This window comes from Rissa tridactyla, chromosome 4, assembly GCF_028500815.1.
Source record: "Rissa tridactyla isolate bRisTri1 chromosome 4, bRisTri1.patW.cur.20221130, whole genome shotgun sequence".
In the NCBI taxonomy this organism is placed as follows: Eukaryota; Metazoa; Chordata; class Aves; order Charadriiformes; family Laridae; genus Rissa; species Rissa tridactyla.
This window is the reverse complement of record NC_071469.1, coordinates 72,447,708-72,506,354: the sequence shown is the minus strand read 5'-3', so window position 1 is coordinate 72,506,354 and position 58,647 is coordinate 72,447,708. Positions and strand designations below refer to the sequence as shown.

General features: G+C 60.9%; 3 protein-coding genes across 7 annotated transcripts; all 3 read right to left on the bottom strand.

The window, feature by feature from the left end:
- Positions 1-5,781: 5,781 nt before the first annotated feature.
- On the bottom strand, positions 5,782-29,997 carry RIPOR1 (RHO family interacting cell polarization regulator 1). Of its 5 annotated transcripts, none has more exons than XM_054201164.1 (22): positions 29,840-29,997; positions 18,223-18,349; positions 15,804-15,953; positions 15,394-15,472; positions 15,050-15,073; positions 14,491-14,544; positions 14,230-14,382; positions 14,080-14,143; positions 13,957-14,000; positions 13,628-13,753; positions 13,252-13,400; positions 12,895-13,024; positions 10,976-11,782; positions 10,318-10,457; positions 9,762-9,936; positions 9,471-9,606; positions 9,163-9,324; positions 8,861-9,019; positions 8,298-8,494; positions 8,093-8,176; positions 7,736-7,826; positions 5,782-6,395 (listed from the first exon to the last, which is right to left on the bottom strand). In XM_054201164.1, exons 2-22 carry the CDS (start codon positions 18,321-18,323, stop codon positions 6,298-6,300), a joined length of 3,123 nt encoding a protein of 1,040 aa, XP_054057139.1. In that variant the 5' UTR covers positions 18,324-18,349; positions 29,840-29,997; the 3' UTR covers positions 5,782-6,297. The 5 variants fall into 5 exon arrangements, with proteins under 5 accessions (XP_054057139.1, XP_054057140.1, XP_054057141.1 ...); XM_054201165.1 differs by lacking the exon at positions 29,840-29,997 and adding an exon at positions 28,824-29,118; XM_054201166.1 differs by lacking the exon at positions 29,840-29,997 and adding an exon at positions 28,768-28,790.
- A 5,270-nt stretch (positions 29,998-35,267) lies between these two features.
- On the bottom strand, positions 35,268-38,139 carry LOC128909466 (uncharacterized). Its single transcript, XM_054201182.1, has 2 exons — positions 37,377-38,139; positions 35,268-37,250 (listed from the first exon to the last, which is right to left on the bottom strand). The coding sequence occupies exons 1-2, from the start codon at positions 37,514-37,516 to the stop codon at positions 36,488-36,490; spliced, it is 903 nt and encodes a 300-aa protein (XP_054057157.1). The 5' UTR covers positions 37,517-38,139; the 3' UTR covers positions 35,268-36,487.
- LOC128909468 (C-factor-like) lies at positions 37,089-50,342 on the bottom strand. Its single transcript, XM_054201185.1, has 9 exons — positions 50,171-50,342; positions 47,219-47,270; positions 46,183-46,373; positions 45,678-45,836; positions 45,324-45,434; positions 39,371-44,608; positions 38,356-38,594; positions 38,150-38,256; positions 37,089-37,334 (listed from the first exon to the last, which is right to left on the bottom strand). The coding sequence occupies exons 1-6, from the start codon at positions 50,315-50,317 to the stop codon at positions 44,495-44,497; spliced, it is 774 nt and encodes a 257-aa protein (XP_054057160.1). The 5' UTR covers positions 50,318-50,342; the 3' UTR covers positions 37,089-37,334; positions 38,150-38,256; positions 38,356-38,594; positions 39,371-44,494.
- Between the last annotated feature and the right edge of the window lie 8,305 nt (positions 50,343-58,647).

Below are 58,647 nucleotides of genomic sequence, written 5' to 3'. Positions count from 1 at the left end.
GGCTTTACCCCAGCCTGCTTAGCAAGTGGCAAAACCATCAGACAAACGTGGGGTACATTAACGTGCGTAAACTGTGCGCTTAAATCCTCGTCTGAATAATGCTGATGTCTCCTTGAGCTGTGTGGTGGTGGGGGGAGAAGGGTCGGGCAGGCTGCTGCTCTGCGAGGGGGGAGTTTGGCGGAGGGGTGGTGGGCAGTGAGAAGATCAGCTCCTGACCCTGCAGGTTCCTCCTGCCTAAGCTCTCCCCGTCCTCACGAAGAAGCAGAACGCCGGTGGCAGTGTCGTGGGCAGCGTTGTGAGCACCGATACTCCTTTCGGGGCTGTTGACAACCGAGACCGAGTTGCCTCCTGAGGATTATGACACCGAGCTGAGTCCATTAATTCGTTGCAGCGGGGGAAATGTAGCTTACTGAGCAGCCAGAGGGGAGGAGCTGTGTTGAGTCACAAGGATGTAGCTCTGTTTCTTCAGGCTTGGCTGAAGGAGAAAAAATTTAGTTACAAAGCAATGGCAAAAAGTGACCACTAATTAAAAGGTGACGGGGTGTAGCCCACAAACCACGACCTCTGGGGTCTTCATTGCATGAGAAACATGAATCGTAGGAACAGAATATCCGGAGCTGGAAGGAACCCATGAGGATCTTTGAGTCCAGCTCCTCTTAGACTATCAAAAGCTTTGCTAAAATCCCCCAAAACTCACATCCTTTGCCTTCCTTTTGTCCACTAGACCGGTAGCCTTGTCGTAAAAGGAAATTAAGTCAGTAAGGCATGAAGAATCTGCTAAGAACATTTCTGGGGAATTGAGATTCTGTAGTGTGAATTTTTTTGAAGTCATTTACACTTACTCTAAGCTGTCAAACCATCAATTCTTGTGTTGTAATTTTGGGGAGAACAGCTTGTGTTTCGTGTGTAGCCATGAATCCTGCTTTAGGCTCAAAACTTAGTTCAGGGCACGAATCAAAGCGCTGGCTCTATGCAAAATCGCTTCTTACGCTCCTTTGAATACTCACCCGGGGCTGGGAGTAAATGAGTGCTAATGATCCCTCTGCCTTTTGTTTGTAGCCGTGCAATGACAAAGGGTTGCTCGTCATCTTTTGTAATAGAAATGTCTCTGCTCAGGAAAGAGAAGTTGTCCTGGCAAACACCTATTCCTGGACTTCTCCTGCCAGAAGTGTCCCAGACCATCTGTCAGCGTGTGCTATAGATCTTGGGTTTCTCACTTGGAGGCGCTTTTGAGCCGATTTCCAGAGGATTCAAGCCCGCAGCTTCAGTCCTAATTGTGGGTGCTCCTGAAAATCAGCCTCCAAGCCTGTCCAAATTAAGACACCCAGAGGCAGATGCTCCTTCTAGAGAACTTGCCTGAGCGGGGCCTTTCCCAGAAGAGCAGCAGAAGAGCTCATGATGCTGAGGAGCTCCTGACCGCCTTGCCCAGACCCTGGGTGAGCTCACCCTCCTCGTTCCCTGCTCTTATGAGCTCCGTGGTTCCATCACCTTCCCGCTGTACAATCCCTGAGCAAGGAGTCGCCACCCCTCTCCTCGCTCAACTCTCAGGAAGGTGGTAGGCGAGTTTGAGAGCCAGGACTAAATTCAGTTTTGGAGACTGCCTGGAGCACACTTTGGGCTCTGCGTGAAATGAGGCCCCAGCTGCCACCCAAGGAGTGGTCCTTGGAGAACGAGCCCGCGTGTGTGTGCCTGACAGCCCTGCGAGGAACGTGTCCGTGATCATGAGCATGTGGTTCCACACGGACTGCTTAGCCGTTCAAATCATTTCTCCGTGCCCTAGTGAATGCCTTGGAAACCTGACTTCATACAAGCCTGGGATAAAGCGAGAGGTCCGACTTTGAGGCCAAACTACAGCCCCCTAAAAATGACTTGGCATCAAGATTTGAGTCATTTCTTACACAGGAGGGATGATGGGAGCTTGTGACACTCCAAAGTGGCAGCGTCTGCTTGGGGTCGTGCTGGCTGGTGGGTGCGCTTGGTGTCACAGCCTGGGCAGCTGCACCGACGTCGTCCAAGAGGAGGGTTCATTGGCTGATCGGTTATTTCATGCTGATGACCTGCAGGGGCTCCTCAGGACGCTACCCTGAGACCAGCAGGTAAAAACTGATGCTGCAAAGTGCTCCAGAATCCACACGCACCCCTTTAATTAAAAGGAAAACAGCAGTAAATGGGGAAAGGAACGTTTTTCCAAAGCCAGACCACGTGGATAATGTAACCGTGACACAGACACCCTCCCACGGGCTGCAGCTCCTACAAGAAAAGCAAGTAGCTGCTGAGCACAAGCACGTCTGTACGAGAGGGAGATGTTTTAAGCGCTGACACAGATTTGGCTGACAAACGTGGTGCTGGCAGGCTGTCTCCTTTGAAATCGCAAATGCGTTGCCACAAAATGCGCTCTGCGGTGCTGCCTCGGTCCCTGTGTGCTGTGAGAGCGGCTTCCAGGGAGTTCATCCCACGGAGCCGTTCCTGTGCAAGGGCTGGAGGAGATGTTAAGTCCCGGAGGGAAAAGCTGAGTCCCCTGCCTCCTTTCAAACAGCTGGCTCTTGTGATGGTTGTCCTGCTCCTCCCCAGCCCTTAGATTAAAAAAAAAACCAACAAAACCAAGCAGGATGCAAACTGCAGTGGAGGTTTTAAATGAGTGGTGTCCAAAAAAACACGACTTTTTTTTTTTTAAGTTTATTCCAGTTAAAATGGCAATCCTGGAATTCCAGGTGGCCCGGCAGTGTCCGTGGGGCAGAGGTCTTTGGTGATGCTGGCGTTCAGAGCAAGGGGCTGGGCAATAGATTCCTAAATTAATCTGTTTGGGTTTGGTTTTTTTTCCCCAGATATTCTTAAAGCCACATAAATAATGAGAGTATTTCTTGCAGTTCCAGGAGCAGAGTAATTTTTTTCCTGGCCTGCAGCTCCCTGCCTGCCCTGACAGATGCCTGCTTTCCTCCTCCCATCTCTCTACAGCCAAGGTGGAGCTTATCTTGGAAGGTGGGATTGCGCTGCAGGGACGGGGCTAAGTTTCGTCAGGGCAAGGAGGACACCCGTGGAGGTGAGTGAATTGAATTTGTGGCTCTGGCCACTGGGCTGGTTTTATTTCCAGGAGTCATTCGGGGGTGGTGGGGGTGGAAAAGAAACCAAACCAACCATATAAGATGTCTGGGCCACTTTCCACCCCTCGGGTGCTCTTGTCCACAGTTGTGCGTGCCAGCTGGGGCCCACATCTCCTGCTGCCTACAGCTGAGTGATGCAGTGCTTTGGGAGAAACACTGCTTCCCTCCTGGGGCTTCTGCAGCCCCCAGAGCAGTTGGAGGAAGGCTAAGTGAGCAGTGATGCAGCAAAGTGTCCCCTGGTTGCCCCCATCCCGCAATCCCGTCTCCAGACAAAACCGCGTCCCAAAGTGGTTACGCTGAGGTGGCGTCCCCATCCGGGACACCCCACGCACCACGATGTGCTGTTATGCAGCGCTAGCATGGAGCTGCCTGCTGGCTGTGCCCTGCCTGTCCGGCAGCGGGTGGCATTTCTGCCTGAGCCAGCCCAAAAGGCTCTGCTCCCGTGAGGAAAAAGGACATGGAGGCTATAACCTGCTGGGACTTGGAATCATAGAATCGTCTGGGTTGGAAGGGACTTTTCAGATCATCGAGTCCAACCATCAGTCCAACACTGCCAAGTTCACCACTACCCCACGTCCCTCAGCACCACGTCTGCCCGGCTTTTAAATGCCTCCAGGGATGGCGACTCCACCACTGCCCTGGGCAGCCTGTTCCAAGGCTTGATAACCCTTTCGGTGAAGAAAATTTCCCTAATCTCCATCCTAAACCTCCCCTGGTGCAACTTGAGGCCATTTCCTCTTGTCCCGTCGCCTGTTCCCTGGGAGAAGAGACCGACCCCCCCTGGCTACACCCTCCTTTCAGGGAGTTGCAGAGAGCGAGAAGGTCTCCCCTCAGCCTCCTTTTCTCCAGGCTGAACACCCCCAGCTCCCTCAGCCGCTCCTCACAGGACTTGTGCTCCAGACCCCTCACCAGCTCCGTTGCCCTTCTCTGGACACGCTCCAGCACCTCAGTGTCTTTTCTGAGGTGAGGGGCCCAAAACTGGACACAGCCCTCGAGGTGGGGCCTCACCAGTGCCAAGCACAGGGGGACCATCACTGGCCCAGTCCTGCTGGCCACACTATTGCTGATACAGGCCAGGATGCTGTTGGCTGCCTTGGCCACCTGGGCACACTGCTGGCTCATATTCAGCCGGCTGCCCACCAACACCCCCAGGTCCTTTTCCAATGGGCAGCTTTCCAGCTGCACTTCCCCAAGCCTGTAGCGCTGCAGAAACCCTGGGAAGAAACCCTGCTGTAGACTTGCTCAGAAACCCTGGGAAGCGCCGATGGATGGACCCTGCTCGGCCTGGGTACCATAAATCCCCCAGCTCCACCAGCGCTGGCAGTGCCCATGCGATGATTGCCAGCTCTGGCACGGGTGGCTGGCAGTGCCACGGGGCCGTGCTGTGGGGGTCCCTGCCTCTGCTGCTCCAACCCGCTCCCCTCCCAGGACCAGAAGGGCCAGTAAGATGGTTGGAGCAGCTGTCGTACAGGAAGAGGCTGAGAGAGCTGGGACTGTTATGCTTGGAAAAATGAAGGCTGGGGGCGGGTGGGGTGTCTTATCCCTGTCTATTCATTCCCCGGGGGGAGGGGTAAAGAAGATGGAGGCAGATGTTCCTTGGTGGTGCCCAATGCACCAAACTGAAATTGAAGTGCAGGGATTGGAGTTCAACTTCAGAAAAGCTTTTTCTGTGAGGATGGTCAAGCACTGGCACGGGTAGGCCGGAGGAGTTGCGATAGGACAAGGCTTAATGGTTTTAAACTAAAAGAGGGATGAGTTAGACTAGATGTAAGGAATGGTGGTGAGACGCTGGCTCAGGTTGCCCGGAGAGGTGGGAGATGCCCCATCCCTGGATCAGGTTGGACGGGGCTCTGAGCCACCTTCTTTGGTTGAAGATGTCCCTGCTCACGGCAGGGGGGGTTGGTCTAGATAGCCTTTAAAGGTTCCTTCCCACCCAAAACTATTCTACGATCTCCATCCTTGGAGATACTCAAGACCCATCCAGGTGTGGTCCTGAGCTCTGGCTGACCTCCAAAGGTCCTTTCCCACCTCAACTATTCCGTGAGTCTTTGATCCATTGTAGCTCGGTGACAAGACACCGCACCAAGGTACAGAAGACAGTAGAAACCAGGGATGCCCCGGGAACAGCGACAGCGTTCCACGCTGTCGCTGTTCCCGGGGCATCCCTGGTTTCGGTGGCTCCCTGGGCTGGTCATCCCCATCGTGCCACCCTCCAGCTACGCTGACCCCCAACTTACCCTGCCCCCCCCGAGGGCAGCGGGGCCAAAGAAACACCCGCACAGCGAGACCGTCACTCAGTAAAAGTTTTTTGGTTTGTTTTTTATTTTATTTTATTTTATTTCTGGTTTAAAATCAAAATTAGTTGTTCTCTGTAATTACATTATATATAGATTTATAGAGACATTATAGAAAAGAATTTTTTGCTTTTGTTTTTCTGCAAAAATCTGTAAATAAAAAATAAAATAAAACAACAATGACGACGACAACAACAACAACAAAAAAAAAATGGTGGCAGCTTCTGTCCATCCGTCTGTCCGTCCCTTTGTCACTCCTCCTGCCCCTGCCCTCCCCTCCGCTTCCCAGCAGAGCTGGGGCCACATCTGGCTACGCTCCCTACGGCCACAGCCGGGGAGGGACAGGAGCACGTGGAGCTGGAAAGAAGAAACGCCAGCAGAATATATTAATATCTCATATTTCACTTTATTTAAGTCCTGGGGACTCCAGGTGGCAAAAAGGGCAGCAGTTCCCCTGGAAAGAAACGGTGTGGTTTCCAAAGTGCAAGTCCTTCCGGGACAAGGGCACGTGCCCACGAGCGAGAGGAAGGCAAGAGGAGGCAGAGAAATCCCAACGTCTCCCTGCCGCTCCGGTCCCAGCGGCGGCGAAGGGTAGGGGGGCGGGCAGGAAGGGTGGGCTCCCCCGTGTATATTTTAAATAGCGATCAGAGGGTGGGATGTGCAGCGAGGTCCCCCCCTGCCCAAGGGTGCGGGACGTGGCACCCGGCGCGGGGTGGGTGGTGGGGGAAGCGGTGCTCCGTAAGGCAGTGTGCGGCCGCGGCCGGTGCCCGGCGGGGGGAATACTGCGCTGTGCTGCCCGCAGCCGGAGCCGCCGGGTCCTGGACGGCTCCGTTTCCTGCGAGCCTGGGCGGCCTGGCGGTGCCTTTGCCCTCGAGGGATGGCGGGTGGCTTTGCGTGGCATCTCAGAAAGCTGTACTGGCCATGCTGGCTGGTGCAAAGATCCTCGGGAGGCTGTCCAGGGTCTCCTCCAGCCGCCGGTGAGCTGATTTACCATCTTCCCCTGCAAGTACACGCCGCAGTCAGTGAACCCAACTGCAGAAACTCTGTGCCCTGCCCATCCCCAGCTGCCTTCCCTGGATTTTCCAAGGAAATGTGGCTAATGCCCGGCAGAGCTGAGCTGGTGTGCTAAGGCCACGGAGTGAGACCTCTCTCGTCCTCCTTGGGCAGGTCCCAGCTGGGATCCGGCTCAAAAAACCCCCAGAGCTCCTGATTCAGGTGTTGCGAATCCTGTTCTTCGGCTGCCTGCTGTACCTGTGCCCACGCGGGGCTGGGATCACCCACGTCGGGGCTGCCGGAGCGCTGCCCTGGGGAGAGCCCAGCTTGGGCCAAAGGGGCTGGGGCTCGGGGCTGTGCCGGCTCCAGCGTCTCAAACAGCTGCACGCACTGGCACGGGAATCACAGGATGGTTTGGGCTGGAAGGGACCTTAAAGCCCACCCAGTGCCACCCCCTGCCCTGGGCAGGGACACCTCCCACCAGCCCAGGTTGCTCCAAGCCCCGTCCAGCCTGGCCTTGAACCCCTCCAGGGATGGGGCAGCCACAGCTTCTCTGGGCAACCTGGGCCAGGGGCTCACCACCCTCACAGTGAAATATTTCTTCCTGAGATCTCGTCCAAATCTCCCCTCTTCCAGTTTGAAGCCATCACCCCTTGGCCTATCGCTACATGCCTTTGTAAAAAGTCCCTCTCCAACTTTCTTGTAGAGTCCCAAGGGCTTCCCCAGGACCCCCCGGGCACACACAGGGAGGCACACATCCGCGCTACAAGCTGGCTCCGAGATCTTCACCCGGCACCCCCACTCGCCAATCTGCCCACAGCGGCCACCCCCAGCAAGAGGTGGTGACATGGACAATCTGCTGGGACATGGGACACAAGGCGTCTACGAGTGCCAGGGTGCCACGGAGATGGGCTCTATGAACAACCAAGACACACAGACTCCAAAACGTGACATGGCTGACAGGCTCTAAGACGGAGACATTCGTGAGCAAAGCGGCAGGAGCGGGGACGGGAGGGACGAGGACGGCTCACGTGTCCCAACCTGTGCAGCAGCTGCCGCGATCTGGAGGCCTAGAAACCCACTCAGATGGTTCTCTCAGTGCCATCTAGCAAATAATAAATAACAACCAGGCTTAGCGCTCTGTGGCCACAGCATGCCTGGCCCTCGTTGCCCGCTGCCTGCTTGCTCTTGCCCGGCAGAGCTTGGGGCACGATGAGCCAGAGTAAGCGGGGTTAGGCAGGGACCAGCCCGGGACCCCCTTCTCCCGCGGGCACTGCCGGCACCTGGAGATGCCGCTCGGGATGCGGTGGGTGGGGAGGGAGCGGAGAGGAGTGGTGGGACACTCACCGCACAGCATCAGGCTCTGCTTGGCTGCCTCCCGCACAGGCTCCTTGTCGGTTTGGCACAGGTAAATCAGCTGCTCGATGCTCTCCTTGGCCTGCGGGAGAAGGGACAAGGCGCTGAGCAGGGCCGGAAGCAGGGACACAACCCACGGCGCAGGAAAGTGTCCCGTCCCGTCCCTTCCCTCCCCATTTCCCTGCCTGCCCTGCCCCTTCCTGCTTCTCCGGCGCGTTGGGGACACCCCCAGCTCCTCTCTCCTGGGAGCAGGAGGCTCTGCAGGTGTATCCGGACTTGCCGGCCACATGCGATTCCTTTTCCTCCAGAAGATGCAGCTCTGCTGCCTTCTCCCCACGTCCCTCTCACCTTCAGGCAGCCCAGCGCCGCGCACCCTGCCACGCGCGTCTGCACCTCCTCATCCTCCAGCTGCTCCAGGTAGCACACGAGAGCCTGGGGGGTGTGGGTGGGTGACATGAGGGGGTCAGTGCCACCACCCGCAGCAGAGCTGGGGGGCAGCACCCCAGGGACCGTGGCGCCAGCCCACCTCGTCCCCGGCTTGCCCATCACGTACCCGTTGGCGGAAGCGGGGGTTTTCCGCCAGGCTGCGGAGCTGGGCTGACACGGCGCTCACCACCTTGCTGTTGCCTTCCACGAGAAGCAAGCTCAGCGCCTTCAGTCCTTCCTTCTTCAGGCGGCCCTCGGGGACGCGCTTCAGGGCACGCAGCACCACATCCTGGTCGTCCGAGTTGAGGTTCTGGGCCAACAGCGCTACGGGGAACCGCCAGCTCAGCCGAGGTGCGGGGAGCCCGGTGGCACTGCCCGCACGACCCTGATGCCACAGGGAACCCATCCCCAGGCACCCTGTATCCCACACTGGGCAGAGGTGGACCCCACATAGGGTGTCAACGCATGGGGCTGCTGGGGCACCCAAGCCAAGAGGCTGGGGACCTACGGCAAGGACCAAGGGTGCTCAGGGAGGCAGCGTGCACTGGATCGGACCTACTTGCCCACCCCAAGGATGGCTGAGCCTCTGGGTGATGCCCCAGGGCACGGTGGCGGTGCTGCAGGGTGACCCCCATGGTGGATGGTCCGGCGCCCCATGTCAGGGTCTAGGGAGGGTGGGAGGGCACCCACCTTCCTCTGCCAGCTCCATCATGTAGGTGTCAAGCACCAGGGCGCCAAGCGACTCGAAGTGGCTCCAGTACTGGAAGATGGTGACCTGCTCGCCCTGGGCGCCGCCGGGCCGCCGGGGCAGCCGCCGATTCAGCACGTCCTCCACCAGCTTCACACACACTGCGGGAAAGGGCCGGGGTCAGGGCGCGCGGCAGCTGTGTCCACCCCTCCACGGGGCTCCTGGCACCCCACTCATGGTCGCCCAGAGGGGCTGGCAACCCTCTACCCAAACACCCCTGGGAGAGAGGTGTTTGCCCACTCACCGGCATCGGCCAGGCCGGGGTGCCGCTCGCTGATGGGTGCTGCGTACTGGGCGCTGAGCGCCTGCAGGAACCGCTCCACGGGGCAGGTGTAGACGTTGGGCACCTCCACGCAGCGGTCCCAAAGGGGCAGCACGCCCTCCTTCCGCGTCGAGAACTGCACCACTGCGGGGACAGCCGCTGTCAAGCCTCCCCGGAGCGGGGCACGGCAGCACAGCCCCTCGCTGCCCAGCCATGCCAGCGAGGGGGGACCGGTCCCCACGCAGCCCCCCAGGGTGGCAAGGACGGTCCCCTCGGCTGCGTGTCTTTACCTTCGGCAGCAGAGCTGGCGGCTCCCGCTCGCTCCTCTGTCAGCTGGCACACGATCTCCAGCACTTGTGCCTCCCGCATCAGCCTGTCCAGGGCGTACATCTCCCGGCACCGCAGGGGACCGAAGGTGCCCAGCTTCTGCAAGGCATGGCCAAACCGGGGACCTCAGGGACGCAGCTCACCGCCCACACCGCAGCATCCATGCCGCGGTGAGACACCCCACGAGGGGGGACACCCCAGCGCGTCCCTCCCCAGGAGGTCTCCTGCCACCACGCCCCAGCCCCCATCCTCACCAGCAGCAGGCGGTTGCAGTTGTTGAGGTGAAGCACCAGGGCCTTGTCCAGGAACTCGTTGCCGGTGCTCAAGGGGTCGGTGCTGGCCTCGGAGCCGCTGCACATACCGGTATCGTCTGCCCCCGTCTCGCCGGCGCTGGGGGCCCGGCTGCCGCGGCGGGGTCTGCCAGCCCTCCTGCAAGCCAGGGAGGGACCGAGGCAGTGGGTCAGCGTGGGAAATCTGGACCCAGCCCTTCCCCACCCACAGGGACAAAGCTGGGCCAAGTTTCTGTAGGACCTAAAGCATCACGGCATCAGGGCTGGGTGAAGGAGCAGGTCCTGGGGGCACAGGGTACGGGGGCTGCCCCCTAGCCCAGCCCCCATGGAGAGATGCGGGGTAGCATTGTGCCACCAGAAGGGCCACATCCTGCTGCTTTGTGACCTGGACCTGCCCTGAGGTGTGATGGGCCAGTCTGAATGTGCCTGGGCACCCGGGAAGAGCTGGGCATCCCCCATCCCAACTACTCCACGGCCACATCCTGCCCCGCACCCCCATCCCGCCAGCCCCGCTGTGCACCTTTCATCTTGGAGAGGCTCCTCCTCAGAACCTTCCGAGTCCTCCATGTCGGAGGTGTTGAGGAAGCTGAAGCTCTCCAGCGCATGCTCCACCGTCAGGCTGATGCTGGAGGCTCGGCTGAGGAAGACGCCCTGCTTCTGCTGCGGAGGAAGGCATGGCGGCATCAGATCCTGCCTCGCCAGCCAAGACAGCCCTGCCACCCACAAGCCATCAAGGATGGACGGGTCCCCCTAGTCCCCAGGCACTGCCATCAGGAATGGCTCTGCTGCTCTCGTCCCTGGGCACTGCCAGCAGGGATGGACCCGTCCCCCTAGTCAGAGGAATCAGGGATGGCCCCGTCCCCATCATCCCTGGGCACTGCCAGCAGGGATGGCCCTGCCACCCTCATGCCTGGGCACTACCAGCCAGGGATGGCCCCGTCCCCATCATCCCTGGGCACTGCCAGCAGGGATGGCCCTGCCACCCTCATCCCTGGGCACTACCAGCCAGGGATGGCCCCATCCCCATCATCCCTGGGCACTGCCATCAGGGGATGGCCCTATCCCCATCATCCTTGGTCACTGCCAGCAGGGACAGCCCTGTCCCCATCACCCCTGGGCACTGCCAGCAGGGACAGCCCCGTCCGCCCCATCCCCAGGCACTGCTGGGAGCCCCTCACCAGCAGCATCTCCTCCAGGTGCTTGAGCTCCCGCTCGAGGGGCTGCAGCTCCGGGAACTGCCCCCGATAGTCGTCCAGGGCCGAGCCCAGGAGGCCAATGGCCTCCTCCAGACCCGAATCCACCACCTTCGCCCGCGGCACCTCGGGGACGCCAGCAGCCAGCGGCGGGGCCGGGATGGGCCTCTCCTCCGAGGGGGCTTGCGCCAGCGCCGCCGTGACCCCGGTGCCGCAGCTGCCTTGTGACGGCGCCTGGCTCTGCACCAGCTCATCCCTGCCGGCCTCCACCTCGCAGGTGGTGGCCCACGCCGCGGTGGCACGGGGCTTGGCCTCGGCGCCCCTGTCCTGCCCTGCCGCGGCGGCTGCCACCGGGGCACTGGGGAGGGGGTCCGCATCCTGCTCGCCCGTCCCCATGTCCTCCAGGCTGGGCGCGGGCTCCCAAGGGCTCTCCACAGCCTTGGCCTCCATCGTGGCATCCACGCTGGCCTCGCTGATGTGGCTCAGAGTCCGGGAGTAGGGCACATGCCCGTTGGCCACCGCATCCTTCTTACGGCTGCCCGGCTCCTCCGGCTGGCTCCCGGCGGGGGGGACACAGACGCCGCCGGCCCCAGCCCCAGCTTCCTCCGGCTGCTGGGAGAAGGAGATCTCAATGGCGGGGGCGGAGGCCTGCACCTCGGGCTGCACGATGGGCTTGTGCGCGGCATGGCGGGCGCTGCCGGACAGCTGGGGGCTGGAGGAGTCGTCCGAGGACTCGGAGGAGATGGACCAAGCTGTGCCGTTCTCCAGCTCCTCCTGGCGCCGCAGCATGTTCTGGGGAGGGGGGAAAATGGTGTCAGCCAAGACCCTTCTGCCACCCCCTTCAACTCCTCTGGCTGCCTTCCCTTCAACCGGGGGCAGGATCCGGCCAAGCTGGAGGACACTGAGGCCACTGCGACCACCAGAGCCAGTTGCCACAATGCCCTGGCACAGCAGGACAGGTGGCAAGGACCTGGCCGACTGTGGCTGCCCCTTCCAGCCCTGCACCCTGAGCCATGCCGGGGTGTAGTCCGACTCCCCAGGCCCAGCCACGCACGCCCCCGAGCCCTGGGGTGCACGGCAGCCATGACAGAGTGCAATGTGTGGAGCCGAGGACACCACCCGCCATGGCTGCACGGATGGCACCAGCTCATGGGCGCAGCGCCGGCCATCACACCAACATCCCGCCAGCGGTTCACCATCACTGAACCAGCGCCACGCCAACGCCGTGTTAGCGTGACACCAGCACCACGCCAGCAGCACACCGGTGCCACGCTGGCAGCGTCACACCAGCGCCATCCCACCAGCATCACGCCAATGCCACGGCACAGCACACCAACGCCACCAGTGCAGGGACACGGACAAGCCTTCTACTCACTAGTGCCCAGCTCTCGCACGAGGGCGCACGGACGGAGCGTCCCCAGCTTGGGGAAACGTCTCCCCAGACCCCGGCCTGGCAGGATCAGGCCTCTGGGCATCAGCAAGGGCTAGTGAGTAGGAGACAAGGAGCTACGGCTACTGCGGGAGGGCCACACCGCTGGGCTAAGCTACTGGCCGGCTCCAGCCCTCGCACTTACGCGGCCCTGCTGCGGCCATCTCCCGAGCTCGGCCGAGGAGACGTCGCCGCAGGAGCAGCTCTGAGACAGCTTCTCGAAGAGTGTCTCCCGAAAGATGTCCAGCAAGGACCAACCGTGCTTGTCGGCCGCCCGCCCCGGGCTCTTGGGCAGAGAGAAGAGGAGCTGTGAGCGCGGGAGGAGCAGGGGCCAGTACCGGGGAGCCACGGCCGTACGGCTGGAGAAGAGCTGCCCACCCCCGTCCCCAAGCCGTGCCACCCTCTGGGACATAGCCTGGACACATCCCCGCATGGAAGCCCTCGCCCGAGCAGCCCTGCCCGGTGTCACACTTACATAGAAAGCCTGTTCCCGCAGGGACGGCGTGTCGGGCGGGCTCTGGTTGTAGGTGGAGAATCTCTTGTTCACCGTGGAGGCCTTGTTGACGGTGCTGGCTGCCGAGGGCTGGTCGTCCTTGTCGAAGGGGCTGGGGAGGAGAGCAGGGAGGTGAGGGGCGTGTGCCAGCCCAGGGAGGGGTCTCAACCCTGCTCCGCAGCGAGCAGGACACCAGGATGCCATCCGGTCAACCTGTGGCTTCCCATAATGCAGCCTAGTTTTGGGATGGGAGCCCAGGCTGGGCCACCTCTTGCCAGACCACGCCAGGTGTCCCCAGCCCTGCCACGTGCTACCAGAAATGCCCGCTGAGGTACTCACTTCCAGGTCACCTCCAGGCTGAGTTTGAGGGTGCCCAAGTCGTTGATATCCACAGCCACTACCTGGGGCAGAGCCGCAAAGAGGTCCTTGGTCTCGCAGGACACGTTGCCCACCACAACATGGTTGGCCAGGCTCTTTAGCTCCGTCACCTGGGGAAGGAGAAGGAGGAGAGGATAAGGTGAAGCCATGGACTTCGTGGATGCTGTGCGCATCCATGCTGTGTGCCAGGATGCCACCACCACCACCAGATGGCCTCCTCCCACCCCAGAGAGGGTGAGGTTTGGGTGAGGTTTAGGTGAGGTCCTGCAGGGAAGCCCTGCTGGGAAGCAGGGTGGCAGCTGGCCCCACATGGTCCCTGCCCCTTTCTGCACCGTACCTTGATGGAGAGGAACTCGGTGACGAGGGGCAAGAAAACCATTTCCTCGCTGTCCCACACCTGCTTGCTGTTCACCTCAATGCGCCCCCGCAGCTTCCACCGCTGCCGTCCGTACTTCATGAAGATCTGGGGACGCAGAGGGGTGGGTATGGGGGAGACACAGCCCTGGGGTGGTGGGTGCTCCCTGCGCATCCCCGGGCATGGCCAGGGACCCATGCCACCCACCACCACCCTACAACATGCTTCCACGCCAGCGCCCACCTACACCCCCCAGGCACCCCAAGAACCAGAGGAGAAGAGCAGATCCCAACCCGTAGAGTCCCACCAACCTCATACTGGTCACCAGCACAGAGCCGGGCAAAGCCTGCCAGTCCTGCAAGAGAGGGCAGAGGGGCGTCAGCAGGCAGCAGGCAGGCAAGGCGGCAGGGCAGGGATGGAGCGGGACGCGTTACCTTTCATCCGGACATGGAACTCGCCCAGCTGGCTCTCCAGCTCGTTCTCCAACAGGCACATGTTCTGGGGACAGACGGACGGACGGCACCCATCAGCAGCCATCCACGGGACCCAGCACCCTGCCAGCCCACTCCAGCCGGCTGCCTCACCTCCGTGTACTCCTTGTAGCCCTTGCTGGCCTCGGCCAGGCTCTCGCGTGCCTCCCGGCTGCCCGGCGAGCCCGTGCTGTAAGCCTTGACCATGTTGTGGGCTCCATCCCGGAGCCGCCGCTGGATGCAATAAGCCTCGTAGAGTTCATCTATCTGGAAGGACAGGCCCAGGCTACGGTGAGGGGCAGGGCAGGGGATGGCACAGCCATCCCAGCACTGCACCCAGGGAGCCCCAAGGTGACCCTGCTCCCCAGCTCTCACCTTGCTAGCATGAAACTCCAGGCGACGCAGGAAGCGCTCGATCGACTTCACTTGCTGGAAAAGCAGAGAAGACGGCATGAGAGGCAGCCCAAGCCCTCTGGAGAGAAGCCGCCGGGCAGGATGCGCCCTGCTGCGTGCCAAGGCTGTGGCTGGGACAGATCGTGGTCACCAGCCCAGCCTGGGAGGTGTGGGGTGGCAGCCGGCAGTGACCGGAGCAGAGGCTATGCTTGCACCCACGCACTGCAGCATCCTCCAGCCTCCCCTGCTCCAGAGGGTCCCCCAGGAGACACGCCAGGTTCCGGGGTTAACTCAGAGCTAACCCAGGCTCAGCACTCCCCAACCACAGCTTTTGTTTGCAAGAAGCAGGCTACAAGCCCCTGTCTGTCTCTGCTTCGTCCCCTGCCCGGACCCAGCCTGCCCACAGAGCCCCCATCCCACCCCGCAGGCACTCTGCCGCGCAGGGGACGGGGAACAGGCAAGTGGAGAAGGGGCTGGCAGTAGCACATCCCTGGCCCAAGGATGGGGGAGACAAGGGGGACAGGGCACGGATCCCGCTTACCTTATCCAGATCGTAGAGAAAGCCCTGGAGGAGAGAGGAGAGGGATAAGACGCAGCACAAAGCCAGCTCTGCCCACCCAAGGAGACCCAGTACATCGCACAGCCACCACCCGTAGCACGTCGGCGGGGACATGCAGCACCCAGACGGGGCTGGGGAGTGCATGACAGTAGGACAGGAGCCCCGTGCAGCCCAGCACCAGAGCCCGGGCTGGCCCCTGATGTCCCTACAGAAGCAGGTCTGCCCCGGGGCACAGGTGGACCATGAGCTGCCCCAGCTGTGCCCACAACCCCAGCCGTCTGCCCCAAAGCATTGCTACCCGGAAGGTTCTTCCCAGCAACACTCACCAAGCGTGAATTCCTCTTGGACTCACGGATCTGGGTGCTGAGCTTCTCCAGTTCCAGCTGGTGCACCTCCAGGTAGGCTCTGTGGGCAACCACACCACAGGGGTCAGGCTGGGACACCTTGCCCAGGGCTCCTGCCACCCACAGCCCACACCCACCCAGTACACGTGGCCCCGCATTCCCGCTCCAGCACCCAGGCAAGGGAGCCCACAAGCGCCTCTACGTGGGACGTGGTGGGATGCAGGACCCCACGCAGCTCTGGGACGCCGAGGCACTGTGCTCAGGAGACCCGGCATGGCCCTGCCTGGTGAGAGGAGAGAGCTGCCAACCCCAACCCACACAGCAAGCTGTCCCCGTGCCCCTCGGGGCTCCCTGCCTCCAACCACCCAGCCATGGGGAGCCCCGGCACTTACGTCAGGCCCTTCTTGAGAGCTTCGTACACCTCGTCCAGGCGGTTGGGCTGAGGCACCTTGGGTGGTGGGGATTTGTGGGACATTGAGAACATCCTACTGACCCTGGAGCCAGTCTTGCGGGAGACGGTGGGGGTGAAGGGCGAGAGGTTCCTGGGGAGAGAGGAAGGCAAACCCAGGGCGGCCGGGGTCAGCACACAGCACCGGGATCAGCCTGGGTGCCCCAGCCTGCCGGGGACTCTGTCTGGAGGTCTGGGATGGAGGCCAGGTCCACCCGGACCTGTCTGCCTCTCCCAGGACTCCCCAGCAGCCAGTCTAACCAGCCAGCGGGGCCGGGCGAGAGGGGGACATAAGGCTGGGCAGTGCCGCCTGCCCCGGGTGTCCGCAGCCCCCTCGATGCATTTGGCTGCCCCAAAGCCATGGGAAGGACAAGGAGAGACCCACAAAGCTGGTGGTGAAGAGCAAGGAGGTAACCACATCCCAGCAGGGTCCGAGATGCTGAGGTAGCCTCTGCGGTGGTCTGGGGGTCCCAGGCGCCAGTCGGGGGGAGCAAAGGCAAACGGAGCTGGCACCAGCAGCAGCCAAGCTGTGTTCCTGGAGTGCCTGTGGGGACATCTCCACCCCCAGCCACCCTCCAAAAGGGTCACGATCTGCTCCATCCCCAGCACTCCAAGTTGCCAGGAGCATGGAGATGCTCCCTGTAGTCTGGGCACTGTGTCAAGGTGACACAAGCCACAGGCTTGCTGTCCCGCCACCGTGTGCTCCCAGGGACAGGCAAGGACCCCAGCACGGGAGCATCCTAGGGACAAGCACCCCATCCCACAGTGCAGCAACACGGGGCAGGGACATCCTCACTGATGCTACGCCTCTCCAGATGTCACCAAACCCACCGTATGGAGTTGCCGGCTACCCGTTGTCTCCACCTGCCCCACCGCCACCTTGGGGACCTCCCCCGGCCGACCTGAAGGGATGCCGACCCAGCACCCGGGACGCGAACACCACCCTTCCTGCCTTGTGCAACGGAGCGGCTCCCCAGCCCAGCGAGCAACGCCCCGCTCAGACCGGCTCTTCCCTTCCTCCTTCCAACGCATCGTCGCGCCACCGGCGCCCGGGAGACACCACAGGCTCCTCAGTTCCCAGCCCCGGGACGGACCTCCCATCCTGTGCCGCTCTTTGCAGGAGTGGCCGAAAGACTTCCCCGAATCATTGGTGGGGGAAAATGAATGCCTTGGCCTCCTTCCAAGCCAGAGTGATGGGTAAGCGCTTGATTTCCACCATCTGTCCTCATTCCCGTCCTCCAGGACCCCTGGAGGCATCTCCCACAAGCATCTCTCCACCAGCCACTTGGCTGCGGGCATCCAAAAGTCCTCCCTCTTCCCTGTCCCCAGGCGAGTTCCTCTGGCACCCCTTGACCCAGTGACGTGCTGGTGGCCTGGAGAACTTCGCTTGTCCCAGAGGCTGGACAGGAGCTGGGCACAAGAGCCAAGCAGGGCTGGAGGTCTGCTTCCAGCCATGGGGACGTTCTACCTGGGCTTGTGCCCACCCAGCAAAGGTGCCCATAGCCTGGCAAGGCAGCTTGGCACTACTCTCCCCAGCCCTTTGGCTGAGCGATGTCTCTCCCCCAGCACCAGTGGGTGCACTGGGAGGTCAGGAGCCTGGCTGGGTGCTGGGAAAAGGGATTAAGAGCATTAAAGTCCTGTAGCCCAAAGCTATGGCATGCCCATGTCCCGAGAACCAGCTGCAACAGGGTAGCCAGGAGCTAGGGACGGTGCGGAGGAGGGTGGCAGGGACGAGCAGCGCGTGGGGTGACTCTCACCGCCGTGAGGTTCAGCAGAGAGGAGGAGGAAGGGTATGATGGGACCATAATATCACCAGCGGCCAGAGAGGATGAGTAGGGAACGGCTGCTCCTCGCAACGCAGTGGATGGGCAGCCAATAAAACCTTTCAGCCACAGGTTTGAAATGACCCGGAGGAAACCCTGATTCACGCCAACCCTCAAACCCCGAAACCAGCCGCCGCAGGACGTCAAGGCCGTCGAGACACAATGCTTCAAAGCCACCTCAGCTCCTTCACCGCACCCATTAACCATGATGAGACGGTCACATGGAAGCTCTTAAAAGCTGGCTGAAGAACGAGGGTGAGTTACACCTGCCCCCTCCATACTCTGGTGGCAGCAGCCACGGGGTTGCAGGGTCCTCACCCACCCTGGGACACAGCACAGCAGAGGGTTGGGGTGATGTCTCCCATCTCCATGCTCCCTACAGACTCCCCTGTGACATCCCCTGGGTACCACAAAGGTCCCTGAGGGAGATGCCAGGACAGCGGGTTGGGAAAGTGCCTTGGGATGCACAGCAGGTCCCGCCACCATGCCCAAGCCTGTCCCTGTCCCTCATGGCCCGCAGCATGAGCACCCATCTCCTACCTGAAAGGCCGGTCGGCTGTCGAGTTCACTCCGGCGAAGGACTGGCTTCTATTGATCTTGGTGACGAGGACTCGGCGCTGCGGGCGCACAGACAGTGACATCGTTGAGTGTGACCTGGAGGGCCTCCCTGGGGGACATGAGAGAGCGGGGTCAGCAGCAGCGGGGTGGGAAAACACACGCAGGCAGGGCTGCCACCGACACCCAGGCAGGAACGGCACCCAAGGGCCAGGGCTGGGAGCCTTCCCTCCCGCTCAGCCCAAGGATGCTCCCGGTGGCACCAGGGTCGCAGGTCCCACGCTGTCCCCAGCAATAGGGTTGGTGCCCTGCCCTGGGTGAAGCAGAGCTCCGGACACTGCGACCACTCAGCGAGGACAGACAGACGGACGCGCCCCAGCTTGATCCCCCGGGAGCCAAAGGAAGGGGCTGATGCCCAATGCCTACTGTGGCCCTTCCCGCACACGACCATGGCAAACCCCCCACTGTGCCCCAGCCCAGCCACCTCCTCCTGAACCGTCTCGTCCCATGTCCCGCTGTCGCCCGTGCCACGCCGCTGCAGGAGCAGGAAGGGCGCGGAGCCGGAGCTGGCTGCCCAGCCCTTTGCTGTCTCTGCGCTGGCTTCCGCTCGCTCCGGCAATCAGGAGGGAAACCCGTGGACAACAAAGCGCTTTGGAAAGTCCCCGGCTTTGCCAGGAGCTCTGCGTCGGGGAAGGAAAGGCCGAGCCATTCCCTGCTGGACCCTGGAAGGTCCGCGCGGGCAGCACGTGTCCAGCCCCACGGCCACCGCAGCCATGCCCTCTGATCGTGGCAATGCCAGAGACGATGCCAGGAGCCCCGAACCAGCTGCCGGTACCCGCCTGTCCCCGCAGTGGCTGGTGCAGTTGATGTCAGCCAGGGCAGAGCAGATTTCTGAGTCTTGGGGCCCTGACCCAGCTGCCACCCCATGTCACAGGGAGCATCGCCGCAGCCCTGGCTGGGGGCTCAGCAAGGGAGGAGCCCAAGAGACAAGACAAGAACAGGGGAGCCCGGGGCTCCTCTTGGCCCTGCCACCCCCAGCAGTGCCAGCAGGGCACATGGGGGAACCCAGCCCGCAGGGCAGCCGCAGAAGCAGGGCAGAGGCTGCTGGATGCTCCACTTCACCCCGGCCATCACCGATGCCAACTCGGTCCCTCTGTCCCCGCCAGCCCCCAGAGCTGAGCTGTGGGCTGGGGAGCCAGGAGCTGCCGGGGATGAGCCCACACGGTGCCCGGCGGTCATGGACCCTGCCGGGGAAGGCTAAGCAGGGCCCCAAGGATGCACAGCTTCTCCGGCTGGTAGATGGGGCCAAGCTAACCCCAGCCAGAGCCACCTCCCCACTCCCTAAGGGGCTTACTCTGCCTTTCCTTCTGCCCCAGCACAGCCATCAGCAAGTCCCCGGCCCCAGCAGCACCAGGGATGGCACAGGGACACAGACACCGCTAGGGCTCCCCCCGCATCGCCACCATTCCCACTCCTTCCCAGATGATGATCCCAGCTTGAACCATCCCGGCATGGCACGCACCTGCTGGGCCATCGGCAGGGATCCCCCCGGCGCTGTGCTCCCTGCTGCCCCGCAGCCATGCCATCACCGCCCCGCACACCAGGCTGGGGCCAGGCATTCGCAGAGCTTGGGATGAGCCGGAGCCGTTTGGAATCAGAGCCAGCCACCGCCGATAACCTCCATCCCAACGGAGCCGGGACGCAGCAGGTCCATCTGGTCTCCCTCCGGGCACTGGCGTCCCAGCCCAGGATCACAGAGCTACTCTGTGGGTGCTACCGCCTCGACGTTATCTTGGTGCCAGTCCCTCCAGTTTCCAGGACAACACTGTCCCAATTAAGCTCATTAGGAGGAGCTGTAATCCCTAGCAGCCCGGCTGACCTGCAAGGCCTGGGCAGATTACCCCCTGCAGGGCTGTTTAATCTGCCCCGCACTGAGCGAGCAAGGCCCATGACACCGGCACTTGCTGCCCCAGCTGGGCGTGACAATGGCTCACCTATAGGGAAAGCACCCAGCACCCCTACCATGGGGCTCTCCACATGTGGGGCAGGTCACAGCTCCTATGGGGTGAGCACGGCCCTGCCAACCCATCCTTCTCCAGCCCACGTTGCCGTGTGGGAGCATGGCGGGGGGGCTATAAGGAGGGTCACCCAGGCAGGAGCCTGCACTGTGAAGAAGGATGCAGAGGGCATCACAGGGGGAGAAGGATGCTGCGGGGGAGAAGGATGCTGCGGGGGAGAAGGATGCTGAGGGTGCTGCGGGGGAGAAAGATGCTGAAGGCATCACGGGGAGAAGGATGCTGCGGGGGAGAAAGATGCTGAGGGTGCTGCGGGGGAGAAAGATGCTGAAGGCATCACGGGGAGAAGGATGCTGCGGGGGAGAAGGATGCTGAGGGTGCTGCGGGGGAGAAAGATGCTGAAGGCATCACGGGAAGAAGGATGCTGCGGGGGAGAAAGATGCTGAGGGTGCTGCGGGGGAGAAGGATGCTGAAGGCATCACGGGGAGAAGGATGCTGTGGGGGAGAAGGATGCTGAGGGTGCTGCGGGGGAGAAGGATGCTGGTCGCATCACAGGGGAGAAGGATGCTGGAGGTGCTGTGGGAGACCAAAGCCCCAGCACAACTCCCCCGGAGAGTCAGAGCGATGCCCAGCCACTCACCCAGACCCCTCACAGGCTCCAGCAGCCACCCGAGGCTCCTGCACTGGCACGGGGAGCAGTGCCGTGAGCGGTGGCCGCTGGCAGCACCACGTCCCTGCGCTCCAGCCCAGGGACCCAGCTCTCCCCCCAAACACCCGCTGCAATGCACTGCACCACGAGGCCAGATTGCCGTCAGGATGGGTGCAGACCTGAGTCGAAGGGATGGCGCAGCCCCAGCACTTGCTGCCAGCCAGCCCAGTGCCTGGCCTCGGGCACTGGCAGCTTCTGCCAGCGTCAGCCTGTCTGCCGCGGCACCCTGTGTCCCCAGCCTGGCACCCTGCAGCCCAGCTCCTCTGCCAGGACCCCAAACCCACTTCGAGGAGGGGGGACACCGTACCCTGGTTTGCGGAGCTGATGCCCCGGGAGCCCCAAGGATGCTGGAGCCCGGCACAGGCGGGCAGCCAGCAGGGTGCCGGAGGGCAGCGCTGCCTGCGTGAGGTAGGGCAGGCAGGGTGGGGGGGTCTCCGCTCCTGGCACGCTTGGCTCAACAGCGGAGGAAAAAAACCCCGGCGTGGTGCATTCCTGACATTACCGAGATAAGAGGTACCTGGTACCACGGCGGAGCAGAGCCCGGGGCACGCCTGGAAGGGGCCATCGGCCGCCGCATCTCACCCAGGGTGCTGAGCCCCGCACCAGGCTTACCGGGAGGCTGGCACCGGGCACAGCACTGGCGTGCTCATGTCCCTGCCACGGGCTGAGCCCAAAGCACGTCCCTCCCTCTCCCGAGAAGGAGCCATGGGGGTCCTGCCCCGAAGGTCTTGTCCCCAGTGGTCCAGTCCCTGCCAACCCCACCACCCCCTGCCCTTAATTAGAGCTTCAGTGCTAACGAAGCAACCTCCCGACCAAGCTTTTCACCTTGCCGTGCCTGCGCCGCAGACTGCCAGCAGCTCTCCCAGCGTAACAAATGCAATCCTGGGAATCAGTCCGTCTGTCCGTCCGTCCGTCCGTCCCCGGCCAGCGCTGCCCACGGGCAGTGGCCGAGAAGGCAGAGCAGCCAGATGTGAGCAGCTGGGCGGGCGGCGTGGCCGGGGGGTGCCGGAGCCCACCCCGGGGCTCTCCAGCCCGGCCGCCAGCTCACTCCTTGCTCGACGCCCGGTGCTCTGGAGATGATTGGGATCCCAAGAATGCTGGTCGGAGCAGCGGAGGGGGCAGTCCGACCGGCTGGGTTGGTCCCAGCTGGTTTCTGTTTCCGACACTCAGACACCAGCCTCAGGTCGCTCCGGCGGGTTTATCAACGCTGCCCTGGTCGGAGACGCCCCAAACTGGCTCCCCCCAAACCCCCCCAGCCGCACAGCCCTGGCAGCTGGGGGTGCTCTGACCACCATCTCCAGTAATGATGTCACTTACTGGAGGCCAGCGACACCCAGGGTGTCACCCCACCCAGGGTGGCCGACCCAGCACCCCAGGGAGCAGCACCCACCACCAGCCAGCAGCACCCACAGCCCCCCAAGGGGCTTCCCCAGGAGGGGCTGGCAGGGCTGGGCTGTGGTCCCCATACCAATGGCACTGCGGCCACCTCCCTGGGCACAGCGGGGTACCGGTGTCCCCCACAGCGTGATGGCCACGGGACGGTCCATCCTGTCCTCAGCATCTGTGGCAAGCGGGGGGTCCCCCCACCCCACGCCAGCAGCATGACCCCCCTCCTCCCACCCCGGCACCCTTGGGCGCACGGCGGGGGCGACCTCGGGAGCCTGCGAACTCAGCCCCTTGGCACGGCTCCCTCCGGCCCAGGCGCTGCATCCTTGTTTGCACAGCTGCATCCCCGCGGCCCTAACCCAAGCCCGTACCCCAGCTCCCCCCCCACCCCCGGCCCCTTCCGGCCCCGGGACGGCCCTTGGCCGGCTCCCGGCGTGGGCTGGAGCAGCTCTTCCCTCCCATCGCCTCTTGTCCCTCCCCAACACACAGGACGGGAGCATCCGGGGACCGACGCCATGCCGCCTTGGTCACAGGGAGCCCGGGACGCCTCTTCCCTGACCTCCTCCATGCTCTGCCTCTCCTCCAGGCAGGCAGGACCCCCCAACACCTTGCCCCCCATGCCCAGCGAGGAGGGGGACTGGGGTTTTTTGGGAGTTGTGGATGAGCTAGTGAACAGCATCCTGGCTCCCCATGGCTCACCCAGGAGAGAAATTCCCAGCTGTAAGGCGGCAGGAGCAGGGGATGGCGGTTTGGGGGTTTGATGGGTGCCGGGTGCTCATGGCGGCGGGGACACGGTGGCTGTATCCGCCCTCAGGGCCGCGGGAGGCCGGCTGGCTCCTTGGGCCGGAGTGGGAGGGCAGCAGGAAAGGGAAGGAGCTGCGAATGGGAAGAATTGGAGGAAGTGCTTATTTACCCCGTGGAGTATCCCCGAGGAAGGGCAGGGCAGGGCACAGCGCAGGCAGACACTCACGGCTGGCTCCCCAGGGAGGGGCTCGCAGCCGCCCACCCCACCACCCATCCCACCGGCTCCCAGTTCGCAGCCAGAAGGGGATGAAAGCTCCAAACTGGGACCCAGGGAGGTAGCCACCGCTGGGGCCAGGGGGTTTTCCCCAGTGCCTGGCTGAGCTCAAGCCCAACTTGTTTTCTAGGATGGCTCCTGAGAGCCAGCCCAGGGCCACCAGGGTCCCAGTGAAGCGGGTCCCCCACCACCAAAGGCACAGACCCAGCACCCAGCCAGGATGCCCACGGCTTTGGAGGCCTGGGGGCCATAGCTCACCTCCATGCTCTGCTAGATGAGACTGCAGCCTGCCCAGGGGCACCAGAGTGGGCTGTGACCCCTCTCAGAGCCGCTGACATCCTCTGGAAGGATCCTCCTGGGGTTGGCATAACCTTGAGAAGGTCCCACATGCCACCTTTGCCCCTACCTGCTCACCTCCAGGATGGCTACCAGTAACTTCCCCGCACCCCAAATCCTGCCCAGGCAAGTTGGCCCCTGTGCGCGAGGGCAGCCCCAGGACCCCCGGTTCTGCCCAAGTCCCCTGAGGCCACCGTGCCAGGGATGCTCAACCCGGAGCCGGGCTCTGTTTGTCCTTGTTAGCACAAGATGCGGTGGGTACAAGGGGGAGAAAACCAATTTGCCAAGGAAAGCTGCGCTGCCGTGACGTCTGGGGCGCATCGCCCAGGAGCGGAGGGCAGCCGTGGCCCCTCTCCTGCGTCGAGATGCAGGGCCCAGGTCTCAGCGTGGGCAATGGCAAGGCTGGGCAGCCGGCGGGTCCTATCCTGCCACAGACACCCCGTCCTGACACCCCGTCACTGCACGGCGCGGTGACAACCGTGTCCCTTGCAAGCGGCGAGTACCCATGTCCCTAGTGCACCTGGCAGGGAGAGCTCTCCTCCCAGGGAAGCTGCTTGCCCAAACTCCCCCCCCGGCTAGCCTGACGGCGTCACCCCAAGAGTCTCAAACAGCCGGGGGTCCCCAAATTAACAGTGTTTGCCGGGGGCTCCGGTGCTGCCGGCGCTCGGTACCTTTTGGTTTGCCGTTCATGGCGGGCTGTAGCAGCACGTCCCCCTCGGGCTGGGGTCGGCGTCCCGTGCGGCGCGGGCGGCTGTTGCTCTCTCATGCCGTCCGTCCGTCGTCCGCCTGTGTGTGGGGGCTGGGGCCGGGAGGGCTCCCCCCGGGCAGCAGTCTCCTCCCACACTTCCCCTGGGCTGACATCACTGCCCAGCGCCGTAGCCCTGGCCGAGACTCAAGGGCTGGGGACGGCAGGACGGAGGACAGGAGGACAGAAGGACGCCCGAACCCCTCAGAAGGAGGGGGACCCCACCAGCGCCGGCTGCCCCAGGAGCAGGGACGGCACGGCTCAGTCCCCATCCTCCCCTCCCCACCACCCCCCTGGGGAAACTGAGGCACACAGGGGAGGGGACCACACCGCGGGTCACCACGGTGCAAACTCAGGACCGCAGCCTGCGCCGGGCACCGCAGCGTCCCCCACCAGCCCTGTCAGCCTCACGCCAACCCCCCCGCAAGACTGCTCCCTGCGGAGCACCCCTTCCCTCCGGCACCCAGGGCAGGCCTCAAGCCAGGGAGCACACACCGCCCAGCCCAACGCACCGCTGGCCCCAAGCTCATCCCTGCTCCAGGGTGGGGATGCTCCGGGCACCGTCCCTCACCCCCATCCCCGCCGGCTCCGCTGCGGGCAGCCACAAAGCCGTGGGCAGAGCGGGCAGCCGACGCTCGCACCACTGCGGGGAGCGGTCCCGGCAGCCCTGCTGCTCGTGTCTGCATTGCTTTTTTAAAAAATATATTTATATACACAAAACCGCCATGGCTTTGCTGCAGGCTTCCCACGGCACACATCCATGTGGGCACCCTGTCCATGGGCACCCCGTCCGTGGGCACCCCGCAACACCTAAGAGCCGCTGGGAAAAGGGTTTCCTTGCTCAGATGTCCCCAGCTTGTGTTGCCTGGGTCTCCAAAACCTCGAAGGGGCCGGCTTTCCAAAATGCTGGCTGCCATTCCCACGTGGGAACCAAGGATGCCCCGCTTCCCGCGGAGGTCGCGCTCCCACGGGGCAGTGTGGCAGAGCCACCTGCCCCCCCCATGCCAACCCCAGCGGCACCTCCCGGCCCCACAACTCGCTGGCAGAAAGCACAGGGATGTCTTAAACCACCAGAGGGATTCTGGCACAGATGGGACCCCCCGCCATGGGGTCCTGGTCCTGAGTCACCCCCCCTCCAGCTCAGACGGAGGAGGCTGGAGCAGCCAGCCCAATCCAGGCTGGGACCGGCTGCCATCACCACGTCACCGGGGCAGGAAGAGACACCTCCCTCCCAGGCTCCTTTCCTGTTTGCTGCTGCTTTTAGAGCGAGGTCAGGCCAGGTTCGGGAGGAAAAGCACTGGGACAGAGTCTTGTGGGGGTGCTTGCAGAGATGGGGTGCTCCCGGACACAGCTCACCCCCTCCCTAGAGGGTGAGCCACTTGTGGGGCTGCTTCCCCGGCCCAGAGCTGGTCCCCTCCTTGCTGGTCCCTGCACAGGACGGGACAGGGACACTGCAGGGAAGGAGAAGCATCTGCGGCTCCCTTGTGGGGTGGCATGGTTCCCCCACTGCGGGCACGCATGCTTGTGGCTCCGGGGCCAGCCACAGCCAGGCTTGGCGAGCTGGGTCTTGCAGCGGTGCCACTAAAGAGCGCTGCGCCCCGGGGCACCCTCTCGTTCTGGTGTCCGGGTGGGTGCCTGGGTTGGTGTCCAGGCGGGTACCCAGCGCCAGCCCCACTGGGAAAGCAGCTGGGGCGAGAGCTGGTGAGACCGGTCTGGCCACGAGCAGCAGCTGAGAAAAAACCACCCCAGGACTGGCAAATAGAGGCATTTTGCCGCCCACCTGCCTGCAGCCTCCATGCCAATGTCATGGGCATGGAGGGGAGCCAGCAGCCTGGCTCACCACAAAGCATGGTGAGGAGGGACCCATCTCCATGCCAGCCCTCAAGTCCCGACCCGGCAGCTGCCGAGGGCAGGGGGTCACTGCCCGGCTTTTCACCCCTTGCTGCTTCTCCTTGGGGGAAAGCGTGGCTCCCAGCACCGCCCTGGGACCCACTAGCCTTCCGCAAAGCCTGCGCCGCGCTGGCAGCCATGCGGAGCCGCTGCCCGGCACACGGCCAGGCAAGGCGCCCGCAGCGAGGGCCCATGCCAGCTCGTTTGTTCTCATTAAAGGTTAACGAGAAAGCCATGCTAAAGCTGCCGGGAGCTCCGGGAGAGGCGTTCCCCAGTGCCACGCAGAGTGAAGGGACGTCCAGGCTTCCCTGCCAGAGGGGTGACGGCCAGGCTGTGCCACTCGCGGGGACTCTGCCTCCCCATGGCCATGCCTGTGGCCCCATAAAGGGCCGTGGGACAGCTGGTGTGCGGGCAGGGAAGGCAAACCGCGTGGCACAGCACCATCCCGGGCATCCCCCATAGGGACACCGCCAGGAGCAGGCAGGAGCTGGGCTCGAGCATTCAAAAGCTGGCAGAGGACGCTGGAGGAGGCCGCGGGCACGTGGCGGCCGACGTCTCCTCCGAGCACCTCGTGGCAACCCGCGCGGCACTCAGCAGGGCTTGCCAGCTCGGGGACACCTTGCCAAGGGAGGGCAGAGGAAGGGCACGAGCCCAGCCAATGCCACCAGGGCCTGTGCGGTAATTGAGTTAAATGAATCTCTGTCCCTGGCCTGGCTGGTGACAGGGAGCGGGTGCAGGGAAGGGGACAGCCCCATGGCGCCGTAGGGCGCTGGTCACCCCTCCAACTCAGGGGACTTGCCCTGGATGCTCACCACCCAGCTCGGCGCAACCAGCCAGGGCAGCTGCCTCCATCCCTCCTAGGCAGCAGGGACACACTTTTTGGGGGTGTCCCTGTCATGCCCTCCTCTCGCCAGGCCTGGGGAGCTGCCCCGAGCATCCCCACCCCAACTGAACATGCAAACAAACCCCTCCGTGGGCAGCCGAGCTCGGACACACATATACAGCCATGGCCAGGCAGAAGAAAATTCCAGACACCCCAGGAGGACGTTCCCACTTCCCTGCCATCCGTAGGATACAGCACTGGCATCTCAGAGACCCCAGTTCCTGACAGCACCGAGTCCTGGGGAGGTTCCCCGGCTGCTCCCTGCTGGCCCTGGGACCACCAGCACCAAGGCTGTGGCCACCCAGCATCACCCAGCCCCTGGAGAAGCCACCAGCCCCAGGAGCACGCTCCCCTGGTGGCACCAGCACCAAAGGCCAAAGTGATGAAGAAACTATTTCAAGCTGTTGCCGGACAAGTGCTCCCCGAACACAGACACCCTTGCGTGGTGAAGAACGTCACCACAGTTGGAAACGCAGCACCAAAGGACACATGCCAGCCTCAGCAAGCAGAGGTCACCGCTGGCCAAAAGAGGCTGGGGAGACCAGTGCCAGCATGTTAGGCACCAGCCTGGTGGGGGGCCAAAGAGCTCCTGGCCATGGGGGAGACCTTGGAGGGGGCGGGAGGTGATAATTCTGGCAAGAAGACCCACCGTCATGGCTTGAAGGAGAACCATGGTGAGTGACTAAGTGACGCGTGGCCTTGCAAGAGCCAGTGCTGCTCTGGGAAAGCTTGGTCCCTGAGCTGCAGGTGGTCACCACCACCATGCCGCCACAGCCGACCCCTCTAACTTTATTTTTTGCAGAAACCGGCAAAGCCAGCTCCAAAAAAACCTGGCAGCCCAACGCCGCAGATCATCTGCAGAGTTTTTTCTGCAGGTTGATGCCCCGAGGGCCAGAGAAGGAGCAGCCCTTGTGCCAAGCTAGGCTGTACCCACAGCCAGGCTGGCACCAACGCCGCCGCCGGCAGCATCCCTCGCCGCAGGGGCCGGGCACCCCGCATCCGTGCAGGCTCAAGCCCTCCCCCTTCGCTTCCTCGCCTCGTCCCCACACGGCAGCAGAAATAGAAGCGATATAAATGGCAGCCCTATAAATAACCCCAAAGCATGAGGCGGGGAGCTCGTCCCAGCCTGGCAATGGCCTCAACCCACGCAAAGCCAGGGTTTGGTCTGCCTCCGCCGTCCCCCGGGGACCCCGAATGCCAGCTCCCTGCCAACGACGGGCCTCCCAGGTCCCGTCCTTGAAGTCAGGGCTATGGCGGGAGCTCCGGGGCACCCACCGAGCCTTGGCCACCGGTGCAGGCTGGAGCCCAGCATGGTGGTATCCCTGGGGGATGTCCCCATGCCCCTGCCTGCCTCTTCTCGGGGTAGCAGCAGGCACCGGACGATGCCCACCCCGGGCACCCCACAGAGACCCAGGCTGCAAATTGCTGGGGAAAGCGGGAGCAGTGGCCAGGAGCCTCAGGAAGGGTTTGGGAAGAGGTGCCCTTGTCCCCACCACTGCCCCCGCTGCAGATCAACAGTTATCCCCCCAGTTGCACCCCAACACCCACCTCATCCGCTGCCCAGCCCGGCATCCCCCATCCCCGCCCGCGTTCCCGTGCTTGACCCCATGGTGCCGGGTCCTCCCACGGGGGCTCAGCCACGGCCGCGCCAGCTCCCACCACGGCTCCTCTCCGCGTCAGGGACCTCCACCAGCCGAGAGCAGGACACGCCGCCGCCACCAAGCCCTGCGCTGCCTGATTTTGCGCGGCGTCATATCCTCACGCCCCAGCCCTGCCCGGGGGGACGCGGCAAGGCTGGTCCTCAGCCACCGGCCAGGAGACGGGTCCTCGGACAAGGTGGGATTCGTAGGAAGGGCAGGACATCCCGGCAGCCTCGTTAGACTCCTTTGGGAATCTGACAAGGGTAAAACCCTCTAAGGCCCTGGGATGCGAGCCTTGGGGTGGCAGGGAAAGAGTTAATGGTGCGAGGCCTTCCCAAGCACTTCTTGGCAGGCTGGGGAGGGCTGGGAGATAGGAGGATCGGGCCAGCAACAAAGCCAGATCTGTCTCATTAATTCCTCCGAGCATTCCTCCCCTCCTCACCCAGGAGGAGGAGGCAGCACCCAGCTGATATGGTCCCCTGGGAGACACAGCCCCCCACACACACCCGGGGGGTCCTGCTTGGGTGCAAGGCGCGGGGCGGGGGGGAGATGATGGGAGACGACTCCTCCGGTGTCCAGCAGAGCCCTCCATGGCCACGGGCAGCCCCTCCGTCCCGGATCGGGGGGGCGGGGGTGGACGACAGGACCGGCACCATCCCAAATGGCAGCGGAGGAAGCCCACGCATCCCGGCCCCGGGGGGGGGGGGGTGGTTGGCGACACCGGGTGGCTTTGTGGTGGTGGTGAGGGAAGGGGTGTGTGGGGGTCCTCGCCCCCATATACCACCCCCACCCACCCCCCCCCCGGAGCAGCACAGCCCTGTCCCCGTCCCCCCCGCGGTGGTGTCCTCGTCCCCACGGCGACACGTCCCCCCACCACCACCAATTAAAGCCACCAAGCTCCCCCCTTCTTTTGTCCCCGTCCCCCCGCCCCAGAGTGCGTGAGGAGGTGGGTGGGGGGGGGAGGTGGCGGTGTCACTCACATGTCCCAGGAGAAGCGGGGGACGCCGGCCGGGCTCATCCCTTCTTTGTTCCGCTCCCATGGACGGGGGAAGCAAACCGGGAGAGTTGGGGCAGGCTCGTCTTGGCAGCGCCCACCCCGGCCCTCTCCATGGAAACGCGGGAGCCCATGTGATTCCGGGCAGGAAATGGCGGCCGGGAGGAGCCACCGCCGCCACCGCCATCACCGCCACCGCCACGGTCGTGGCGGTGGCGGTGCCGGTGATGCCGGTGGCGGCTGGTTTTCTTGAGGGGGGTGGTGGGGGCCGGGGGGGGGAAGTGACACGAATGAAGTGGCATTTTCATCCCAGTTGGCCCCATCGCCTCCCCGAGGCCCGGCTGCGGGGAGCAGGGCCCATCCCCACAGCGAGTGGCGCGTCCACCCTGGGGGAGCAAAGCACCCGCCGGCCTCCAGGGCCTCCCGGTGTCGTGGAATCACGGGATGGTTCGGGTTGGAAAGGACCTTAAAGCCCAGCCAGTGCCACCCCCTGCCCTGGGCAGGGACACCTCCCACCAGCCCAGGTTGCTCCAAGCCCCATCCAGCCTGGCCTTGAACCCCTCCAGGGATGGGGCAGCCACAGCTTCTCTGGGCAACCTGGGCCAGGGGCTCACCACCCTCACAGCAAACAATTTCTGCCTCAGATCTCAGCTAAATCTCCCCTCTTTCAGCGTAAACCCTCCTTCCGCCTCATCCCATGGCTCCCCTCCCTGCTCCAGAGTCCCTCCCCAGCTTTCCTGGAGCCCCTTTAGGGCCTGGCAGGGGCTGGAAGGTCTCCCCGGAGCCTTCTCTTCTCCAGGCTGAACGCCCCCAGCTCTTTCAGCCTGTCCTCACAGCAGAGGGGCTCCAGCCCTCCCAGCATCTTGGTGCCAATGCAGGCTGCCACCCCGAAGGATGGCATGGTTACATGGTGCTGGCTTCCTCCTGGAGCATCATGGTTGCCCTGGATCCCTGCCCTTCCAATCCAGGTCCTGGCACCTCTGAGCATCCCTGGAGCTCTGGGTGGAGGCCATGCTTCCCCTGCCCTTCTAGTCCATGTCCTGGCACATCCAAGCATCCCCGAAGCTCCGAGTGGAGGCCGTGCTTCCTCTGACCTTCCAATCCATGTCCTGGCACCTCCGAGCATCCCCAGAGCTCTGGGTGGAGGGGAGGGAGGAAGCCATGTTTCCCCAGCACCATGCCTGCTGCGGGGGGGATGCACCCTCTTCCTCTCCTTTCTCCCAAGCTCATCTTTCTCCCAACCTGTCCTAGATCGTAACCAATCGACCCAGTTTTAAATGGGACCGGTGCTTTTGCGGCCCCGGTGAGACATCCTCCGTGCAAGGACGATACAACGCAGCGCTCTAGCCAGCCCCACGATGCGAAAGCGCTAATTAGACCATCGCCAGGTCTCGGGGCTCAGTGGAGTAGGACAATATCAGTGACGAGGAAATCATTGCACCTCTGTCACTCTCCTGGGGCCGCACTGAGGAGCAGAGCACTGTTGCCAAGGTCACTCAGCGAGAACCAGGGCGTCCCGGCTCCCAGCACGGCCCTCCGGGCTGGCCTTGTTACGTGGAAGGAGAAGCGATGCAAAGATGGGAGAGAGGACAGCAGGTCCCATGGCCACCAGGGAAACGCCAAACCAAAGGCCCAGCAGGCAGAGAGGGTGTGTGGCTCCATCAAGCCAGCAGGGCGATCAATGACAGTCCCTGTCCCACCAGGATGGTCCACCACGTGCCTGGCATGGTCAGCCCCACCATGCCATGCTGTCATCGCCTGATTCAGCATCCCGCATGGATCGAGCAGGGGGCTGGATCCCACCAGCAAGGGTGTCACCACCTTGCTCGCTCCCAAAAGCTCTCCAAGGGCAGCCAGATCTCGCTGCGTGGTCACGGGGGGGTGAGGTTAACTGGGGGAAGGCAGGAAACCTCCTCTGCTACCACCACTTAGCAGGTTGTGTGGATGCTCGAAGTGCAAGTAGAGGTGCTCTGATGACCTCGTGGGACTTGCCCCGTGCAGACACTCTGCCCACATCCCTGCCAGGGCCCCCCCTGAAAAACCAGGGGCGGGGAGCTGAACCCATGCAGCACCCAAAGGAAGCTCTTGGTGCACAGAGTCGCTTGGGTCACCCTCCCCAAATCCTTCCAGCGATACCAGCTCCGGGTCAGCGCTTTGGCCCACCAACACGCCACCTCTGCAGGCTCTTGGCCAACCTGCCGCCAGACCTGCCACCACACCAGCAAGGTGGCCGTGGGGACTCGGTCTGTACCCGCAACCGGCACAGTATGGCAAAGTGGGCAATGTGCGAGCCTCCACCCACCCCGGCTCTGCGTGGGTGCATCTGATCCTCCCCCTGCCCCCAGCCTGGCTCGGTGGGCCGCCTAATGCCCACCACAGCTTGCCTGGGCTCACCCATCTCAACTGAAGATCACCAAGCTGGTCCTATCCCTTCCCTCGCAGCAAGGTGTGTCTTCCGATACTGAGCATTTAGACTGGGATGGGATAGGGTAGAATAGGGCGGGATGGGATGGGATAGAAAGGGAAAGGAAAGGGGAAAGGGGAAAGGGGAAAGGGGAAAGGGGAAGGGGAAGGGGAAAGGGGAAGGGGAAGGGGAAAGGGGAAGGGGAAAGGGGAAGGGGAAAGGGGAAGGGGAAGGGGAAAGGGGAAGGGGAAAGGGGAAGGGGAAGGGGAAGGGGAAAGGGGAAGGGGAAGGGGAAGGGGAAGGGGAAAGGGAAAGGGGAAGGGGAAGGGGAAGGGGAGAGGAAAGGGGAGAGGAAAGGGGAGAGGAAAGGGGAGAGGAAAGGGGAGAGGAAAGGGGAGAGGAGAGGAGAGGAGAGGAGAGGAGAGGAGAGGAGAGGAGAGGAGAGGAGAGGAGAGGAGAGGAGAGGAGAGGAGAGGAGAGGAGAGGAGAGGAGAGGAGAGGAGAGGAGAGGGATATTTTCAGTTGGAAGGGACCTACAACAATCATCTAGTCCAACTGCCTGATCGCTTCAGGGCCGACCAAAAGTTAAAGCCTGTTATTAAGGGCATTGTCCACAGGCCTCCTAAACACTGCCAGGCTTGGGACATCGATTGTCTCTCCAGGAAGCCTGTTCCAGGGTTTGACCACCCTCTCGGTAAAGATTCGGGGTGCCTGGAGGCGCACTGACCCACACCACCACATTTCACTTACCTATGCCCCCCCCATCGCAAGGTAAAAGACCGTTCCCGGCCGCTGCCAGGATGGGGAGCAGCCGTGTCCCCCTGCAGCCATCAGGAGAGGGGACCGCAGCGAAGCGGGAGCCAAGAGGGCCGCCTGCCGCTCTCCTGCCCTCAGCCACACGCCTGCCCTGCCGGAGCGGGGATGTGGAGCTAAACATTCTCTCTGCCAAGGCTGGGGCTGGCACACCGCGCCGGCTATTCTAGGTCACGGGGAGCTCGCTCGGCGCAGACCAGCTTTGCAAACAAAAGGAAGGGCAGGCTCGGCACCCCAGTGCCCGCAGCAGCCCCCCTGCCTGCCTGCCCCCCAAACACCCATCCATCCGGATGATGCCCACCGGCAGGCAGGGGTTAACCTTCCCGGCGTGGATAGGGATACTCCTGGAGCCAGGCCACCAGAGGAGGCTTCCCGGCAGTCCCCGCCTGGGCTGGGAAGCTGGGTGCTGGCGCAGGCAGGAGTCCCCGAGCAGCAAAGCACCCTGTCTGAGCACCAGCAGGCATCATCCAGCGCCTCCCAGCACAGCATCGCACCGTGGCGGAGCTTGGTGACCCAGGACCACCCTAAGCACATTCTGTTCACTCTGGCAGCTTCAGCTGTGCCAGCTGCTTGCATCTGCCTGCTGCCACGCAGAGGAAGGTCTGAGCGATTGGCGGACCCTCTGCCCAAATTGCTCTTTTTGCTGCAGGCTGGGCCTGGAGCCGCCTCTTCCTCTCCCCTCTCTCCGGAGGGCAGGAGGCCAGCTTTTGGCTCCAGGCCTGCCTCCCCTCCACGGCTGCCCCGGAGCTGCTGCGTGCTCAGCATTCCTGCTCAGCGTCAGAGCAAGGCAGTAAGAGCAGGCCAGACCTTCAAACCTCCTAAATCTCGTGCCGACACGGCCACGGTGTGCTGAGCATGCTCGGAGCCCGGCCATCGTCCCCGAGAGCAGCCGAGGTGCCATCCCTGCTGCAGGCTTGGAGCTGAGCACCCCGGCATCCCGGCGCCGGGCTCCTTATCCCTCCAGGTGTACATTTTTGGGGAACACAACCTGGGAAAAAGCTAAAGGAGCCAGGGGTGGTGCCGGTGCAGCATGAGCAATGGGAGCCGCCGCTCCAGCTGACTCACCAGGGCCACGGCCTCGCTGGGGAACTGGCCAGCAGTGGGGAAAGGCTGTGCCAGCAGGTCCTCTGAGCCCTGCTGGAAACCCTTCCCCCGGCACGCTCGGGGCCAGCATGCGGCGTCTGCAGTCTGGGACCCAGCCCTGACCCAGCCCGTCCCTCTCCGTGGGGCAGAGCTGCCCATCCCGGCACTTTGCCTGCCCGTGGGGCTGGGAGAAGGGAGGCAGGACATCCCCGCAGCGGTGCTGGGTGCCCGTCGGCTCTCCCAGACTCCGTGGCTGCCAATGGCACCCCAGCCCGGGCGCTGCAGCAAAGCCAGAACATCCAGACTGCAACTGCATCAGCTTCAGCCCCAGCGTGGGCCAAGGAGGGCAAGGAGCTGCAGAAGGGCACCAGGGGCTAGTCCAGGCTCTCCGGCCACCAGCCAGCTGTCCTTTCTCCTAACTCCACCCCAGGAAGGTGGCAGGCAGCATCTCCAACCCCGACCCAGGCTCAGCCCTGGGGGGCCTGAACATCCCCTGGGACCACATCACCCCCTGCAATCAGCCAGCCATCCCCGCCTCGGCACGGCAGGAACCACCTCACGCACACCCCGAAGGAATCACTCCAAAAGTATTCATGATTCACAAGATTCCCGCAGCCCCTCGGGAACCGTCCGACACTGGGCAGGAAAGCTGAGGTCATGGGCAAGCCCCGGGGCCAGCCCAGCTCGGTGCACAGGAGAGGCTGGCACGGCTGGACCACGGTGCGGCATCGGCAGCCTGGGGATTCGGCATCGCGCCGGGTGAAGCTCAGCCCATGGGCTGCGGCAGGAATACCTTACCCCGAAGCTGGCCCGGGCCAGGCACGCTGGTGCCGTAGGGGATGCAAGAGGACAAGGCAATTCAGAGCACGAGGTGCTTCGGCAGGGCTGAATTTGCAAATTTGGCAGGGCCGTTTGCAAATGTATGCAAATACGGTCCTCGCCGAGCAGTGCAGGGGACCCCACGCGTACCCTGATCCGCTCCACAGGCGCCGCTGAGGTGGGGACCCCGTCCCCTCCTGAGCAACACCCACTGCACCCAAAACCAGAGAGCGGGACCCTGCAGGGGCAGCCAGGGGCACCCCCGCTGGTCCCCCGGAGCGAGAAAGCACTCCCTGCAGCAAGCACCAGCCTCCAGCCACCGATCCCTCCCCTCCAGAGGAAACAACAAAGAAAATGCAGGGACAGGGATTAAGGAAATGAAACCGGCTGCGCTGGGTAAGCAAGGCTAGGAAGTGGCTGTCATCATCTCCTGTCCCAGAGCAGATCCACATGCAAGGCACATATAAACCCAAGGGGAAGTCACGTGCTGGAGAACGTGTCGGACAACCGAGAGGTTTCCAAGCCATCCCTGCTCCTGGGAGCAGAACCCAGTGAGCCTCCCTACTCCCGATCCTGGCACTTCCATCCTCACTCAATCCCTGGGGAAGAGAAGACACAGGGAGACCTCCTGACACCATGAGCTGCGCTCTGCTCCTGAAGCTGGCACCACCAGATGGCATCTCAGGAGCTTTGCCCCTCATCCTGCATCTCTTCCGCCTGTCCCGAGCAGCTGGTCCAAAGTGGTCCCCGCTGGGAAGGGTGTCCCCGGAGGAAAGCGGTGGCAGCTAAACAGGCAGAACAGGGGTAAAACTGGTTGCCTAAAGCTACTGGTGGGGCAGGGGTAGCAGAGGGGGGCTTCATGCCCATAGCACGGATCCTGCCACATCCTCCCCACCCAAGTGATGCTCCCCTGAGCCTTAGGACGGGGAAGGAGCGGACCGATCCTGGCTCTCCACAGGTCAAGCCCCCTCTCACATGCCTCTAGCACATGTGTCAATGCCACCAGTCCCGAGCTGTGGCTCCAGCCAGTCTCTCCTGTCTCTGTCACATGCCCTGGCGCCCCCGGGCCAGCTCTGTTTACATGTGCGAGGCTCATATTCTCCTGCCGGGGATGAGTCAGGCTTCCCTCTGACACCCCGCCGGGGCGGCAGTGTCGGGGCCCCGGTGCTGCGTCACCCAGTTGGCGTTTGCCTCCCGACCAGCACAAGGCTGGCGAATGGCTGGAAAGGGCTCGCGGCAGCTTTCCATCCCGCTCGGAGCCATCTGCAGCCGCACGGAAGGCGCTGGAGGCTGGAGCTCGCTGCCAGGAAGCTCTCCTTGGCTTAGCTCCACCGGGCCAGCTTCCTTCCCCTCCACCCCATAGGCACGTCACGGCTCAGCGCGGGGCGGGGGGGGTCAAGCCCTGAGTAAGTCCCCTCCAGAGGGTCTAGCGCGGGTGGGATGGCCAGGGCGCTGCTGAGGAACACCCACGCCTGCGAAACCTTGGGGTGCTGGGGTGTCTCCCGGGGTGCCAGCTCACAGGAGAAGGTGGGGGGTGTCCTCTGGATTTGGGACCACCAGGGGCAGAGGCTGGGGCTGGAAGGAGACGCCAGCCCTCTTTCTGCCTGCGCGTCGCCCGCAGATGCTGAGCGTGGACTCGTGGGGTGGCCGGACGGCTGCCAGCCCCACGCCACCACCCTGCCCGTGCACAGGAGTCTCCCCAGTGGGAACCAGCGGTCTGTCCCCTCGAGGGGGTCCCCAGCCGAGCCACAGTGAGGGCAGCATCCCTGGCCCTTCTCCAGGAGAGGGCAGACCCCCCACAGCCCCAGCGCAGCCCAGTCCCCCTGCCCTTCCATTGCTCCCAGCCCTTGCCCCCTGCTCCTTCTTCCCCACGTATCCCAGAGGCAGGAGAGCTCTCCCTCTCCGGTGAGAGGCCTTTTCCCTTTGTTTCCAACTTTCCCAGGGTGGGAAAAGAGCCTCAAGGCTCCTTTTCAGATCGCCCCCCATCTGTGTCCCCCTCGCTGTGCCCAGGGCTGGAAGCAGGCTGGCTCCGCGCGAGCACAATAACAAGAAGTGTGTTGGAGCCGTTGGGAAGCAGCGATGTTCCCGGATGGTATGCAACCCTGACAGCACTGGCTCTGCTTTAAAGGGTAACTTTATCCTGTAATAATAAACAAGAGGAGCCAAGTTCCTCCCCAGCGTCACTTCCCTGGCTCCGAGGAGAGGGACACTGGGGAGAGAGCTCATCAAAACGAGCTCAGATCCTTGTCCTTGCCATCGCTGGGGCTCAGTCCTCTCCCTAGAGCCAACAAGGGGGGAAGGATGCTCCAAGGAAGCAGGGCTGGGACATCCTGGCCATGGCACTCTGCGTCCCCAGGAAAGGCTGGAACACAAACCACGTGGCTGGAGAGGGTGGGATGGGTACCTGCTGCTCTCCAGGGATGTCCCTGCAGTCCCTGTGCCACTCGCTGGCTTTGCACAGATGCATTTGGGTGGTGACATGCCGGGGCCCGAGGGATACAGCGAGGGTTGTGCAGCGGGGACGACCCCTCCAGTGAGCCCCATCCTGCTCCGGGGCTGAGCCTGCAAGCAGCAGCACAGCTCCCCCCCCCCGTGCCCTTGGCATACCCTGGGCAGCTTAACCCCATCCGCCGTCCCTGCAGCATCCCCACGCACGCTCACAGCACCCGACAGGCATGCCGGGCGGCTCGGCGTGGTGCCAGCTCCGGGTGCAGCCTCCCAGGAACTCGTTCTGCAACAGCTGGAAATTCAGGCCCAGCCGGTGACAGGGGACGGGCAGGGAGAGGCTGACTTGCACCAAACCCCCGGCAGGACCCTTCAAAGCGGGACTGGGTTGAGGACCCGCTCTGGCACCCTTTTGGGGGCGAAGGCGTGGGCAGGAGCCCCGCCGTGGGAGGGAGGGAGGGTGAGCACCTCTCTGCAACCCACGGGTGCACACTCCCGTGCTGGGTCCAGGTGACAGCACAGCTTGCACAAACAGGTGGCATCAGGTTTTTTTGGAAGATCCACACGTGTGGCTGTGCCAGGGTCCCAGGGCAAGGAGCAGGCTGGCCCAGGAGAACGGCTTGGTTTATGCCAGGGGGGATGTGATGGGCACATCAACATCTGCGGCATATTTGCAAGACAGCGTGGAGCAACCTGCATCACGCTGGCAGGCTCAGTGGCTGGGTGACCTACCTCTGCTCCTGCATGGACACTGATGCTTGGGAAAGGTGTCCCGCGGTGGTCACCACCAGGGAGGACACGGCCCCAGCCTGTGCTAACAGGACATTAAGGTCCCCTCCCTGCCAGACAAGTAGGAGGAGGACAATTTGGCTGAGCTCAGTTGCATGAGAAGATGATCTGGAGAAGGTTGCAGAGATGTCAGTCCGATTTCCACTTACCCAAGGAGCAGCAGGTAGCACCTCCGGAGACCCAGGGGTTCAATTAAACCCCGGCTTGTCAAACGAAGCTGGTGAAGTGCTGCAATTTTCTTCCCCAAGATAGATTTCCTCCAAACTGTTTATTAGGTATTTGGGTTAAATCTGTGCAAAGCTGGTAAAGCTGCCACCTCCATGCTGCCTCCCCCAGCAGGTCGGGGGTCGGTACTTCCAGAAGGAAGCACCAGGCGGGATCCGACCAGCTAAAAGGGGGAAGAGAGAGCAAGGAGGGAATCATCGGCACCTGAAGCCTTCAGGACCTTCTCTCCACACTGAGGGATGACAATGCCAGTGTCCACCCTTTGCAAGGGTGGCTGTGGGAGACAACATGGCTCGGGGGAGACCTGCCAGGGGGGTGCTGCTGGTCCCCAAGGAGGTAAAACCTGCGGGAAGCTCCCAGTACCCAACCGTCCTCCCAGGGCAGCCGTGGAGCCTTCCCGGCTCTGGCCAACGGGAGCGGGGAGCAGCAGGCCAGGAAGCAGCGGGTTAAAAGCTCGAGGTGGGACTTGGTGAGCTGCTTCCTCCCCCGCTAACAATAATACAGCAGAGGGAGAAGGGATGCCCGGGGCTCTGCAGGGCCAGATAGCGATGGAACAACCCCGGCCCCACAGCTGCGGTGTGCCAGAGGAAGCCTCGGCATGTTATCTGCTGGCCCCACTCGGCTTCCTTGGCAGCCCTTGTGCTGCAGCGACCGGGATGCGCTTCCTTCCGAGCTGCGTTTCTCATGCGCCCAAGCTGGGTCCCAGTACTTTGATGGCAGCCCTGGGCCCCCAGCACCCTCCTGGCATTGGCACCCCCAAAAGAGCTGCAGGTCCTCACACCGTCCAGCCTTCCCGGCATCAGCCTATCTCACCGCTGGTGGCCCTGGGAATGGTCACCCCGGGGGCTCCGAGCCACAGGACCGCAGTGCCACCCGGCATGGAGATGTCCCCACCGTCATCAACACCGCAACCCCCCACGCCATGGAGAGTGCCCGCACCTTGGCAGAACGAAGAGCTGTTTTGGCTGGAAGAAGGCTCCTGCCGAGGGGATCTCCAAGTCCTGGCTGAGGTCCCTGCAGTTCTGCTCCTGGTCTTTCCCTGGCCAGCCAAGTTCTGCTGCACCTGGAGCCGCTGTGACTGGCCGCCCTGGCCACTCCGGCTGGTGTCCCAGCGCTTCCTCGTGTGCCGGCTGTTTGTGACCTGCCTCCTGCTCCACCTCCGCATCTGTGTCACAGGAGCAGCCCTTTTCCGTTCCTGGTCTCCTCTTTTGGCTCTCGCCCCCTGGAGCAGGGCTTTGCCTTCCGCGGGGGCTCTGCCTGCGGCTGTTTGTCCCACTTGGGGGGCATGGGAGATTGCCTCTCAAAATGGGTCTTGCCCTGGTCCTGGCAAGTCCTGGCAAGGACTCCCCGTGTCCTCCCCACTCCTGTTCTGACCCACAGACCTGCCCGACCCAAGCTCCTGATGCAACAAGTCCTCCTCAGTGTTTACTGGTCTGAAAGAAGGCAGCTGGTGAAAGACCCTGGAAAATATGTGCCCTTCCCACCACTGAAGTCAATCGCAAGGGCCTGGAGAGCTGCCAGGCTCCCCAGAGCAGAGGTGCGTTTGCCCGCAGATGCTACCATGGCTCCACGGGGGCTGGTGGAGGCCGTCTGAGCTGCTCTGAGTGACAACCTCCCCGCCTGGTCCCTGGGAAGTCCCCAGCCGTGTTTCCGTGCCCTTGTGCAGCCCCTGCGTAAAGGGTTCCTGAGGGGTTGCCCAGATTTCCCTACCGCTGGTCCCAGCAGCCCCCTGCGGCAACGTGCTGGTCCAGTTGGCTCCTGTCCCCCAGCTTCAGGATAGAGATAGATCAGCCGCTAAAAGCAGACGGCTCCTTCATCATCCTTGCTCTGTCCCGGCTTGCCCCTGCCCCCAAGGAGCTGCTAGACGGCCAGGTGGATCTGGCATCTCAAGTGTCTCCTGGGACACCGTGCTGTGAAAGGACACAGGGCATGGTGCTCAGGGCTGCGCGTTGCCATCGCGGTGGGCAGGGCGGACGCTGAGGTCTGACACTGCCCAGAGCCAGGAGATAAGCCTGACACAAAGGGCAAAGCCAGCAAAAGGGAGTAAGCGAGGCAGGAAACATCAGGCAGGAGAGGAAACGGGGAGATAATCAGCTGCAGGAGCACAAACACTCGGAACACGTGCAAAGGAAAAGCTGACACCACTTGGCAAGCATTTGGGCGGAGAGACCTGCAGTCTGGCCCCTCACTGAGGCTTCTTGAGGAACACCTGCCCTGGAGCACCTTAAGGTGCCTGGGCATCCCTGGCCTCCAAGTTACCATGGCTGACAGGGTCACTGGCAGCTCAACTCCAGCATCTGCTCCCTGGGATGAGGCTTTTCTCGGTGAGTGGAAGGATGGGCTCCTGGGGAGCAGTTGACCTCGCCTGTGATGGCAAAGCACTCACCAAGGGTGATTCCCAGTTGAAGAGGTCCAAGCTGGGTCGTCCTGTGCCAGTCTCCTGTTGGCTTGAAAAACGGGATCGCCTGACCTGCTGCCACTTGGCGCTGCAATTAGCCTGCTGTCCCGGCACCCGAAGGGAAGACCGGGCTTCCTATGGGCTGATGTTCACGGTGCTTCAACGTCCAGCGGCCCCTTGAGGTTTGTTCTCATCCCCAGCAGCTGGGCTTCTAGTAATGCCAGGGTGGACTTCACCTGCAGAGCTTCCAGTTCCTCCTCCCACCACCTTTGGTACACCCAGGGCACACAGGGCCACCCGCATCCCTGGTGACCTGTGATGTCCTACTTCCCAGGGGAGCAGAGAGAGATGCTCACAGATTTATCAGCCCCCCGAGCTCAGCCAAAAACCCTGCTGCCACAGCAGGTGGGCAACCATCCTGTGTCACCAGCGCCGCAGACCATCAGCCAAGCTGATGGAGCATGTCCCAGCTTTCAGCAGTCCCATTTGTCCTCATGTCCCCAGGGCACCATCTGCATCCATCTCACGGGGCTGGCAGTGATGGGGGGTGGTATAAGCTGCCCACAAACAGCTGTGGGACTCCTGGCACAGCTCATCTCCCAGGATCCCGCACGTGGCATGGGGCAGAAGGGAGAAACATGGAGAGAGATGAGGATGGAGCCAGACCACGGTGACTGGCGGGCTGCAGCTGGTTTGTGTGGAACAACTGGGGCAGGAGAACCTCTGTCAAGGGGCAGGGGGCGCGCTCGGTGGAGGCTTGGCCATGTCCGAGCCAGGGCTGGGCTAAGCACAGCCGTAGAGCTGCAGGATCAGGCCCTTCACCCATGCTCCTGCCCCTCAGCCATTCCTCACAGGGATTTCTCTCCTCCTGCTGCCATCGCAGCGCTGACAAATGCCCGGGGAGGTGCCCAGGTGGGCACCGACTCCTCCGGCCACAGATGAGAGCTGGGAAAGAAAAGAGCGAAGACAAGCGAGCATTTGCGTGGGAAATCAGGTGGCTGGGAAGAGCCCAGATGGTTCAGAGCTTCCCCGGGGATGGAGCTTCCCCTGAGGATGCAGCAGAAAGCTGAAGACGGCATCTCCCTGCCAGGGAGCACCCATGGAGCAGTGGGTGCCTGGCGTGGGTACGGTTCCCTGCAGCCTCCCGAGGGCCTCGGAAAGCAGAGCACGGGCTCAGAAAAGCACATGTCAGCCTGGGCACAGGGAAGAGAGCGAGCTCCAAAGAACCTGGGGGCTTGACACAGCCAGGAAGGGGTTGGCATTAGCCCTTAGGCCAGGGATGGCACAGCAGAGCCCCAGCTCCAGGACAGAAGTGGGACCCGGGTGTCCCAGCTCCTGCAACTGCTCCAGAAAGTACCTGCCCATCCACTACACAAAGTGCCTGTGGAGTAAGGGACTCCCTCTCCATCTGGGGATGCTCCCAGCACTCCTGAATTTCACAGGGGCATCTCGCCTCTCCTCCTGTCCCTGCCTGGGCACCTGGGCTGCTTGGGACCCCCAAAAAGGGGGTACAAGGAGCCAGGGGTCCAAGCTCTGGCAGCGCTGCTACCTCCAGCCACGGCCACTCTGTCCCCAAGCCCAGGCTGGCACCCAGGCTGCAGATGGTCCCTGCTGTCCCCTTTTTCACAGCCTCTTGAAAGTCTCAGCTGCCAAAATGCCACTGGTTTGGGAGGAAAAAAACCTCACTGGTCCTGTGACTCACCGGGCTGCGGGTGCCAGGGCTTGTTGGAGCTTGTCAGGGCACAGCTCGCCTCGGCGGGGCAGAGACGTGGCTCCAGCCCAGTAGACTGCCCCGATGCTCTGTCTGCTTGGGGGGTGAAGCCTGGGGCTGGGGGGACGGTGGCATTCATGCTCCTGGCTGGGAAAGGGGGGGGCGGCTCCTGTGGGGAGCGGTGCAGGGCCTCAAGATTCCCAGCAAAGCCGGTGCTTCCAGGCAAGCCCGCGGTCTGGGGGAGAGGTCTGACCCCAGAAAAGGCCAGACCCAGAGGGACAGAGGTGCTACAGCAGATCCTCCAGGTGAGAAAGAGGAGGTGGTGGCCTCTGAGGCAAGGAGCGCTGGCTTTGCCTCTCCTGCAAGCCAGGTTGCTCTGCCCACCTGAGACTAGGCTTGGTTTTGAAGGAGCCTCATCTCCCCCCATATCCCCCCAAGGAGAAGCTCTTTCCAGATGGGGCAGAACCCTGCTGAGAAAACCCAGCACCAGCCCAAAGTCTTTTTCCTTGGGGATGTTACCACCTTCTGGGCAAATTCATGCAGCCCAGGGCTGCCTGGCCCATCCTATTAAGGTTCTCAGCCTCTCCATCCCGCAGAGATTCCCGTGCTGTGCTCCCCCATGGGACCAGGTTTCCCCCACCCCGGGGTACCGTGCCCAGTTGGGGCTCCACTGGGAAGGGCTGGCCTGGGATTGCAGAACTGGACTGTGGTGCTACTGCTCCTCCCATTCCAGCCCCGAGGCTGCTCCCAAGGACACTGTGTCCTGCACAAAGCCCCCCTGAGAGGTCTCCAGCAAAGACACTGTGCTTTGGGTGGAAGCACAGCAGAGACCAGGCAGACCTGGGCACACTCCGTGGCCAGGGAGGCCAGCAGGGCTTTGAGCTGGTTACGTGCCCCCTGGGACCCCCCTTTGGCTCAGAATCACAGAGTGGTGGGGTTGGAAGGGACCTCTGGAGATCATCCCATCCAACCCCCTGCCAGAGCAGGGTCACCCACAGCAGGTGGCACAGGAACGCGTCCAGGTGGGTTTGGAATGTCTCCAGAGACGGAGACTCCACCACCTCTCTGGGCAGCCTGTGCCAGGGCTCTGCCACCCTCAAAGCAAAGAAGTTCCTCCTCACGTTTAGGTGGAACTTCCTATGGTCAAGTTTGTGCCTGTTACCCCTTGTCCTGTCGCTGGGCACCACTGAGAAGAGCCTGGCCCCATCCTCCTGACACCCACCCTTTAAGTGTTTATAAGTGTTGATAAGATCCCCCCTCAGTCGTCTTTTTTCCAGACTGAACAGCCCCAGATCCCTCAGCCTTTCTTCATCAGAGAGGTGTTCCAGTCCCCTCATCAGCCGAAGGCAAGGCAGGCAGACTGCTATAGTCATAGAATAGTTCGAGTTGGAAGGGACCTTTAAAGGCCATCTAGACCAACCCCTCTTCCAGGAGCAGGGACATCTTCAACTAGATCCGGTTGCTCAGAGCCCTGTCCAACCTGAGCCCTGGAATGTTTCCAGGGATGGGGCATCGACCACCTCTCCGGGCAACGTGGGCCAGGGTCTCACCACCCTCATTGTGAAAAATGTCTTCCTTCTATCTAGTCTGAATCTCCCCTCTTTCAGTTTAAACCCATCACCCCTTGTCCTATCGCAACAGGCCCCGCCAAAGTTAGTCCCCATCTCTCCTGTAGGCCCCCTTTAAGCACTGAACTTATTTTTTTTTGTAGAGGCTGGCTCCAGGCCAAGGTAGAGACAGTCTCAGCAGGGGCACTGCAGCCGGGAGAAGGCACAGGTACTAATTGACTTTATTTATTAGCAACGCGAAGGCAGGGATCACAGGCTGCCCTGCACACCCGCTGGAGTCCCAGGTAGGTCCTTTGCAGACCACAGAGGGCTTGAGCATCCCAGCGCTCCAGGGCACCCGGAGAGTCCCCTAGCACCGTGGGGTCCCTCGCAGGGACAGAGAGCCATCACCAAGGAATAGCTTTACCTTCCCAGTTGAGCAGGGTCCCGCTGTGTTTCTCGGAGAGGATCGGCAGTACAGATAGCAGCCCCCGCACGCTTGTGTCCACCGTTAGGTCAGCCTGCAATGGGAACAAGTGAGGAGCAGAATCCAGACCCCACCGTCATTCCCAGCCACCCACCGGCACCCGCTCGGCTCCTGCGTGCCAGCGGCAAGGCTCCTTCCACCCAGACCATGTACAGAGCCATGGGAGGCGGGATGGGAGCGTTACACGGGAGGATGGTTGGGTATCTGCGTGCTTGCTGATGCCTTGGATGGAGGTGGCTTGGGTTGGGAAGCCAGGGCTACGGGCTTAAACCACGTAAAACACCCCTGCTGCAAGCGGGATGCTACGTGCAGCCTTCTCAAAACTCCAGGGTCGCAGGGACCAGCCCCATCCCAAAACAGGGATCCTGCAGAGTGCGTAGAGACCTCATGGACCTGCAGCTCTTCGAGGAGGGGGCTGCAGGGTGGGATGGTGCTGTTCCTCTCCTCCCTGCTCTGTCAGATTCAGGTTCTCTGCACATCTCCGGGCTGCCCAAAGCCTTTTTCCCCCCGAACAGTCCCCTGCCCACCCTGGTGCTGATGCTATTTCCCGGGCAGCACCCACGTGTTCTGCAGCGGCCCAGCACAGGCATGGGCAACTTGCAGCCTGAGAGACAACGCATTCTCGCATGGATCCCTCCTCCCGAGAGCCATCCCGGCCACCTGAGGCACCTCCCGTGCCACTGCCAAGTTCACAGGCTTGGGTTCCACCCATGGTTCTCCCCGCCTCGACCTGCTCAGCCGAAACCCACCTCCTGGCTGCCCATGTCGGTTTTCACCCAGCCAGGATGAAGCGCCACGCAGAGGATCCCGGCTTCCCCGTAGGTCAGAGCCTGGCACTTGGTGAGCATGTTGAGGGCAGCCTGGGGGAGGAAGGAAGCATCAGCCATGGGCAGCAGAATGCTCCACACACTCATGGCGAGGGAGAAAAAGCAATGCCAGGTCTTCAAGAGATAGTGCGTGTCTGCCTTAGGTGGGCAGCAGCTGGGCATGGAGATGCCCGGGGAGCTCCGGCGGTGATCAGCACAGGTAAATCCCTCCATCTCACGGAACAGCTCTGTCTCCCACTGAGCTCAGGAGCACGGGCAGGTCCCCGGTCTCCATACCTTGCTGCAGCGGTAGGAGATGACAGGCTTGAAGAAGGACTCAGGAGTTTTCTCGATGGACCCCATGATGGTGGAGATGTTGATGATGGCTGCCTTGCTGCAACTCAGTCCCTTTTCCGTGCTCTCCCGGGCAGCCTTCTTCAACAGGGGCAGGAACGCCTGGGGAGAAGCAACCTTGTGGGACGCCTGTGCCTCGAGCCAGCCCCACTTATGGCAACTGCAACAGGGAGGAGGATGAGGAGGAACAGCAGGAGGCCAAGAGAGCCCGGGTGTTTTGCCGCAGTGGCCCTGCCTGCTCCCAGTTAGCCCAGCACAACGTAATGGGGCTACAAAGGGCCTGGGCTGGGAGCGCAGCTCTAGCACTGCCCCCTCCCTCCTGCAGCCCTGGGAAACTTGGCAAAGCCCTCTGAGATCTCCGTTGTGACCACGGACACCCCGGGCTACCCTCAAGCAGGGCTAAATTCTCTCTCCATGGTGAGCTCCATCCCCAGATCTTCATCCGTACCTGGGCCATCAGCATTGGCCCCACCGCATTGGTCTTGTACATCCTTATCATCTCTTCAGCATCTACCGTCTCCAGCGATGCCGTCGGGGTGTAGATGCCAGCATTGTTTATCAGCAGGTTCAAGCCTGTGCCGTTCAGCTTCCCCTCCACGATCTTCACTGCATCCGTAATAGCTGAGGGATTCGCAACATCTGCAGTGGAAGAGAAGTTTGAGAGCCATGGGGTCCACCCGGGGGACCTGGGGAGAAGAGGGAGGTGAAGATGCTGAGGAACAGCTACGCATCCCGACCTGCGTGGCCTTCCATCTGTGGGCACCAGATGGTGCTGCGCAACCAGCTCAGAGCACCTCGGCTCCCAGCAAGTCCCAGCTCATCTCAAAACCGCCTCCTTTGCCATCCACAGGGTGCCCCACTACCAGCAGCGGAAGGACGCTGCCCTGGGGCAGCCCACCAGGCAAAGCCACTCTGGGGACAGCCCCGTGTGGCAAAGTGCTGCTCTGACTCCCATGCTGTGTCAGGCACCAGTAGTCGTGGCCCCCTCTCAGTGGACAAAGTCCATCCCTGAGGAAGCTCTGGAGAACCCAGGGCGGTTTTGGAGGGGGATAGTCCCATGGGGGCTGTGCTGGGACCTGCTGGGGGATGGCTCTGCAAGGTCCTACAGCTCCTGCCCCGGCTCTGGGATGACCACACAGCATTTCCACAGGAGCTGCCTTCCAGGAGGAGCCCTCCCAGTCATGCCTGGGACTTGGGATGAAGGCAGCTCAGCTGCATAGCACAGCAAGGACACGGCCGGTTGGCTGCAGGAGCTGGACCCTGCCCAGGATGGGTCTCAAGAACCTCCTGGTCCTGTGGCCATGGGGCAAGGGGACTCCTGGGAACAGGGTACTGGGGCTGAGACAGGTCTGGAGAAACTTGAAGGGGTTCTGAAGAACTGGATCCCCCTGTAGAGCCTGAAGGCAGGGAGGGAGGGAAGAAGAAACGGGGCAAGTATGGCCGGCAGCCACAAATTTACCAGCTCGCCAGCAGAGCGCACCTACCCAGCTTCACGAGAACCAGGTTTGGGTGTTTGGATGCCAGATCTCTCAGCTCCTACAAAAAAAGAGACATGGAAACAATCAGCACGAGGCAGAGGTGATGCCGAGCATGACCCCGGGGCACCAGCCATGGTCCACTCTGAGGGAAACATCTTCCAGATGTTCCTCAGCATTTTTGAATGGCTGGACTGGGGACCCGCCTAAGGCACTCGGGCTTCTTCCACAAAGCTCCACAAAGCGACGTGAACGTGTTCAGAGTGCGATATGGCCGCAACTGCAAGATACTACAGCCACTCTCCCAAAGGCTGCTGGGCCTCCATACACAACCCAGCCAGAGCCACAGCGACGGATGACAGCAAACTATTAAGGACCAGCTCACCCAGAAATGATGCCAGCTGGCTGGGAACATGGCCAGAAGTGTCTCCCAGAAGCTGCTGGAAGGGTAACGGAGTGATGGCCGTGAGTGCCAACATCAGACTTGACGTTTGGGGAAAAGACATCTGGATCCAAACAGCCCAGTCCCAGGATCCACTCTACTCTGGACACTGTGTCGCATCCTCTCAAGTGAAATGAACCACTCTGCACATTTTTATTGATTATTTTCACCAAACACAGAGGATTCAGAAGCTCTTTCCAAACAGGAACCGTTCAGCTTTACTAGCAGCTCTTTGGTCTCAGCCTTCTCCAACTAAAGCAAGTTTTAGACAACAGAAACTAAACCACCGTGTTCAGCGTGTCCAAAATGATTGTTTTCAGATCTAAAAACCTCTGAGAAACAAGCCCACAGAGAATGCTACAGGAGAAATGCAAATCGGTGACTTCTTGTGAGGGGACCCGTCCTACCAACATGGAGCGGGAGAGCTGCTGGCACTGGCTGTGGTCCACCTTCAGTTACCTCTGAGCTTCCCCACCAGGCCCTGTGTTCCCACATTACCCCTGGGCACAGGAAAAGATGGAAAATCCATCTAAATGGTTTGCGATGGCCAACAGGTGTTTCTCCTCCCCTGTTTTGCCCTGCTGCTGGCCTCTGCAACCTTGCACCATCCCAACATGAGTCCATCCCAACACCTGACCCGGGAACAAAGGGGCAGGAGGAGGAATGTGGCACCAGCCTGATGGAGGGTCACTCTGCCCTTGGTCTCCTGTGTTCATGAACTTCAGCAGCAACACCCTGAAGACACTGCCCTCACCCTACCACAGCTGGAAAAGGCTTCGAGAAGCATCCCACAGTTGACAGCGATGAGCATGGACCACCCTGGGGGGAAAATGTCTCCAGTCCAGCCTTGTAAAAGAGGATCAGAGATCCTCTGACCTCACCATTGCCCCAGTCCAGCAAGCTGGGGCAGGGGGAAGAACACAGCAAAAATAAGAGACCCGAGCTAGTCTTAACCCATCCAGCTCGGGCACCGGCAGCAGGAGGGGCTGGGCACCCCTGGGCTGGTGTCCCAGTGGATTCTCACTGCACCGGGATCACTCCCGAGCCAGAATAACGCTGGCAGAGAGCACACGAAAAGCATCTCAAGGACTTTCTAAGGCACGGTCCCTGCACACGGCCAAGCTGCGAGAAGATGCAGGAAAGAAACCTGCCAGAGACAGGATGTATCAGAGCACAAGCGTCTCCCCGCTGGTATTTCAGTGCAGAGGAAAACCAAAACTGGACCTACAGAAAGGTGGAAGCACGGGCGACGTTTCGTTCCTGTGATCATCTCCTGCTAAAGCAACACGTGTGAATCTCTCCCATTTTCCTGAAGTGGAAAGCAGCGGAAGGAGGATCCCACAGCTCCACGGGCCACCAGTTAATGAACCCCCCAGATTTTGCAGAGACTGGGAACACGTCGCAGAGCTGCGTCGCTGCAATTCCCACCAGCTCAGCCAGACGCAACCACTGAGTCAAACCCTGCTCAGACCCAATGGTGTGTGAGCTGGTGCCCTGCTGGTGGCGCACAGGCGAAGGCCTGGCACTGGAGGGCCAGCTGGGGGGCAGCCAATGCAGCCTCAAAGAGCCCAGCAGCACAGATTTAAGAGTGGCAGCGCTTATTCTTCAAATCATAGAATGGCTAGAGTTAGAAGGGACCTTAAAGCCCAGCCAGTGCCACCCCCTGCCCCCTACACCTCCCACCAGCCCAGGTTGCTCCAAGCCCCGTCCAGCCTGGCCTTGAACCCCTCCAGGGATGGGGCAGCCACAGCTTCTCTGGGCAACCTGGGCCAGGGGCTCACCACCCTCACAGCAAACAATTTCTTCCTGAGAGCTCGGCTAAATCTCTCTTTCATTTTAAAACTGTTCCCCCTCGTGCCATGGCTCCCCTCCCTGCTCCAGAGTCCCTCCCCAGCTTTCCTGGAGCCCCTTTAGGGACTGGAAGGTCTCCCCGGAGCCTTCTCTTCTCCAGGCTGAACCCCCCCAGCTCTCTCAGCCTGTCCTCCCAGCAGAGGGGCTCCAGCCCTCCCAGCATCTCCGGGGCCTCCTCTGGCCCCGCTCCAACAGCTCCGTGTCCTTCTGCTGTTGGTGCCCCAGCGCTGGAGGCAGCACTGCAGGGGGGGTCTCACAGAGCGGAGCAGAGGGGCAAAATCCCCCCCACCTTGCCCTGCTGCCCACGCTGTTGGGGGGTTTCTGGGCTGCCAGCGCACGTTTTCAGGTCGTGTTGAGCTTCTCATCCACCGACACCCCCAAGTCCTTCTCGCCAGGGCTGCTCTCCAGCCATTCTCCGCCCAGCCTGGATTTGTGCCGGGGGTTGTCCCGACCCCCTGCAGGACCTTGCCCTTGCCCCGGGCACTTCACCCGCCGCAGAGCCACCCTTCAGGGCACTTCCACGCCAGGCGGGACACACACAACATTCCCCGCGACCACAACATTCTTGTCCCGCCGACGAAGCAAACCCGGCGCGTTATTTATGGCACCTGCCCGCACCCCGGGGTGCTGCCGAGCCCCCCCCTCCCCGCCTCCGGCCCCGCACTGACCTGGGCCCGCGGCCCCTCGGGGTCCCGGCAGGTGGCGAAGATCCAGGCTGGCGGTCGCGGCGTCCCCAGCAGCTGTTTGACCAGCTCCAGCCCGATGCCGCGGTTGGAACCGGTCAGCAACACCGCCCGCGCCCGAACCGCCGCCATCGCCGCCCGCCCCCGGCGCCGCGGGGCGGGACCGACCCGGCACCGCCCCCCTCCCGGCTCCGGGCTGCCCGGGAGGGGGCTGTCCTAGACACCGGGAGGGGGGTGTGTGTGTGTGGGGGGGGGGTGTGTATGTATTTTTTGCTTCCCATCTGATATTCGGTGCAAACACACCGGCCGCGTCCCCGCCTGCCCCCGCGGTGGGGAGTGTCGGCTCCCGGAGCGATGCTCGGGGAGGGGCGGGGGGGGGAGGCTGGAGGGGACCCCCACCCCTTCCCCAAGGCTGGGGCGCAGGGGGGAAGGCTTACAGCATTCCTGGGGTCGTGTTTTCAGCAGCTTTGGCACAGCAATGCGATTTTCCCCCTAGATAGAGGAGGGGGCGGGGGAAAACCCTAAATCCCAACAATTTATCAGGGAGGTACCAAATCCTTCCCGGTTGTTTCTATTGTCTGCCCAGAAACGCGCCTGGTTTTGCGCTGTCTGTGATGGTCAGATGGGAGAAATCGGGATAAGTAGGCTGCAGTGTGGGGATGGACGTGGACCTGTTGGCCAGAGGAGGCCCCGGAGATGCTGGGAGGGCTGGAGCCCCTCTGCTGCGAGGACAGGCTGAGAGAGCTGGGGGGGTTCAGCCTGGAGAAGAGAAGGCTCCGGGGAGACCTTCCAGCCCCTGCCAGGCCCTAAAGGGGCTCCAGGAAAGCTGGGAAGGGACTCTGGAGTAGGGAGGGGAGCCATGGGACGAGGGGGAAGGGATTCAAACTGGAAGAGGGGAGAATTTAGATGAGATATTAGGAAAAAAAATTCACTGTGAGGGTGGTGAGCCCCTGGCCCAGGTTGCCCAGAGAAGCTGTGGCTGCCCCATCCCTGGATGGGTTCAAGGCCAGGCTGGACGGGGCTTGGAGCAACCTGGGCTGGTGGGAGGTGTCCCTGCCCAGGGCAGGGGGGTTGGAACTAGATGACCTTTAAGGTCCCTTCCAAATGACACCATTCTGCAATTCTATGGCGGTGTTTGTGGGGACTTTTCTTCTTGCCTTTGTTGATGAGTGTGACGTTCCTGGTGCAACAGCTGGATCAAAGGTGTTGAAAGGAGTAAAGCAAGGAAAAGGTTTAGTGGCCTCTGGGCATGGGAAAATGGAGCGTAAGGGGAAAGGGAAAAGAGAAAAGAGACCATCAGCATCAGCTGGAGGACATGTACCAGCTCTGGTACACGTTGGGTATGTTGTTAGGACTGCCAGGAAAGGTACATGGAGAAAGCACGGAGACAGAGGCTTTCCTTCAAAGTCTCTCTCTACTGGCATCTCTTTAACGCTAAGAGGTAGTGCAACAAGCTCTGGCTAAGTCCAGTCGTAACATCGGTTTCACTGGAACTGACTTCTTGTTGCAAGGAAGGAGAGACAAAAGCAAAGGTGATGGTGTTGATGTCTTAACTTTCAGCTCTTATATGGAAAACCAAATGCACAAATGACATTAAAATCCCATTATGGTGAGTGCGCGACCAGGAGCAAAACAGTGAAGTAATGACTGAGCAGTTCTGATTTCTGTGAGCACCATTATTTCTGTTACTTATTTTCGCCCTTGTCTCACAAACACTAGACAACACATCTCCGATACCACTAAATAAGTCAGAAAATAAATAACGATATCAATATGGTGATAGCATCAGGTGATTTGTGCTAACTTTATCCTGCTCCGCTGCAGCTCAACTCCATGGATGAACCTCCGCTCCCCCGTTTGCCTTGGGATATAAAAAAGCTTGGAGAACCTTTTAGTTTTGAACAACACTACAGAAATTGGAATTTGCTAGAAATAACGCTTCGATTATTCCAATAAATACTAAGCAGCAGGAAACATCCTTACAGCGTATATTTGGATTAAAGGTCCCATTCTTCTTTTTCTGCCTTGTTCAGTGCTCAGGCCATTAATTAGGTGACTTGTCAGCGCAAGTGCTGCTCCATCTGTTGCAAAGATTTTCAGATAAGGTAGGAAATAAGGACACAAACAGCCACGGTGGACCACACTGAGGAGCGGGGGTTTGGGCCACCTGTTTCCTGCAGGTCCCGCATCCTGGAGGCAAATTATATTAACGAGCTCTTCCCAGGTGCTTGTTCCAAAAAGCCTTGGAGACAGGGATCCCCCTGTGACCTGCCGCGTAGAAACAGTGAATGCGCGGCCCCAGCTGAAGTCAGCAGGAGCCTCTTCGGAATATAAATGTGAACTGTGAAAAAAGGGCAGGCTCCAAGCGTCTGTAACCGAATGCTTCCCAATGCGGACATTGCTTGACCCACTTTTGTGCTTCAGTTCCCCGCCTACAAAATAGGGGATTATAAATTTTTTTCGAACCTTGTTAGTTAAAACGTTGCGAGGCTTCCAGAAGGTACTAAAGAGAACTACAACCAGCAGCGTTGCGTATAAATAAACACTAGTGTTTTATTTTCTCTTGAACAAACAGGCCTTGGTAAATTCCTGCTGCCTGGTAAAGCCTGATTCTGGTATTACCAAATTTTGGAGCGCTTGAGCATATAAATACAAGCGTGTTTCACATGTGCGGCCCTCAGCCCCCTCTTAACCTTGGTGGGCACTCTCATCCTACTGTGATGGACGCGCTTGGCCCCCCTCAGCAGGGGTTCAAGGCTCTGCACTTGCAGTTGCTTCTCCCATTGTCCTCGATACCACTCGTCTCTGGGCGTTAGACCACATGGCGGTTGAGTCCAGGAGACTTCTCGAGCCGCGTGGGGGGAACTCCTGCAGGGACCATGGCTGTGTGGCCTCTGCAAGCCGAGGGCAGAGTAGGCAGGACCCACAACACCTTTGCCTTTGTCTCTCCTTCCTTGCAACAAGAAGTCAGTTCCTGTGAAACCGATGTTGTGACCGGACCTAGCCGGAGCTTGCTGCACTACCTCTCAGTGTTAAAGAGATGCCGGTAGACAGAGACTTTGCAGGAAAGCCTCTGTCTCCGTGCTTTCTCCATGTACCTTTCCTGACAGTCCTAAAATGGGACCAGTACCGTCCAACCTTACAAGAATTCCATGGTCAGTGGGCCAGTGTCTGTCTTTGGGCAACTGAATCAAGCTCTCATGGGCTCTGAAATTCAGTCCAGATGGGTTGCGCTCTGTCTATATTTGGACTATGAAAAGTACATTTGTCAGCATTTTTTAAACTGTCTGGTTGGAAGGGGAAGTAAAAACCTTGGTTGTCTGTCCTCCTCCTCTCATCCCACAGCCTGGTCAGCAGCAGGGCTTGAGCAGGCTTCCACCACCAGCTCAGCGGTGATGGGGATGGCTGTTCTGGGCAGGAGGCGGCTCTGCCCCTCCACCCTGCCTGAGTCCAGCAGCACTGAAGGAAAACCGGCTCCTCTGCACTCTCTGCCTCAAGTAGAGAGTCCCCCCCGATCCTGTTCTTCCCACTTCTCCATGGGTCTGGTGCACGAATGTGGTGAGTGAAGGTGTTTTCTGCGCTTTGTGCCTCTCTTGGCGTTGTGTTGGACTTCCGTCAGCACTAATCATCCAGCCCAACTTCCATCCAAGCCTCTGTGCCTCCTATTTCCAATGAGCTGGTTTGAGGTCTTCAGAACTCCTTTGCTTAGAGGAAACACCCATCTCAGGGGCTTTGGTGGAATTCTCTGGAGTCTGGACCAGAGAACCCACCATAAGCGTGGACGAGGAGCAATGCATTTACTCCCTGCTTGAGGTAGCCACAAGTGGAATCTACGGTTTCATACAATCATGGAATATGTTGGGTTGGAAGGGACCTCTAAAGGCCATCTAGTCCAACCCCCCTGCAGTGAGCAAGGACATCTTCAACTAGATCAGGTTGCTCAGAGCCTCATCCAGCCTGGCCTTGAATGTCTCCAGGGATGGGGCCTCCACCACCTCTCTGGCCAACCTGGGCCAGTGTCTCACCACCCTCAGTGTGAAGAACTTCTTCCTAACGGCTAATCTAAACCTGCCCTGCTCTAGGTTAAACCATTGCCCCTCGTCCTATGGCTACATGCCCTGGCAAACAGCCCCTCCCCAGCTTTCTTGTAGGCCCCCTTCAGGGACTGGAAGGGGCTGGAAGGTCTCCCCGGAGCCTTCTCTTCTCCAGGCTGAACCCCCCCAGCTCTCTCAGCCTGTCCTCACATCAGAGGTGCTCCAGCCCTCGGATCATCTTCATGGCCTCCTCTGGACCCACTCCAATAGGTCCATGTCCTTCTTGCGCTGAGGGCTCCAGAGCTGCACGCAGCACTCCAGGTGTTTCCCACAGATTCATCCGGATCTGAAGAGACCCAGCGGTTCCTGTAGCCGTCCTCTCCACTGGGCAAAGGCTGCTTGGAAACTTGCCTTAGACTTGGTTTCTTCTCATATTAAGACACCGTTAGTTTTGCCAGGGTCATGAGTGCTTTGCTTCTGCTTCACCTGCAGCTGGTGGTTTGGGTGCCTGGGCTCAAGGCCAGCTCTGAGATAACACAGCTGTAGCCTGGAACAGTCTGCCAGGAAAACACCAAAGCTATGAAAAAGGACCACGAGAAGCCTTACTTGAGACCTCCTCACCTCGCTCGGGAGGTTAGGCTCTCACCCTCACTGCCTACATGATCCCTTCACGGCAGGGTGTCACTAATCTTCTCCAGCCAAAAAGAAAATGAGTCACAACGGGGGAACAAGCCCTGCCCAGTTTCACATACAAGCAGTTGCAGGGCTGGGTGGGTCTCACCCTGCCCCAGGATTAGCGGCTCATTCATCGCTATCTATTACTTCTTCAGCAAGTGACTAGTATGCGACAGCCTGAAACAACCCTGAGTACACCATGGAGGAACTAGGCTTGATAAATAATAGGGAGTTTATTCTTATTTACACAGTAGATTAAATGTACCAAAGCTAATTGTGCCACACACCCATTCCCCTGGCCAGCAAAGAAAAGTGAGTTTCTCAAAGGCTTCTGGAAGCAGCGCTGCCGTTACCCTTTTTGCAAACATCTAGGCGAGCCTGAGCACACCTGAGCTTCCAGCAACTGATAGCGAAGGAGGCGTGACTGCGGCTCGGAAAACTGGCTCCGAGTCTTCCTGGTGTGGTGAGATGGAAAGCATCCATGGGTGAAATACGGCTGGCTGAGGGGTTGTGGGAGAGGGGTGTGCAACAAGGACCTCCACGCTCATCTTAAGGTTTAGACCATGCAAGAACGTTTCAGAGCAAAAGAACCACCTGAATCCCTTCTCGGGAGCTGGTCCAAGGTCCCTTCCAGAGGCTCGGGGACAGCAGCAGCACTTGGGAAGAGGCTGGGCGGTGAGCCAGGCAAAGCTGGTCACTTTTTCCTCCACCTCTTGGCACCAGGTTGGACTCTGACTCCTGGAGAAGCAGCGCTTGTTTAAACTCTAATGGTCATCGATGCAGCGTGGGGCCCCTGGGCAAAGTCAACATCATAAAGTTACGACTCCAAAACAGTGGAAGGCTATGAAAATGTGGTGACACAGGGAAAACAGGAGATTTAAAAGGTTAATTTTTTGTTTCTGATGCCATCTGGTTCTGAGGGACCACGGGGGTTTCTAACAGACCGTGGGTGATGGCATCATCCTCCGCCTAGAAGAAAACCATGGAAGGCTGTTTTGGGGAGCAGAGCCCTCATGCAAATAGCGTATACCAGTAAGTATAGCTGTGGTCTGGGGTTATTAAAAAGTAAAAATACAGAAAAGCTACCGAAATGACCTATCAGAGCCCGAAAGCCAGTCTGAGAGGTGCGCTGAGGTGGGGAGAACTGTCAGGGTCCTCAGGGAGAGATCAGTCTGAGACAGGCCGCTGGAAGAGCCAGAGCTTTGTACCATCGGTAAAGCGATAGGAATTTGTAAAGCCAAAGAAGTCTCTCAAGCCAATGAGGAGAATGAGAACAGCAGAAGGAGGTCTGATTGGCCTCAGGAAAGAAAATGGGAAAAAATGAAATGCGTAGAGCTTAAGGAGAGGCTGAGACTTGGGATGAAGGGAAGAGGGAAGGTTTGTGATCAGCTCCCAGATCCAAGCTGCAGATGCACAGGAGGGCAGGAACCGATTGCTGCTGCCGTGTTCCCGCAGAAGAATATCTCGCCTAAAAGCTGGGCGGCGCAGCGCTAGATGGCCATCGGAGCAAAGGCAGTTCGTGGGATGCTGGTGCAGAAAGTACCATGGGACCCCAAAAAGGGGCACTGCCACGAAAGAAAAGCTCCAGGCAGTAGAAGGGAGAAGGGTAGAACCCCAGTCTTGGTTGCTACCAGGTTGTCCAAGCGAATGAAGTGTGCTTAATGTGCTGATACTATACCTGTGTGCAAAGTCTTATGAATAACAGCACGGGAACTAAACAAAGACGTTAGCAGGGAACATTTTCCACAGGGTCCAGGAGGGGAAATGTTGGCTATCGCCGACTGTGGCGGTGTGCTCTCCCTTTTTCCCCCCTTTCCCTCCCCTCGGCTCCTGCTCAAGCCATGGCCATCAGCGGGAGGTGTGATCAGTTGCACTTGAACTTTGGGGGATGGCTGGCAACACAGTCAAAACACTGTCTGGAGTGGGGACCTAGATATTTTCTTCCCATGGGAATGTGGCTATAGGGCAATTCTCTTACTCTAGAAACAGTGGCCGGCCAAGAGCCCTTTGAGGTCTCCTGCACGGCAGCGGCTGCACGCCAGGATCTCCCCTTGAGTGGGGACGCTCGCTTAGGGTTCTACTCCTCGGTGTTGAGAGATTCCTTGCCGCAACAGATTCTTGGTAAGTGAGTAAACTTTGAAATCTTAGCTAAGTGATATGGTGTAAGGGAGAACTTTGTAGAGTGGAGTTGATGGTTGGACTCAATGATCCCAAGGGTCTTTTCCAACCTAAACAATTCTATGATTCTATGATCTAAGGATTGATTGCACGTATATAATCCTTTAGACAGAAACCGTTGACCAAGTCTGGGACTAGGATTGGATCCGGCCGCACCACGACTCCTCTCTGAGAAGGAGTTTAGAAAGCCAGGGGGTCCTTTCTGAGCCTCATGACTCAACAGGAGGGTCTCCCTGACAGCTTCCTCTGTGCAGTAAATAATCAAGTGTACCCTGGCGTCGAATCTCATAAAATCACTGTCGCATCCACTACTAACTTCGTTACATCACTGTTTATGTTAATAAATACTTCACTACTTCTCTCTTACGAGTGAAGTTAATCACTCCGCCCGCAACACCTGCCCACAAAGATTATTTTTCATTTGCCATGCCAGGAAGCTCGGTCTGTTTGTGTGCATTTCTGTCACCTGCTCTGGGATTTACACCGAGCGAACAAAATGGTAAGTTTTATTCCGAGGACGTGAAAGCAAACAAACATCTGCTGGCAAAGCTTGCTACGGAGGAAGAGCAAAGGCTGAGGCGGTCGCCAACCTGTGTGTTCCAGGGTCCGGGGGGAATTACAAAACCCCTCCGAGCTGGAGAGAGACGTGCGTGCCAGGTCCGGCTGGCAGAGCGGTCATATCAAAGGGTTTTAGTATCTCACGCTGAGATGCTGGGATGGGATGTGTAAAATTCAGTGTTCTCTCCAACAGGTACATGGTGATGATGATTCCAGCACCACGACAGCGGCAACTGCGATTTTCTGTGCTAAGGGTCTTGACACAAGCAAGCTTTGAGGCAGTTGACATTCCAGTCTCTCACAGACCCTAGTGAAAACAAAGCGGAGTTTTCCCCTGTGATTTGTGGCGTGTCCCTAACTTGCAAAAAATCTCCTTAAAACACTGCTGTTTGGTAAATATGTCTTTATATACATCCAATGAGTTTTTAACATATCTGGGAAAGAACTGGTGGCTATCGATGAGAATATTTCCCAAAGGCTTGATGTCCAGATCTACATGAGGTCCGTGTCGGTTTGATGAAACCCACTCACTCGCCTGTCCTGTGCTGGGTTAACGCAGCCCGTGGCTGCCCGAGCCATGGTCTAGGGCAGAGCCTGGGGAAAGCAGGTAAGGATGGAAGGCTTGCTCCCTCCTGCAGCTGGACTACACCATGTCAGACCCAGCAGAGGCATGGTGGATGCTGCCACTGTAACGGGGCTTTGTCCTTCCTTTGTGTGGGGCTGGTGGCAGCATCCTCCCGCTCTGTGCCAGAGCACAGGTCAGGTCCACGATTGAGCCCTTGAGTCAGTTGCCCAAGTATGAGATGGGGAGGTGAGGCAGGGCAGGACTGTCTGTTTTGGTGGCACCAGGGTGACCACGCGACTGGCCTGAGGTGCAGAGGGCTCCCTGGGACCAAACCTTGGCACAGCCATACTTTTAAGTAGTTTTGTCCAGGGGGAAGGTGAACACAGCGGTGATATGTGGCCAGCAGATCCAGAGAGGTGATTGTCCCCCTCTACTCTGCTCTCGTGAGACCC

Bases quoted from the DNA above. Each gene is read 5' to 3' on its own strand.
- RIPOR1 (XM_054201163.1), bottom strand. The intron at 14,383-14,490 runs GTGAGAGCTGGG...CTGTCCTTCCAG, and splicing joins TGGAGTTTCATGCTAGCAAG to ATAGATGAACTCTACGAGGC. The intron at 6,396-7,735 runs GTGAGTGTCCCA...GTGTACTTGCAG, and splicing joins GCAGAGCCTGATGCTGTGCG to GGGAAGATGGTAAATCAGCT.
- LOC128909468 (XM_054201185.1), bottom strand. From the start codon at position 50,317: ATGGCGGCGGTTCGGGCGCGGGCGGTGTTGCTGACCGGTTCCAACCGC. The intron at 47,271-50,170 runs GTCAGTGCGGGG...CTTTTTTTGTAG, and splicing joins CCGAGGGGCCGCGGGCCCAG to GAGCTGAGAGATCTGGCATC. The intron at 46,374-47,218 runs GTAGGTGCGCTC...CTTCCACTGCAG, and splicing joins CCTGGTTCTCGTGAAGCTGG to ATGTTGCGAATCCCTCAGCT.
- LOC128909466 (XM_054201182.1), bottom strand. From the start codon at position 37,516: ATGGGGCTCACTGGAGGGGTCGTCCCCGCTGCACAACCCTCGCTGTAT. The intron at 37,251-37,376 runs GTACCCATCCCA...TGTTGGCTCTAG, and splicing joins ACATCCCTGGAGAGCAGCAG to GGAGAGGACTGAGCCCCAGC.